The sequence below is a fragment of the Rhinolophus ferrumequinum genome, chromosome 26, assembly GCF_004115265.2.
Source record: "Rhinolophus ferrumequinum isolate MPI-CBG mRhiFer1 chromosome 26, mRhiFer1_v1.p, whole genome shotgun sequence".
In the NCBI taxonomy this organism is placed as follows: domain Eukaryota; kingdom Metazoa; phylum Chordata; class Mammalia; order Chiroptera; family Rhinolophidae; genus Rhinolophus; species Rhinolophus ferrumequinum.
This window is the reverse complement of record NC_046309.1, coordinates 12,101,350-12,173,438: the sequence shown is the minus strand read 5'-3', so window position 1 is coordinate 12,173,438 and position 72,089 is coordinate 12,101,350. Positions and strand designations below refer to the sequence as shown.

Sequence of the window (72,089 nt, the reverse complement as noted above, 5' to 3'; positions counted from 1 at the left end):
TTTTTGCTGGTGGAGAGTCTTGCCTTCAATTTATGAAAAAAAAGCAACACCTGTGAAGCACAATAAAGAGAAGCGCGGTGAAATGACGCCTGCCTGTATCGTGGGAGTTCACCGATGATTGGGTCCTCCTGGAGCTTTTAACTGCCTGCTGTTAGTCAAGCAGCAGTTCTGGGTTTCCCGCCGGGCAGTGGTTCCTGCAGAAGGCTCTGCTCCAGTAAGTCCTGATTCCCTGTATTTGTCTGTTTGTCTCTCCAGTTTTGGGGGCAGCAATTTGCCCTGTGTCCTCCCCACCCTTACAGATCCTGGTAGAGTTGTTGCTTTTTTAGTCTGTTCAGCTCTTTACTTGTTGTTGGAATGGAACTGGCGACTTCTAAACTCCTTAATGTGTAATTGGAAAGTGGACATTTCTCTTCTTTGGCTTCTAACTACCTTCCAAGTTTGGACTCCCCCTACCTCCTCACCCACGGCACCTCTCCTCCTGCGTCCTAACCCTCTAAATATCAGGTGGATGGTCAGAGGATTTGCGTTCTGAGGGTCAAAATCAAGGCCAAGGAAATAGCTATCTGTCTATCAAGGAAGGGTAATTCACATACTTTGGAGAATGTGGGTAGAAGTGGGGAGCGGGGAGGGACAATGGCAGGCAGAGTTGGAATAACAGGAACCTTCCTCTGGGCCCTCTCGCAGGTTCTGACCCCCTGAGTCACACTGTGGTCCCTGCAGTCTCCCGGCCGGCACCTTGAGATCTGACGGACTTACCTGCTGGGCAAAGGGCTTCTACCTGCAAAGGTATGGGCTGTTTGAAAGCCCACTGCACAGCTCTATTACTTGGAGATGTGTGGCAGCCCAGTAGTCTGTCTGTCTCTGTTGGAAGGAGCTGACACTTTGAATTATCAAGCATCCCTATGAATACTGGAGTCCATTGGCATTTGTAGTGGCAAGTTGTGTTTGGGAAAGCTGTCAGGATTCTCAGCACTGACAAAATCGTGGGGAAAGGAGACCAGCCCGTTATCATTTATTTATGCTTTCAAGGGGCTCTGGAGACACAGGTAACAGTGGGATGGCAGAACAAGCCCTGTCATGTATTAATAAAGAGGAAGCCCGATAACTGGGAGGGGGTGGGTCACGGGGGACTAATAAGGCTCCCCGGGCTGGAGCCCTGCTAATGACTTCTTAGTGAGGCTACTGAGAAAAAGAATGGCTTTCCCCTCCTCTTCAGCCACCTATGGCTGAAGAACTCCAGGGTATTTCATTAGGAAGTTCTTTATAAGAAGGCAGAGACTGTTGTACCTGGGATGGATCCAGAACATACAGACCTGGAGGCTGGATTTTTAAAGTGAATTAAGTAAAAGATTTATTGAAAGTCTGTGAAATGCCAGGTACTGTCTGTGACACACTAAGGACACAAAAATGCAGTCATCTCTGGTATGTAGCTCACAGCCTACCCGGGTGTTCCAGGTCAGGGGTCAAACATGCAAAGTTACTAAATTGATTACAAGTACTTTCAGAATATTTGTGTGCACAGGGGAGATTTACAAAAGTTCATAGCCCATTTCTCCAGGGGCTTATGGACTAAGAGGGAAGGCACAACTAAACACCCTTGGTATAGTAAAAGGATATTTTATTGGAAACATGGGTAGCCGGACTCTGAAGAAGGGAAACGTCAGTGTGGGTTGGAGTTTGGAAAAGGTCATGAAGAAATAGTGGGAGATTCATTTCTAAAGGGAGGATGAGCCAGACCAAAGAATTGAACTTGATATGATGAGGGAATAGAGAGCCACCAAAGCTGGTAGAAGGGAAGGGGATTGTATTCATTTCCTAGGGCTGCCATAACAAAGTACCACCAACTGGATCACTTAACACAATGGAAACACATCATCTCAAATAGTTCTGAAGGCTAGATGTCAGAAATCAAGGTGTCAGCAGAGCCGTGCTTTCTCTGAGACTCTGGATAGAATCCTTCCTAGCCTCTTCCTCGCTTCAGGTTGTAGCCACCAATCCTTGGCTTTCCTTGGCTGACAGGTACATCCCTCCAATCTCTGCCTCCATCTTCACGTGGTGTTCCCCTCTCGCATCTTCACATTATTCTTATAAGGACACCAGAGGTATTGGATGAAGGGCCCACCCTATTACAGTATGACCTCGTCTTAACTAGTTACATCCGTAACCCTATTTCCAAAGAAATAGGTACTCTGAGGTACTGGGGGTTAGGACTTCAAGCTATCTTTTTGCGGGGATACAATTCAACCCATAACACGAGTAAACTGGTGGAAGTGGAATATTGATATGGAGAAGGTTAATGGCTTGGAGTGGGAGGGCCTTCCCGCTGCGGGTTGTGACCGTCTCGGGGCCTGCAAGCGGCAGTAGTGTGGAGAGTTAAGCTGGGCCATGGAGGTTTTTATGGAAGAAATGACAATGAGAGAAGATGAAACTAAGAGTGTGCAATCAAGCAAGTTTCAATATTCATGATAAAAAGAATATTGTGACATATGCTCAATGAATTGATTTTAATAAGCATTATATTAGGGAAGGGAAGAAATGTTTTCTGGGGTAGGTGGGCACTGAAGATTCTGAGCTTAGTTTTGGATGTAGAAGGTAGTTGGCGATCAGGTCCTAGAGCTCGGGTGCTATTTCAAGAAAGATGTAAATTTGGAAGTCATTCTCCCAGGGGCTTCTGGAGCCTTGGAGTGACTGCCTGTACCCCTGACCTGGCTTTTGGGGTTGCTGTTTCTTGTTTTGATATTAAGCATTGGTGTTAGGAACTCTTCTGGCTGTGCACGACTTCTCTCTTCAATTGTGTCGAGATGCCGGTCCTGACAAATAAACGCTAGGGGCTCTGTGTTGATGGCATGACAGGTTTATTGTGGGGACTGTCTCCTTGAGGATGAGATGAAGGTGCCTTAGGAGTTAGGATGCAGAAAGATTGCATCAATTGGCCTAAAATTCTTGTTTGTTTATGCTTCCGCATTCCCAGCACTCTCTCTTGTGGGGATTGGAAACGGATATTTTTAGATCTCCTAAAACCTAGCACAACTGCTTTCTCAAAACATAGTGTCCGTCTTTAAACATCTTGAATCATGTCATAACCATTTTTTGCTGCAAATCGGTGTAATCTGAGGGCTCTCTGTACTTCTCACTTGCTGACCCATAAGTGTTTGACTCCATTAATCAATCTAGTTTAAGTCTGGTTTATCTCTGCTGCTCATCAGCTAGTGTGTAGAGGCCTCGGTAGTCTTAATGGAGCCTTATTAGGCATTACAGGGGGAAAGCAGGATTAGGCAATGAGGACTTTTTAATTCAATTTTCGTTGGATGGATCTACATATGGATACAAAGCACTTGGTCAGTGGTGTCAGAATTGTTTCTGGGTTCCTGGGAGACACATTTCAGCTCAGCCAGGTAGAAGCACGAGTAACCTGGACCAGTTCATCTAGGATGCAAGTTCATCTGCATGGTACGAACTGACATCTCTCAGTGTGTTCAGGGAAGAACATAACACAGTATGAAAAAAGGAAGTGGTACTCCTCGGTGTTCAGCTTGAGTTCAGCCTCATTCAGCCTATCATCTATATTTGGATTCTGTTTCCACACCCTTTCCTTTGACATAATTAGCCCAGAGGTTTACAAAAGCCTGTATTTCTTCTTAACAAGCAGACAGCAACTTCAAGGAGAAAGAGTGGGGCCAAAAATACAGCTGTGATTTTTTTTTGGCAAAAGAGATTGTCAAGTTGATTCATGATGTGGCAAAGCCCTAAACACAATTCCTTCCTAAAAGATGTCAGGAAGCAAAAGGCAATCTTTAACCTAAATAAATAACCATGGTAAGAGACAAATAATAGTAAACAGAGATTTTCCCTTTGTTGAACGATCTATAATTTAGTAGGCATGTTAAGTCATGTATTTGATTCTCATAATAAAATAGTGACTATCTCAGGAAAACAAGTAAATCTAATCAAATGAAAACATTTTGGGTCAGAGGTACTAGATTTTTTTCAAAAAAAAAAAACACCTCCCTAATATTTTCATCAGTATGACCTTTGAAAAAAGTCATACCCTTTTAATCTTCTGAAATGACGGAGTTTAAACTTTGGAAAGATAACCAACTTGTGCCACACAACCAAAACATGCATTTGGTTAGGTTATCTTCAGATAATTCATTCTCCGCCTTTGCACCATCAAGCCACAGTAATACATCCTGAGTGAGCAGTTCAGTTGCCTGTGGCAACTGGGTGGCAGACATCTAGGTTTTAATTGGAGTTTTTATTGATTATTATCATTATGAAAAGAATTGCTAATAATGGCATGAAACAAGATTCAGTTCATAGCTACTGTCATGAGATGAACTGCAGGCTTTCTGTAATGGTACATTCAAAAAGAAAAGGATGGTGTGAAACAAAAGTGCTGCTGTGCTTTGTGTGAGGAGTAGATCTCAGGAAACACATCCTCCTTGGGGAGATCAAGCCCGGGGACGTCCCTATTTTATGCAGCAGGCAGAGTGCTGGCCATCCTCTCCCTGGACCTGGAAGCACTATTGGCTCCCTGCAGGAAGAACTGGGCTTCTGTCTCCTGCTGGGTCCCAGTCGGGCAAGCTGGGTAGAGAGCTCTGGAGCAGAACCCATCAGGGGGGTGTCTGCTGCTGGTCCTCGGTGAGTGAGCGCATGTAGTGCAGAGATGGCGCTGGGCATGGCCGACCTGCAGAAAGGGTCATCAATGGGGCACCCGGCGATCCCCTGCGATGGGACAGGGCTGGTTTCAATGCTGATGCCATCTGCCACCTCCCTCCTGTGTCTTAGCCTGCATCGATATTATCCAACACCGTGCACCGAAAAGTGGAAAAAGTCTGACCACGTGGAGCTTTGCTTTTCTGAGGCCATAACGTTTCATGCAAATGCACAAACACCACGAGAGATACAAGCCTGAGTGAGACATAGGTGCTTGCCCTCCACGAGCAAGGAGGCCCTCTCCATCCCCCTCGGTGTGTTCGCCTGTCCAGCTCTCTCATTTCCTTCTAGCACACATCAGGGCCTGTAATGATTTTGTTTAGGAGTAGACTTTGTTTTCTGTTTTTTCTCTCTTTCTAGGGTATAAGCCCTACTGGGCAGGAATAACGTCGGTGGTATTTACCGTGGTATCTACAGTGCCCATAACAGTGCCTGACATACATTTAGACAAGAAATATCTGTTGAGTGAATGAATGAACAAGCTCACGGATTTGGAGAGCTGACTGTACTCAGCACTTTCCTTCATTAAACTCATCATGAGCTGAAATGGCCCCATGTCTTTTACAGTTGGATTCTCTGGGTGGCGTCTAGTAGACATTTTAGCTCTTTTACCAGTCATGTCCCTCATAATCATGTCTCTCCTTCCCCTGACCTTTAGCTGTCCCCTACCTTCTTTCCCCAGGACCCACAGGCACTTTTTAGCTTCTGGAGCCACTGTGGCAGGTGTAGGTCTCAAGCAGACGCCTTTGCAATGATTCCACAGTGTCAGTTGAGAGAGAATGCTGGGACGAAGTACAAACATTAAGGGTCAGGGGTCTCGTGCTGCTGCTGCCGCCGCTCTGGACGCCGCTATCATGCCCACACCCTGCTGGCCACAGCCGAGGCCTCCTTGCCTTCATCTGTGGCAGAAAGGCCGACACTGGCTCTCCCAGTGGTTAGCGTGGGAATCCCTGGTGAGAGTCTCAGCCTTGTGGTTCGCCTTCATTCCAGATCCTGCTGCCCCCTTTCCAACCTCCCTGCCCCACCCAATGCGATTTAAACCACAGCCTTTTCTCATCACTTGGCCTTAAAACAACTAACTAGCATAGGCATCTGCCTCCTACCAGTCAATTCCCACTACCTTTGACTCCTGCAGGAGGCAAGAACAACACCTACAGGGAGGTGGGAGACTCTGGCTTTCTGGGCAGGTAGAAAGGATTCTAATGAAACATCAGAGTGTATTATTTATAGTATCTAACCTTTCCTAGACAGAGGCAAATGTTTTTGTTTTTTAATCTATCTTTCTTTTCTTTTTTTTTAAATCTATTTTTCTTTCCTTCAAGAGTTTGAAAGAAAAGGAAATCCTGGGCCCTTAAAGGTGTTTGATTGGTATCTCACAGGTGTGTGTATAAAATCATTTTGCTTTTACTGTTCAGACATATTTCCTTGTCCCTTGGTGACGCTACTGATGCGTCATCAGTAGCTGTCCTCCAGCTAGGGTATCAGTTATCTATTACTGCACAGAAAACCACCCCCAAACCCAGTGGCTTAAAACAACAGCTGTTTGTTCATGATTCTGCAGTTGGGACTGGGTTTAGCTGGTAGAGATCCTCATGCAAAAGAATTAAATTGGAACTTTATGTCATATTGTATACACAAATCAATTCAAAATGGATAAAAGATTTAAATTTTAAATTCTGAAACAATAAACCTCTTAGAGGGAAACATAGGGAAAAAGCTTCTGACATTGGACTGGACAATGATTTCTTTGATATGACACCAAAAGCACAGGCAACAAAAGCAAAAATAGACAAGTGGGACTACGTCAAACTAAAAAGCTTCTACACAGCAAAGGTTTCCAACCATCAACAAAATGAGAAGCGAACGGGAGAAAGTATTTGCAGACCATATATCTGTTAAGGGTTAATATTCAAAATACATAAGGAATTCCTATAACTCAGTAGCAAAATACCCCCAAATAACCCAATTAAAAATGGGCCAAGGACCTGTACAGACATTTTTCCAAAGAAGACATACAAATGGCAAACAGGTATATGAAAAGGTGCTCAATGGCACTAGTCATCAGGGAGATGCAAATGAAAAGTTCAGTGAGATATGTATCACCTGTTAGGTTGGCTATCATGAAACAAAGGACAAGTGTTGGTGAGGATGTGGAGAAAAGGGAACCCTCGTGCACTGTTGGTGGGAGTGCAAATTGGTGCAGCCACTCCGGAAAACAGTGCGGAGTTTTCTCAGAATATTAAAAATAGAGTTAACATTTGGTTCAGCAATCCCATTTCTTTTTTTAATTCTATTTTTCAATTACAGTTGACATGCAATATTATATTAGGTTCAGGTGTACAACATAGTGATTAGACATTTATACAACTTACAAAGTGATCCCCCCGCTACGTCTAGTACCCATCCGACACCCTACATAGTTGTTATAATATTATTGACTATATTCCCTAGGCTGTGACTGTTTTTATAGCTGGCTATTTGTACTTCTTAATCCCTTCCTCTTTTTCACCCATCCTCCTAGTCCCCCCGTCTGGCAATCATCAGTTTGTTCTCATATCTATGAGTTTGTTTCTGTTTTGTTTTGTTTTACATTCCACATATAAGTGAAATCATATGGTGTTTATCTTTCTCTGACTTATTTCACTTAGCACAATACCCACGAAGTCTATCCATTCTGTTGCAATGGTAAGATTTCATACTTTTTTATGGCCAAGTAGTAATATTCCATTGTGTGTGTGTGTGTGTGTGTGTGTGTGTGTGTGTGTGTGTGTGTGTATGTGTATAATTTACCACCTCTTCTTTATCCACTTGTCTATTGATGGACATAGGTCGCTGCCAAATCTTGGCTCTTGTAAATAATGTTGCAATGAACATAGGGGTACATAAGGTTTTTCGAATTGGTGTCTTGGATTTCTTCAGATAAGTTCCCAGAGGTGGGATTGCCGGGTCATATAGTAATTCTATTTAAAAATTTTTGAAGAACCCCCACACTGTTTTCTATAGTGGCTGCATCAGTTTACAATCCCACTAACAACGCATGAGGGTTCCCTTTTCTCCACATCCCCTCCAACACTTGTTGTTTGCTGATTTATTGATGATGGATATTCTGACAGGTGTGAAGTGATGTCTCACTGTGGTTTTAACTTGCATTTCCCTGATGGTTAGTGATGTTGAACATCTTTTCATATGTCTATTGACCATCTGTATGTCCTCTTAGGAGAAATATCTATTCACCTCCTATTGGTGGTGAATATCCTCCACCTATTTTTTCAATTGGATTGTTTGTTTGTTTGGTGTTAAGTTGTGTAAGTTCCTTATATGTTTTGGATATTAAGCCCTTATGGGATATGTCATTGGCAAATCTCCCATTCAGTAGGTTGTCTTTTTGTTTTTCACAGAACTACATCGTTGATGGTTTCCTTTGCTGTGCAAAAATTTTTTAGTTTGATGTAGTCCCATTTATTTTTCTTTTGTTTCCCTCGCCCAAGGAGTCATATCCAACACATTATTACTAAGAGCGATGTCAAAGAGTTTACTGCCTACATTTTCTTCTAGTTTTATAGTTTTGGGTCTTACATTTGAGTCTTTAACCCACTTTGAGTTTATTCTTGTATATGGTGTAAGAAGGTGATCCAGTTTCATTCTTTTGAAGGTATCTGTTCAGTTTTCCCAACATCATTTATTGAAAAGACTCTTTACCCTATTATATATTCTTGCCATAATCGTAGATTACTTCACCATGTAGGTGTGCATTTATTTCTGGGCTCTCTGTTCTGTTCCATTGATCTATGTGTCTGTCGTTATGCCAATACCATGCTGTTTTGATCACTATATTTTATAATATAGTTTGACATAAGGCAGCGTGACACCTCTGACTTTTTCTTCCTCAAGATTGATTTGGCTATTTGGAGTCTTTTGTGATTCCATATAAATTTTAGGATTATTCTACTTCTATGAAAAATGCCATTGGTATTTTGATAGGGATTGCATTGAATGTATAGATTGTTTTGGGTAGTATGGACATTTTAATGATGTTAATCTTCCTATCCATGAGCATTGTATGTGCTTCCATTTATTTGTATCTTCTTCAATTTCTTTCTTCAGTGTCTTATAGTTTTCCAAGTACAGGTTTTTTGTCTCCTGGGTTAAATTTATTCTTATGTATTTTATTCTTTTTGATCAATTGCAAATGGTATTGTTTTCTTAATTTCTTTCTGATAGTTCATTATTGGTATATAGAAATGCAACTGATTTCTGAATATTAATTTTGTATCCTGCTACTTTGCTAAGTTCATTTATTAGTTCTAAGTTTTTTTGTGGATTCTTTAGGGTTCTCTATATGTAGTATCCCAGCAATCCCATTGCTGGGTATGTATCCAAAGGAATTGAAATCTAGTTCTCAAAGAGATCTGACATACATTTCCATGTTCATTGTAGCACTGTTCACGATAACCAGGATATGGAAACAAACAAAATGTCCGTCAGTCAGTGTACAAATGGATAAAGAAAATGTATACACATACACTGGAATATTATTCAGCCTTAAAAAAAGAAATCTTGCCATTTGCAACAACATAGATGGACCTTGAGGGCATTATGCTCAGTGAAATAAGCCAGACAAATAAAGCACGATCTCGCTTATATGTGAAATACAAAATACAGTTATCGGCAGTTTTGCTTTCCGAGGTTTCACTTACCTATGGTTAACTGTGGTTTGAAAATATTAAATGGGAATATCCAGAAACAATTTATGTTTTATTTTTTTATTTTTCAATTATAGTTGATATTTAATGTTATTATACTGTACACCTAAGTTTTAAGTTGCATGCAGCTCTGAGTTGCGTGATGACATCTCGTGCTGTCCCACTCTGTCCTGTGGGGGATGGGAACCGTCTTTGTCCATTGTCTCCACACTGTACACGCTCCTATTAGTTATCCCAGTTATCAGATCGAGTGTGTCGTGGTATCGCAATGCTTGTGTTCAAGTAACTTTGAACTTAATAATGGCCCCAAAGCCATTCATATAACTTTTAGTACAGTATACTGTTATAATTGTTGTATTTTATTATTCGTTACTGTTCATCTCTTACTGTGACTAATTTATAAACTTTATCAGAGTCTGTGTGTATAGGAAACAAACAGCATATAGAGTGTTTGGCACTATCCATGGTTTCAGGCATCCACTGGGGATGCTGGAACGCATCCCCTGCAGATAAGGGGGGACTACTGCAGTCAAACTCATAGAACCAGAGAGCAGAACGGTGGTGCCAAGGGAGAGGGGGTGGGGGAATTGGGGAGGTGTTGGTTAAAGGTTACAAAGTTTTAATAAATGAGTTCTGGAGATCTGTTAAAAAAAAAAAGCCCCGGGGCCACAGAGCCTCCCCATAGATCACAGCTGCGTTTTATAAGGGAGGAGGTACCGTGTTTCCCCGAAAATAAGACCTAGCCAGACAATCAGCTCTAATGTGTCTTTTGGAGCAAAAATTAATAAAGACCCGGTCTTATTTTACTATAAGACCAGGCCTAATGTAATTAATGTAATAATATAATATATAATAGCGCATCTTATATTAATTTTTGCTCCAAAAGACGCATTAGAGCTGATTGTCTGGCTAGGACTTATTTTCGGGGAAACATGGTATGAGTATTGGTTTTGAACATCTGGGTAAGAACAGCTTTTATTTTCACTCAATTTGAAGGAGCCTGGGCTCTAACATGAGACAAAACTAAGTTTTACTGTTCACGAACTGTTTACTGGCTGTGAGCAAGTTATTTAACCTCTCTTAGTCTGTGTCTCTTTTTAACATGGTTATTGCGAAAATTGAATAAAGTAATATGGTAAAAATGTTCTCAGTACAATGCTTAGCTCCTGTCATACAATCCATGTTAATTGAGAAAATTTTGTTGTAAAGCTAACATACATTAGCTTAGATCTGAGTACTTTCAATCTGACTAGCAAATCCCAAGCAGCGGCAACATAGCTAGTTGGTAGCCTGCCACAGGGGATGTGCAGAAACATATGGAATATTATTAACTGTCAGGAAGAGACCTACAGATATACCATGTTCCCCCGAAAATAAGACCTAGCAGGACCATCAGCTCTAATGCGTCTTTTGAGCAAAAATTAATATGCCACGGTCTTATTTTAATACAAGACCCGGTCTTATATTAATTTTTGCTCCAAAAGACGCATTAGAGCTGATGGTCTGGCTAGGTCTTATTTTCAGGGAAACATGGTATAATAGATTTTCAGATTTGTTAGTAAAAGCTTAGAAAAAGATAGCTTCCTTAAAAAGTGATTTATCTAGGAGTATCCTCAAAACGGCATCCCCTGGCCGGGAATTGTCTGTGCATTATTTTCCTTTATGTGCTAAGGAGCTGTGGCTGAGTATTGCTTACGTGTGACCCATCATTCCATTCAAACCATGTAAATGAGACTATTCTTGCTGCTGCAGCTGCAGAACGCACGCACATTGCTAGGGTGGTCAGACAGTCCTGTTTTGCTGCCCTGGTTGCAGCTGTGCTTCAGCAGATGCCACAATGGCTCAGTGACCTGCATTTTACCCCATGGTCAGCATTTCCTCAATGAATCCTTGGGACTCTGCGCTATTTGTCTTTACTTCATTGATTTGAGTTTGCAACGTCCGTGATACTCATGAGGCAATTTGGGTATAATGACGTTTACGTGTAGGCCCATGGTTCTAACAACCAGTATCGTTTAGTGAGGATTTACTGAAACAAAGCTTCTCTCTCATTTGACTGTATCATGGTTTGATGTTAGTTCAGAACAAATACAGTGAATGTCTACCATGTGTCAGGTGCAAGTGAAGTTGCTGATAAATTTTATTCTCCATCAGTAATTATATTTCAATGAAATAAAAAGCCTTGAAGAAAAATATCCTTTGGAATTCAAGTAAAGGACTTGGCAGGGCTTAAGTCTCAGCAGTTCAGCTGTGGGGACTGTACCCCCGGGCTTCTGGGACTATGGATACATTGTCCATAGCAATGGAGAGGACATCCTTCGGGGGAAAACCTTATAATAATGAACTAGGAGAAAGAATGGTCGTTCTTGCTAGTGTTATGTCTTTGGAGCCACTGTGACATCTTACCCTGACTTTTTTTGCCCCGAACATAACTTTGAAGATCATCTTAAGATTTTTCTTGGGTGTCCCAAGCTTCAGAATTTGACCAGCCTTACATGTCTCCGGTGTTAAAGGCTTCCATTTATTTCCATCTCTCTCCAGGAAGCCAGCCTCGATGGCATCCTACTTACAGGTTCTTAGACTGTTTCCTCCTCTCTTTATGGTCTTGTACACTGGTCCTCAAGCTTGAGCGTGTCTCAGAATAATCACCTGCAAGGCTCATTACAGCCAGGTTGCCAGGCCCAGCCCAAGATGGATTCGGTCAGCCAAGGCTGGACATTTTTTTCTTTTTCAGTTACAGTTGACACTCGGTATTATTTTCTATTAGTTTCAGGCATACAGCATGGTGATTAGACATTTATGCAATTTATGCAGCGATCACCCCGATTAGCCTAGTTAGTGCCCACCGGGCTGCACATTTCTATCAAGTTTTCCAGATTTTGGTGATGTTGCTAGTCCAGGGATCACCTTTTGAGAATCACTGGTCGTGCAGAAAGAGGCAAATCTCGTCACATTCTTATATAGTGTGCTGTGTGAACACCCTGTGATAGCTGCTCTCTAATCACAAAAGAATTTCACAGTAATTCACCCGGAGATCTCTTTCCTCTGCATGTGTGCCCTTCATGGACACACTGGTTTGCTCTTCAATTATTGTATAAGGGGCTCTGTCCCCTTTGAAACATATGTAGCCAGACTTAAATACTTCTATAGACCCTAACTCTTAAAACGAGAACTTCATTGCTTGTAAGCCTACCTACAGCCACACATGCTACCCCACATTTATACTTCGGTAGGCAACATGAATGTTCCGAAAAATAGCTTTTGGTGTATTTTAGCATCTGTATATACTTTTTCTATTATGAATGGACCATTTCAAAAGTGAACTATACAATAGTCATAGAGTGTAAAAAGATGACAACAGACTCAAACTAATTTTACAATCTTGTTCAGCTTTGAGGTTCAAAGTGATTTAATGTTAAATCGGAACATTTGTCCTGAAAAGTACACCCTAAAAAAGCGCTCATGGTCAAGTAAGTTTGGAAAAAAGTAGACCCTCCTAGGAACCAGCGGCAACTTAAATGAGCACGAGAGGGCCGAAGCTCTAAGCATGGCCTTATTTTCTTAAACACCTATATATTTAGGTCCTGATTATCCAGGAAGTGCTGGCTACACCTTGCTCCTAGCACATTTACAGCAAAACAATTTGGAGCAGGAGACTGTCACAAAAGGAATGCATCCCAATCAGGTGTAGTTTATTTCAATTCAGTCATTTCTATGGCTTATTTTCTTTCCACTTATATTTTCCCAGAAGTGGGACACAGGGAGAAAATATAGGTTAATGAAAAGTTTGAGTCAATCAAAGTACTGGTTCAGTTGTAGGAAGATTTGAAAAGGAAGGTGATAGTAACCAAGGGAGAAAATTGCTGCTAACACATTAGCTGTAGCACAATTCAAGTTTATTCCATTTATTCTTGCAACACAAAACTTAAACACAGTATTATTTAGCATTCTGATGTACATGAACTAGGATAATATGAGAAACCCAATTGTGTCAAAAGTATTACATTGTGGAAAAAAATGACCTCAAATATATCAAAATGCACAAAGCACTAGTCTTCCTCCATTACTGCTTAGAAAGATATGATTGTTTCTCCATTTACAAAATAGAATCAGGACAATTTAAATTTTTTAAGTTTTGCATGCAAAACACTGCAATTGCTTATGTAGGAGGGCACTCTCACCAGCTTCTTCTACAGTCGAGCATACAATATTGCATGGAAGAAAACAGCAGCTCGGTTGAAGTTTTAGGGGAAAAAAATCAAATAAGCACATACAGATTTAAAATCCATTATCTGGAAGAAAGAAATCAATGAATAAAGGGCCCGCTGGCTTGCAGCTTCCACACACTACCCCTGCCTACCTCTCTCTCCTTCATGCCCCACTGGGTTTAGAAGGTGAGCTACCGTAGAACTACTTGGGTATACTTAGGTGCTGTACTTGAACTACGAGTCTATAGTTACCAGTCTGAAACTGCAACGGGGAACTGGTTAGTATACAGATGCAAGCAGGCAAACCACCTGTTTTGACTTGCTATAGTGCATACGAAATGACTGAGTACAAAACTACAGAACATGCAGGGTTTCTGCTGAGATGTTAAATATTACTTCAGTGGAGAACAATACTTAACCTTTCACTAATGCATGTAGTACCAAAAAGCAGACATGATTTTAGCTTCCTTTACTTAAAATATGAACATTTAAAGTGTTGTGAATTTTTCTACCAAGTGGTTCAGAAATACATTATAAATAAACTAGTTAAAAAAAGAAGAAATTGTAAACCATCTTGGTCAGTCTATTCTATGTTTATATGTTATTTTCTCAAGCAACCTCTTCATAATTATGGGGTTTACAAAATGGCTGAGAAAGAAGAAAGGCGAAGGAGCCTCTGCTGCATGACAAGAAACATCAGGATCAACTACTGTACAAAACACATCACCTGGTTTCTGTGCCAGGTGACTGGAGAAAGCAGACCAGGTTTAGGAATGACAGGACAGCACACTCTCTGCAACAGCCAAGTACAACAAAACACTTAGAATGTAAAGGTAAAAATCCAAGCCTTTAAGATGGCATTGTGCTGACAAGTGGAAACAAAGATATCAAAACACCTTGTCATCACTACGTTGATAGTTAAAAGACAGCTAGAGTGCCCTCCATCTTCAGTGAGCATAGTTCTGAGTTTTACTCAGCGATGTAATAAAGTACTGATTACTGACTTTTCATCCAACTCTACAGGCTGCACTAAGGCAGCAGAATTAGCCAAATATATCAAAGTATTTAAACCATCATTTTGTTTTCTTGGATGCAGAAAAATTACAGGATTACTTGTAATTGAAAAAACCACAGGATAAAAAAAGGGTTCACGGGGACATGGACGGACACACACACACACACACACACACACACACACAAACAAACCAACCGACCAGCAACTGATGAGTAAGATTTGTTATTAGCCACGCTGACTGTTCTTGATACTAGTTTAACTCTGCTGTCGAATGCTACATTGCCTTAAAAAAAAATCATTAATTCGTTATCAGTCATAATCTGAATACAAGTCCCTAAACCCACCCTCCCCCCTTTTTAAAAATTTGAGGTACATTCAATTATTGCATGACGTGGCTAAGAAAAAAAGCTTAATATTTTTAGTAAGCTTATATGGATGGCAAGTCAAAAGAATCTTAAGTCTTTTTAAATGCAAGATAGCAAAATTTAAGGGTGCATGTTTTAATTAGTCATACTGCTCATGACATATGCATTTGAAAATGTGTTTAAATATTTTCTGCAGGTCATAAGAACACCATTTTAGGGCAGTGTATTTTAAGGACACAGAATTTGTTTTGAAGGTGTCACACTTTATGCAATACATGAGTTAGGAAAGAAACAAAAATATACTATGCAAGTGGGTTGGCATATGTTCAGCAGAAGTTGATCAACTCAGGGAAACCTGATAACAAGTGTATTTTTGAAGGGATGGGTTAAATTTGTCCAAGTAGCAAATCTCACCCCAGCGATTGCTTTGGTGCAGTAAGTAATCAGCATCCAAGCTGAATCTGAGAGAGGCATTCGAAACAATGTTCCTTGGTTCTCCAAACATAACCAAGGCCAATCCATTCAAATAGCAAATGAAGCAACTCCAGAGGTACTAAGACAACTGCCCTCTCTTTATATGATACTAACAGGCTTATGGCTATGATTCTATTTTTAAATCCCCTTTTACTACCAGCAGGAATTGGAAAGTGTTTCTATGTTATATAAATGTGTGAATCTAGAGGAGAAAGAAAAATATGCATACTGGAATGATTTCTCCTTTAGACTTTCAAAATTTAAGATTTTATAAATAAAACTAGTCAGTCTTACCTAAAGATGCATGAAATGCAGGTGAAGGGGAGAAGAAATCCGAGGTTCAGTCACCCAGCAATTTAGGAGTGTGCCCCCCCCACCCCCTCGCCTTAACTGAGCTTTCTTTCGCCTGAAGCTGGAAGTCACCGAGGGAAGGTTTGGTCACCAGCCACAGGCGGCGCTCTTACCTCCACCAGATCCCCACAGAGTGCGTCTTAAGGCAGAAGGCTATAGCTAATTGCTTATCTCGGCACCCTAAGTTCCATCGCAGCAGCCACTACTGCTTGCACAGGTAGGGCTGCCAAGTATGCAGAGTTGGCCTTTGGAGAATCAGACCCTCGACACAATCTATTAATCATGGGCTAGGGAGCTGAAAAGGTCAAATGGTACCGGTATGTTTTGTCCTTGCTCTCCCTTGGGTATAAACTGCGTATTTTATTGGAAATGGAACAGAGACTGACTTGATCAGGAATCCTAGTGAAACCTGACCATGGTGTGTTTCCCCCTCCTCCAAAACACTGGGGTTTGTTTGTTTGTTTTCTGGTAGTTTGATTTATGAATTTCTCTCTCCCCTCACCCCTCTTAGAGTATTTAGCTGAAGAAGCTGGCAGATAGAGAGTGACAGACAGACAGGCAGCAGTGTGAGGCCACAGGAGAGTCATTCTTCCGGAGCTGACAGCCCGTCCGTCCATCACTGAAGAAGAGCTTTGATTGCCTGGTTGTCAGTGGCTTCAAAGGCCGTCAGTCCATCGGGACCTTTCACAGTCTTGTCAGCACCCTGGAAAGGAGCGCAAAGGCCTTTATCATGAAACGAGCCCACAACTGAGAGGAGAGAACCAAAGACCAGATGACTCGGCATCGGCTCAAGTTTACATCAAGAATTAAAAATTCCTTAAACAGTTTTATTGTATTGAAGAACAAAACCCCGAATAGTTGGCAAGGTTATGAATTATGAAATTGCCAGATTATTTTTCAGGCACCAGAAACTGTAAACTACACACACAACCTGCCAATAACATAGACCATGGCATACTCGTACTATCATAAACGTACCCAATTAAGCTTTTAGAAATATCCCACTATAGGGTATAAAAGAGGAAAATCGCTTTTGCTAAAAAAGTAGTACGGTGACACAATTATTATTTTTTCTTCTTTTCAACCCTTCTTAGAGAGTGCATAAGTATTACACACATATTTGTAAAATCCAGAGCTTACAAAACTTTTAGACCAATTCCTAAAGAATATGTGTAATACAGGTCATTATACTTATAAACACTTGCAGTGAACGACTGGGACGTGGGCGACACTCTGGGGAAATCCTCTCCAGTCTCACCTGGAGCGCTGTTCTGGAAACTTTTACTTGCAACATGGTGTTTCAGGTTTCAGAATGTGGACATGTTTGTGTCCACCTACTGTTTTTGCCTGTCTTCTCTTACTAGAATAAAAGCCCCAAGGGAGTAGGAATCTCGTCTGCATTGTTGACCGGTGTCCCCAGGACCTAGAAAAGTGCCTACTGCATGGCGGTGACCTCACTCCCAAAGCAGGTCTGAACTCCGGGACAGCAATGTACCCCCAGCTGAGGGTTCTCTTTGCCAGCTCCAGCCCAACCAACATTTAGTCCCCAAATAGCCTCTAGGGACGCCTCCTCCCCTTGCTGAATCTGTCATTCTTCTTTTCCTAAGGCACACTAAATGGTCTAAACTTGGCACAGGTGGTCCTTCAGAGACCAACTCGAGCCAAACTCACCAGTCTCTCTTCCCATTCATCTTTCTATGCTCTAATCCTGTGGAATTTCTCATCATTCCTGAACATACCATGTGCCATGCCGGCTTCCGTATGGAATGCCTTACCCCCTTTTCTCTGGCAAATCCATCCAATCATTCAAGTATTTACTGAATGTGTGATGTGTAGACATTGTGTAAGGGGCTGGAAAACCAACCAAAACAAGCTAGTCTGCCAGTCGGGCTGGTGTGGGAGGCAGACAAATCAACTCATATGAATCAGGGGATGGGAACAGTAACAGTTATGCACAATGCTCAGAGGCCCGTACAGCAGCATGGGACGTGGTAGGAGGTGTAAGAAAAAGTCTTTCTGGATGAGGGAATGCTTGAACTGACTCTCGATGAGTAAGCTGATTAGGTAAACCAGTAAGGAAAAGACGACAGATTCTAGGAATCACAAAGTCCTCTTCAGTATGACTATAACTCTGTTTTCCTCATTTTCTAATTTAATTTAACTGCTTTATGGAATACATAGAACTAAGTTAAATGGGACAGAAATCTGTGAGAACTTCAACGTGGTAAATCCTCCAACATAGGTTAAGCGACAATAATTGGGATTGATGCATTCAAATAAATTATTTATCATTTCGAAACAGCTTTTATGACTAGCATTGTAAACTATAATTATACATTAACACAAAGTTAAATATTATAGTGAAAATCTGTTGCTTTTTTTTTTTTTTAGCTGCCAGAGTTTATTACTACCCTTCTTTTGATAACAGCATCCTAATTTCATTTTGGGGACTCATTTGTCCCCATTGTGGAGTCCTGAGACTATAACTCAAGGTATAACATACTTTCCTTGCCAAGTGCCAAAGATTTATTCGATTCAAGCAGAATGCTCACTTCTGGATTTTGAATTTTGATTGGAGAGATGAGAGGAGGGAACAGGAAGCTAGAGCTCATTTACTTATTTCTGCGGCACCACCCAGAGGAGACAGTTGGGAAGTTTCTGCTGTCTAGTCCTACGCCTGCCACAGCTGTGGCCTCCTCTCAGCCTCGTCCTCCAGCTTTCCTGTTGGTTCCATGACTGATCCAATATCTTCAAAATTCTTTCTACTTGTTAGAATGAATTTCTACTATCTGCAACCCCAAAAATCTAGCTTACAAAATATTTTTTAAATTTATACGATCTTTTCTCTAATTATAAATCAAAGTCGTCATAGAACTCAGAATACAGAGAAAAAACACAAAACTCCTAATTCTATAAGCCAGATGCAGCTATTAACACTTCAGTGTTTGTCTACTCTTTTGTTCTAAATATGTATATATATATGCATTTTAAAAATAACTAATAAGAAAACTACAGTGACCATACATCAGACAAAACTTTAGGACAAAGAACTATTACAATAAACAAAGAGGGACGTTTCATAATAAGAGGTGTAATCAAATTTCAAAAACAAAACTAAGAAAACAATTCCATTTATAATAGCATCAAAAGAATATTTAAAAATAAATTTTAACAAAGTCAAACCAGTTCTTCTAAAAAAAGACGAAACAATTTTGTCAATGTGGATAAGAATATTAAGTGAAAATGATTTTTTGGTACTTGATGCAGTTATGGGAGAACTATATCTGGCGTCATAGGGATAAGGAAACCATATTTAATCATTTGTTATTGTTGCTTTTCATAGCTCTTAACCAATGTCAAAGAGCTTACCTGCTGTTTTCCTCTAGGATTTTTATCGTTTCAGGTGTTAGGTTCAAGTCTTTAAGCCATTTTAAGTTGATTTTTGTGTATAGTGTTAAGGTAGTGGTCTGGTTTTAGTCTTTTTTGAAGAGACTGTCCTTTCTCCATTGTATATTCTTGGCTGCTTTGTCCTAAATTAACTGACTATATATGTGCAGGTTTATTTCTGGGCTCTCTATTCTGTTCTATTGCTCTATGTGTCTGGTTTTTCATGTCAATACCATACTGTTTTGATTCCTATAGCTTTGTAATCTAGTTTGAAATTAAGAAGTGTGATGCCTCCAGCTTTGTTGTTGTTTCTCAAGATTGCTTTGGCTAATTGAGGTCTTTTATGATTTGATGCCAATTTTGGGACTGTTCATTTCTGTGAAAAAAGCCAATGGAATTTTGATAGGAATTGCACTGAACCTTGCTTTGGGCAATACAACATTTTAAACAGTATTCTTCCAATCCACAAGTATGGAATATCTTTCCATTGACTTGTGTCTTCAGTATCTTTCACCAATGGCTTATAGTTTCCAGAGTACAGGACTCATCCCTTTGGTTCAATTTATTCCTAGGTATTTTATTTTTTTTTTTGATTCAAGTGTAAATGGGATTATTTTTAAAGTTTCTCTTTCTGGTAGTTTGTTAATAGTGTAAAGAAACAACTGATTTCTGCATATGGACTTTGTATCCTGCAACTTTACAGAATTCATTATTTCTCTCATAAAGTGGTCTAGTGCTGTGTGTCAGGGTTGGTAGGGTGGCTCTGTCCTGTAAGGTTCTTTAAGGATCTGCTATGTTACTGCTGTCATCCATCCGGCTGAAGCTAGCTCATCACATCTGCTTCCAGTCTGCTGGGTGTGGGAAAAAAGTCCACAGCAAGTGGCCTCACATTTTAGGTGATGAGCTGGAAGTGGCACGTGTCATTTGTGCATATCCCGTCAGCCCAAACTTAGACACACAGCCATACCCACTACAAGGACCACCAAGGCTGCTGTGTGCCGAACTACAACATGGGGTTCTCTTCCTAAAAGGAAGAGTGAAAAATGGACATGGAAGACAATTTGCAGCCTAACCTATACTGTCCTGAAAATACTTTGGAATAAGTCACTAATGTCAACTCAATGCCAAGTTCAATCAGTATTTATGGTATTTGAACAGTGATGACCGTCTTATTCCTAACTCATTATAGCCTTAACTCTAATGACAGACAGTATTATCTCCAAATTCTGTCTGTCTAGCCTGCCTCTTTCCTCCTGCACAGCTCTCTCCACTGCCACTTGTACTGAGGTTATCTGACATTACCTTGACAAAAGGCTTTTGTGGTGAAGATGCTGATTTATAAAAATTGTCAGTATACCAAGCAGCTTTGTTTCAATGCAAAATTTATAAATTCAATTAAATTAGTAGTTGGATATATGCACACACACACACACACACACACACACACAGACGCAGAAAATGTCTTGGTGGATGTTTCTACATCTGGTGCTAGACACTCTTTTACAGTTAGAATAGCACCATCACCTTGGAAATAAACATTCTGCAATCATGGTTTGAAATAGTCAATTCACTTTTGGAAAGAAAGCAGGTTAGAATCAAACACAAATGAATGCCTGAATGAGTGTACTTCCTTTTATCTGGTATTAAATGTCTCTTAAAAACTCTTAAGATGTAAAGCAACAAAGAAATTCTTTGTCCTCTCCCTTTAAGCACCCAATGAACTCTTCTTCAATGGTTACATTCTCTGTGACAGCCTTCTGGAATCTCCCAGGCAGATGGCTCCCCCTTCTCCTGTGTGCTCCTGGTATGTTGCTGGTCATACTTTAAGGGAGACACTAGCCTGGCTCACCCAATGTCCAGTGCACCCATCTCTACTTTCCTCTACTACCCAGGTGGAAAATCAGAAATTGAATCCCCAGATTCCCTTAAAGCTACAGATGGCCATCTTCCGGAGAGGGCTTTCCTTTTCCAATACAGCCCAGGAGGAGAGAGTCCTTAGCTCTTTTCCTTTCTTCCTGCCTGCCCCAAACACAGACACAATGCCTGGAAGTTCAGCAGTCATCTTGTGACCATAAGGATTGGGGAAATGGGGGAGAACTGTAGCCAGTTGCTCAGCCTTGTAAGCCACTTTCCTGTTTAAATCACTGTAGGAGCTTTTGTAACAGCTGAACTCTATTTCTCTTATCACACTTCACCAGTCTGTAATGATCTCTTAACAGACCTGTCCCCTAAAATTAGGCTGAGCTCCCTGAGGGCGGGGGCTTTGTTATATTCATCTCTGTACCTTTAAGACCTACCGTGTTTCCCGAAAATAAGACTGGGTCTTATTTTAATTTTTGCTCCAGAAGATGCATTAGGGCTTATGTTCAGTGGAAGTCATCCTAAAAAACCATGCTAGGGCTTATTTTCGGGGAAACACTGTAGGATAATGCCCAGTATACAGCAGACACTGAACAAATATTTGTAAAATAGATGAAAAAAAATTTCATATCTGGTCACAGTGCAAATGAACATTTAGATGTACCACCGTATTAGAAAGAATACTGCAAAATATTTAGAAATCAATTCATATGCATTTTAGAAGTTCTGAGAAATTGTTCACAAGAAAACGCCATTAATTCATGATCTGCGGCATTTGTTTATAGTTCCATAATAGTATAAAATGTTCAGAACCCGAGAAGTTTCAACTGTTTATATACTCAAATATCACCACTACCATAGAAGTGATATAAATCAATTTTGGAGTCTGCTAAGAACAGTGAAATTTAAAATTATTCAAATACCTACAGTTACACATACTGTATAATTTTATTTACCAGTGCAGGATTTCACAGTATATTTAATTTCATACTTAATTTACATATTGATACAGGAGCCATAGTAAAGAATTTCTGGATACTTATAGCATCTAATAATACAATACTCAACACAGTGAATGTTCTATGTTCCTTACATTTTTGTAGCAGTTTTGAATTTTTAACGTAATACTGCAGATACACCATCTCATTTTATCATTACAGCAGCCCTGTGAAGTAGGTTATTTCTATTTTACAGAGATTCTTAAGCTCAGAGAAGTTAAGAAATTTGCCCAAAGTCAGTCAGCAAATAGAAACTAGAGACTTGACTCCAAATCTTGTGTTCTATGCTATCCTTAGTTAAAAATTACCTGTGGTTTTTTCCTCTAAAATGTTAAGATGAGACCCAGATTCTGGAATTTATTACCTTTAGGTCTTCTCAACTTTTTGGTGCCTCTTAGAAAATGAAGAACCTTGTCATCTGTTGGGTATTTTTCAAGCTAAAGAACATTTTCACAGACCTCCAATTCATAAGTCAATTCAGCAAATATCTATCGTGTTTCTATTAAGTGCCAGACATAGTTTTGGTAAATAAAGTGTTCGGAACACAGCCATGTTTACCACTGCTTTTGTGCAACCTCAGAGATGAGCAGTTGTAACAGAGACCATATGGCCTGTGAAGCCTACATATTCTTCGGTCCTTCTCAAAAAATGTTTGTCAACTCCTATTCAAGTGCAGTAAGGAGAATGAGACTGGTTCTCTGCATATTTTCACAATCTAGAGGGGACAAAGGAAAGAATCCCACATACACAAATATGTGTAATTCACTGTGGTTAAGTACTAAAAACAGGGACAGACCATTATCTTCTTTCATTCTCAGAATAATCCTGAGATGGCAATACTGTTAATCCCTCTGAGTTCAGATGTCAAATGACTGACTGGCTATCAAGTTGTAGGCCTTAAATCTCGCTTTTCTAACTTTCATGCCACGCTCCCCTTTCTGCCCCTTTGCCTCTGCAAAATGCTAACTGAACACTGGGGAATGACATCTATGAGCAACATTTGCTGAGAACTTTTACTTACCTGGTGGCTCAGTGTTGCTGTTTTAATGTCTTTCATTGAAAAATTTTTCTAAACCTCAATTAACTTTTAAAAGGCAGGAAACCACTCTAACTTATTCACATTAATAGAAACTAACAAATGAAGACCCCCACACAAGAGCAATGAGACAGTCTGCATTTCTTTTTATTTTATTTCTTATTTGGATATAGTGACTATAGTTCATTTTTAATTGAGTATATGTAATGGTCTTGGATTTGTTCGTGTGTTACTTCTTGTGAAAAAACGATTTAAATATCTCTACTGCAGTCATATAATAGAAAGATCATTGCAACGTTTCAGAGAAAACCTCATCATGGAAATAAGGGGGTGAGATAAAGTATAAATGAACCTTCAAATTAATTCTCTCCAAAGACATGCAGATATTGAGCTATTATAATGAGGTAGTACGTCATAAGTTTTAGATGAAAACGTCTATTAATACATTTGAAACAGTTATTTTCATAAAACTTATTTTCCAGAGAACCCTCATTCTTGGAGCAAGTCTTCCGTTTTCTGAGAAATATATCAAAGTTACCTGCTTCCGTCCTAACTGGTCTTAGTATTTATTGAGCATTTATGATGAGATCAGTACTGCAGCAAATGACTTGTATACATTATCTCATTTCACTACATTGACAGGCTGTAGTTACACAGGTTCTGGAACCAAAGTGATTGAATTTAATTCCAACTTTCCTTCTTAGTAGCTGTATGGTAATAGGCAAGTTTCCTAACCACTCCATGCATCGGTTTACCCAATGGAAAAATGGGAAATACAAACATACCCACTTCAGAGGATTACTGGGATGAGTAAATGAGTCAATAAATGCAAAGCACTTAAAACAGGGCTTGTGCACAAAAAATGTTTTTAACTGTGAGCTATTTCATCCTCTTATCAACTCCATGTGGTAAGCACTGGCCTCACAGGCAGAAGAGACAGTTAAGGCTTACATGTTATAGAACTTGCTCAAAGCCAAAAAGCTATTAAGCAGAAATGAGAACAAAATTGGGGGTTGGGGGTGGGGGCACAGCACATGGTATACATTGCTAACAAAAACTACCTAATGAAGCACTCCAGATCTAAATTCCCAACACAATGGGCATATTTGTGTGTGAGATTTGTGATACGTATCAAAACATTGTAACAGTTGGTTTCTTCAGTTGTGTAGGTAGTAAATTTTGTAGCTACATCAATTCTGGCATTTGATCATGATATACAATCTTTTTAGTGTATTGCTGAATTCAGTGTGCTAAAATTCTGTTGAGGATTTTTGCATCTATGTTCATCAGGGATACTGTCCTATGATTTTTTTTTTTTTTTTGTAGTGTCTCTGTTTTGTTTTGGTGTCAGGGTAATGCTGGTCTTGTCAAATGAGTTTGGGGGCCTTTCCTCTTCTTCAATTTTTGGAAGGGTTTGAGAAAGATAGGTGTTGATTCTTGTTTGGTAAAATTGACCTATGGAGCCATTTGGTCCCCAATTTCTGTTTACTGGGAGTTTTCTGATAACTGATTTGATTTCGTTAGCAGTTGTTGGTCTGTTCAGAATTTGCTTTTTCCTTATTCAGTCTTGGAAGATTTATGTTTCTAGGAATTTATCAATTCTTCCAGGTTGTCCATTTTGTTGGCATGTAATGGTTCATAGTATTTCCTCATAAGCCTCTGTGGTGTTGGTTTTCATTTCTTCTCTTTCATTTGTGATTTTATTTGGGTTCTCTTGTTTTCTTGATGAGTCTGGCTAAAGATTTATCAATTTTATTCTTTTCAAAGAACCAGCTCTTGGTTTCATTAATCGTTTGTACTGTTTTTTAAAAACTATTTTATTTCTCCTCTGATCTTTATTTCCTTCTACTCACTTTGGGTTTTTTTTGTTCTTCTTTTTCGAGTTCCTTTCGGCATAAGGTTAGATTGTTTAAGATTTTTTTTAGTTTTTTGAGGTAAGCCTGTGTTGCTCTTAGAACTGCTCTGGCTGTGTCCCACAGACATTGGGTCATTGTGTTTTCACCTGCATTTGTCTCAAGGAATCTTGATTTCTTCCTTGATCTCACTGTTAACCCATTCACTGTTTAGTATCATGTTAGAGTGTTTCAGTTTTCTTTTTGTAATTGTTTCACAGCATTATGATCAGAGAAGATGCCTGGTATGATTTCAATCTTCTTATATTTGAGACATGTTTTGTGACCTAACACGTGGTCTATGATGGAAAATGTTCCACATGTACTTGAAAAGAATGTATATTCTAATGCTTTTTGGGTGAAATGTCCTGAAAATATCAAGTCCATCTGGTCGAATGTGTCACTTAAGGCCACTGTTTCCTTGTTGATTTTCTGTCTGGATGATCTATCCATTGATGTCACTGGGATGTTACAAGTCCCCTACTATTATTATTTTACTGTCAATCCTCCCTTTATGTCTGTCAATATTTGCTTTATATATTTAGGTGCTCCTATGTTGGGTGTATGTTTATGAGAGATATATCCTCTAGTTGGATTGATCCCTTATCATGAAATGTCCTTGTCTCTTGTTACAGCCCTTACTTTAAAGGCTATTTTGTCTGGTATAAGTATTGCTACTCCAGTTTTTGTTGTTGTTTCCATTTGCATGAAGTATCTTTTTCTATCCCGTTACTTTCAGTCTGTGTTTGTTGGTTTGCTGTAGGCAGCAAATGTATGGGTCTTGTTTTTTAATCCATTTATCCACCCTATGTCTTTTGGAGCATTTAGTCCATTTACATTCAAAGTAATTATTGACAGGTATGTAGTTATTGCCATTAATTGTTTTCTGATTACTTTTGTAGTTCTGTTTCTTATTCTCTACTCTTACATGTTGATGACTTTCTATAGTGTTGCATTTGGATTGCTTTCTCTTCATTTCTTATATAACTTGTAAATTTTTGGTTTGTGGGTACCATGTGCTTCATATATATCTATGTTTATAGCAGTCTATTTTAAATTGATGTTCACTTGAGTTTGAACACATTCTAAAATCACTACAATTTTTACTCACACCCTTCACATTATGTTTTTGTCATTCTTTTTTACTTTTGTATGTGTGTACCCCTTTATTATAATTAGACATGGTTTTCCTACTTTTGCCTTTTAACCTTTGTATTGGCTTTATAGTTGGTTGATCCACTGTGTTTTACTAAGTATTTGCCTTTGTCAGTGAGATTTTTTTTCCTTTCCTAATTTGTACTTTTCATCTTTTTTTTACTTGAAGAAGTCCCTTTAACATTTCTTACAGTACTGGCTCAGTGGTGATGAACTCCATAGCTTCTTCTTGTCTGGGAAGCTCTTTCTCTCTCCTTCAATTCTAAATGAGAGGCTTGCTGGGTAGAGTAATCTTGGTTGTAGGTCTCTACTATTCATTATTTTGACTATCTCTACTATTCATTATTTTGACTATTTTGTGTCAGTCCTTTCTGGTCTGGAAAGTTTCTGTTGAGAAATTAGCTGGCAGTCTTATGGGAGCTCCCTTGTAGGTAACTGCCTTTCTCTTGCTACTTTTAAGATTCCCTTTTTGTCTTTAACATTTGGCATTTTAATTATGATGTGTCTTGGTGTGGGCCTTTTTTTTTCCTTCCTGTTTTCATTTGGGACATATTTGCTCATTTTGGCTGACTCCCTGTTGTATTTTCTATGTATTACGTTGATCTGCTATGTCTCCCAGTCTTGGCAGAGTGGCTTTATATAGTAGGGACCCAGTGGCACAGTCTGCCTGTTTACCTGAGCCAGGTGCTCCAGGGCTGTCCCTTGTGTGGGTTGTGTGTACCCACCTGGTGTAGTTGAGCCTTGATTGCTTATGCCACATTTGTGGGTGGGATTGGCCCTCAGGCTGGCCATGACTACAGCAGAAAAACTTGTGATGGGGCTGATCTTACAGAGCGGGGGAGTCTCTTCAGCACAGCTCTGCTGCCAGCTGAGTCCACCCTTTAGATGTACCATTTGTGGAGGTGCTTGGGTGGTGCTTTTGTATGATCTGAAGCTGGCCACTGGGTATGCTGGTTCTGAAGCATCTGAGGAGGGGCTCCGGTGCACGTCAAGGTCAGCCCGTTTGTGCCTAGCGTAGGGCCACCTAGTAGTAAATAAAATGATGTGAAGTTGGTTGCCACTTGTGCTATGCTCAGAGGTGCATGGGAGAGGCTATGCTGTGAACTGAGACCAGCTGCCACTAGTGCTAGGCTTAGGATCTTTTGGTGGGCAACACGATGTGAGCTGAGGCCAGCAACCACTTGTATTGGGCTTGTGGCAGCTTAGGCGACGCTACGTTCCAAGCTAACACTGGCCACAGCTATGCCAGGCTTGGGCCATCTGAAGGGAGTTACAGTGCAAGCTCTGACTGGTTGCTGCTTGTGCCAGGCTTGGGGAGGCTTAGAAAGAGGTACAGGGTGTGGCTGAGGTGAGCCACTGCTGTGTGGGTTTTGTGGACCTTTGAGAGATTTTAGGAAAATCTGCAGAGTGAGCCAAGACAGGCTGCTTGTGTGGAAGAGCCGCTGGAAGTGGCTCCGATCGTGTGTGCAATTGGTCGGGGCGCGGTGAATGGGGTTAGCCAGGTTTGGTGCCTGCCTGCACCTGCTGGGGGTGGGGGTGGGGAAGGTCAGGGAAGGCTCAACAAAGGAGCAAAGGCACCTGTCCATGCTTTCCATCCCTGGAGAGAGCTGCCCTGACCCTCCAGCCCTTACCCTGAACCAGTCAATTCAGGTCCTCCCCATATGTTCCTGGTGCTTTTCAAGCTGCTGCCCCTGCAAGCTTACAGCAAGTAAGTTTGTAAACGAGCGAGTTTGTGTGCGGGCCCAAGAGGGATGCCTGGGACTCCAGCAGCCCTCCGTCTCACTTGGATGCCATCACTGCTGGTTTTCACAGCCAGACATTATGGGAACTCCTCTTTCTGTCATCGGTCTTGTTGTGGCTTCTTTTTTATACCCTTAGTTATAGGACATTTGTTTTGCGAGTCTTCAGGTGATTCTCAATGTGGTTGTTCTGTAAGTTAGCTGTGATTTTGATGTGGTCAAGGGAGGAAAGGAGCACAGCATCTACCTGCTCTATTACCTTCCGCAGAAATGTTACGCATTTGATTCCCAATGCAAGCAGCACAATTTGCACCAGACCCTATGAGGACTTGATAATGCTGGTGTCTGAGAGGGGTACTCAGTCTTACCATTAAATGGCTGCCTGCCACCCCTCACCCCACCTTTTAAAATATAGCACAGATAACACATTTAGCGAAAACATCCGTGTTATCAGATGTGGTTTTCTACATTTTCTTAGAAACTAATGTTTTACTCCCCACAGCAATTGTACATTAAGACATTAAAATGTTTTGACTTTTTATAAAAGGAAGGCAGGTGAGTAAACCTCTCATTTATCCTACTCCAAGCAGCAGTTAACTTCAGAGTGGTCAAACAGGTAGGAGGCACTAAAATTAGTGTTGCACAATAATCAGTGGTTATGTATTTTCCTGTTGTTGTAAGGTTATAGTAGATTTCCTAAGGAAATAAAGTCTTTGACATAGATGAAACAGGGAAAGCAAAGTTTCTTTTGGACTTTCCCTCTCAGATTAGCTTAGTATGCTAAACCTCATTAATAACAAATGACAGTTTATACTAATTTAAATATGTTGTCAGTTTATTTTTATAATCTAAGAATAAAACACTATTTTAAAACTAAATTTTTAATTCATGAGATTTTGACTCTCATTCTGGGGTACAACTTTATTCAAAAGAATTGTTTTTATATAGAAAGTTGAGTGGTTATCTTTAAGGCAGTATATTACCATATAAGGGACAGAATATGAATACATACTAGATGACTAAATGACATAGTTTATCTGTCTAAATTCTAAATTATAGCAAACTTAATGTCTTTAAAAAGCGTAAAGATTTAAATATTTCCCCTTGCCCCAAAATATGCTACAGTGGATTATTTAGAAATGGTTTTTCGTAGGTTTAGGGAACAAAGATACTTGATTTTTCTTTTTAGCTACTTGATTTCTTAAATCCATTATTATCAATTATATAAATTATAAGGCATTATATAATTTATAAGGAAAAGTATTAATACTGTGTTTCCCCCAAAATAAGATCTAGTCGGACAATCAGCTTTAATACGTCTCTTGGTGCAAAAATTAATGTAAGACCTGGTCTTATTTTACTGTAAGATGGGTCTTTGATATGATATGATATGTGATATAATACGAGTCTTATATTAATTTTTGCTCCAAAAGACACATTAGAGCTGACTGTCTGGCTAGGTCATATTTGGGGAAACACAGTATAGAAATTTTGATCTGTTAATACTACATATAATAATGGTAATATTACGCAGTGTGTAACATTGAGTATTAATGATACAGGCAAACTATCATTATTTCTCTTATAAAACTCTTTCTTTAACCATGGAAACTAGATTAAGATATCAAGTTATATATGTATCTGTGAAAAATAAAGTTTGGACTTATGACAGTCCCCTGGCTGACAGTATCATAGTTCAAAAGTACCATTTCCTGATTAATGTGTTCCTGCAACACTGCTATCTTTCAGGTATTTGAGATTTTAACAGGATGACCAGCTCAGTTATGAACAATGAAAGCTTATCACTGTCCTGTAAGCTCTTGTTTGGCTACATTAATTAACTTTGCAACAAATAAGTACTAAGCATAGTCTAGCGAAAGCATCCAGAACAATACACACTCATCTTGCATCACTTAGGAAGTATCATTTTTACCACTCAGGGTTGGAGTTGTGAAATGGTGCACTATAAATTCCAAATTAATCATGAGTTAGAGCAGCGGTCAGCAAACTATGGCCCAGAATGCTTGTTTTTGGAAGTCAACTTTCACTGGAATGCAGTCACACCCATTCATTTCTGTATCGTCTATGGCAGCTTTAGAGCCACAGTGGCAAAAATATGACAGCGAGATCATATGGTCTGCAAATGGTACCTGACCCTTTAAGAAAATGTCAACTGACCTCTGAACTACAGGATATTTTAATAATGCCTTTTATATAGCTTATTCCAAAAATTTCCTGGTTAAGTTTTAGAGCGAAGAAAAGGAATCTTATTTAGCCGAGATAATTACAATTCAAAATGACACGAACTTATAGTCTGTTTCTGCTTTGATAAAAACAGGCTAGTCATTAGGCTTGGCCTTTTTACTGGTTGCTGAGCTGTTGTTGCCACTTCTCTATCATGGCTGTCTGTTTCATACTCTCACTTGGACCTTGGGCTTCTTAATTTCTGCTACTGCTAAATTTCCCAGCATGCTTCTTAAGGCTGCTTGTTTTACCTGTTTCATCTATCTGCTTTTCTCTTATCTCTTACCAGTTTTACTAATGTTTTTCATATCCTCTGGATTTGGTAAAAGTACCAGGTGCTTTGATCACTATCTTCCATCTTGTAAGTTATTATTTAACAATTGTGTAGTTTTAGCTTATTAAAAAACTTTAGTATGTGAATAAATCTTAAAATTAAAATACAAAACAAACACTAATCTCTTGCTTACGATCCTTCTTGCATTTCAGTCTTTCCCTTTGGGTTTAATGTGTTTCTTCCTGAAGTGCATCCGGTTCTTCATTTGTTTGTTACTCAGGGGCACTGACCAGTCTGGGCCTAGAACAGCCTTGGATCCGCTCCCACCTTTTGCAACAAATACTCCGTTGCTCATGTTTGTGTGTTGAAGAAATCATTCCTCATCTCACTTGCTTTCTGTATCTCAAGGATACATTACAATTTCTTGTCTAATGAACCCCTTCTTATGGACCAAAGAAAATACTGATTCATTTTAAAAGAAAAGAAAATACTGATTCATTTGAAAAGAAAAGAAAATACTGATTCATTTTTTCTGTCATGGGGGGTGGAGGAGACGGATATCATGGCATTTGCTCCGACCTCAATCTCGAAGTGGACGTCCCACATGTGTTCTCTCCATTTGTTTCATTACTAACTAGCTCAGCAATTAAAAATCACGCCAAATCACTTTTACCTACAGAAATATGCATGTTGCATTTCTCGTAACTGTCTCTGAAGTAATTCTGAAAGGCAATCTTATAAGTAGTAGAAAGAACATGGACTTCTGACTTGTAATCTTGGAACAAACCTTGATTCCATTACATTCTGTTTGACTTCAGGTAGTTACTTAACCTTCCTGAAATAAATGATTTCCTTATCCATACAATGGAGATGACTATACACAAAGTACTTAATACGTATTATATTTTCCACAGATGTTAGTTTCCTCTTTTGCTTTATGCACAATCAATAATCTAATGTTTTAAATTCCTACTTGCATCATAAATTTCATCTTCCATTGCATTACATTACAAAAATATTGTCCATAAGTGACACAGCGTATCACATAGAAGATTGCTAGAATATTTGCAATCAAATGCTTTTTGTTTTTGTAATTTTTCCCTATTAACTGTGGTCATAAATTTCTGGTTATTATTTTGGTGTTTTTCCTAGGCTAATGATATACGAGCTGGATAATATACTAGAAATGTCAATAAATCTGGTAAACTTCTTAAACTACTTTTAAACTTAAAAATTGTGAATTCACAATAATCCATAGAATTCTACTTTTGATGAAACGTAGAACAAACTAGATGTCATAATACAAACATTGATTGTAACTTTAAAAAAATGCACTGGAATAGCCTGATTTTAGCAACTATGGATTTTTAACAGAGCACAATCAATTTCCAAAAAAAAACCCCACAGAACAAAAAAATGTGCCTACCAAAACTATAGGGTATCCATTAAAAAAGCTTATGCAATAATAAAATCAAAGTAATTAATTTTGAAAAAGCAGAACTAAGTTTTACTAGGCTGCTTTCATAAAGGTTATAAAAAATCTTTCATCTAAAATAAATAACAGCTCTACATGGTTACAATTGATCTGCCATGAACAGAGCCATCTCTGAATGTCACTGACTTAGCTACAAAAATCAAGGCTGAGACACAAAAGAACAATATTACAGGCACAAGTAAAAGAAAAAATAAGCTAGTTAAAAGTTATAGGTTAACATATTAAGACCTAATGTACATGCAAATCAAGCCAAAAGATTCTTTAACAATGGAATCTCATAACCACAAGATATCCAAGACCTGAAACATTATGTTTAGGGAATAAGGAATATAGAATGGTTCAGGCCCTCTCTAGCACAATAATTATGTCTTATTTTGTTTGTCCTACAGGAAAGAGGCGTATCAGAAAGAAATATAGTCAGATCTACAGTTTGAGATATGGCTAAAAAGAACATGTTAGGGGCATCTCATTTAGTAAATGACCAGAACCTAAGGATCTAAGCTAAAAAGGATCCCATGGTGGTTTTTATTTTCAGAGAACAAAACCTTTGGGTGGGTAGAAAAGGTCACGGAGAGAGGGGGAAGGAATCATTCATTTCTTTTTGTTTTTTATTCTGACTTACAAGCTCATTTTCTAATTAAGATATAATTGACATATGACACTGTATTAGTTTAAGGTGTACCCCACAATGATTTAATATTTGTATATATTGTGAAATGATTATCACAATAAGTTTAGTTAACATCCATCACCTTACATCGTTAGAATTTTTTTGTGTGTGTGATGGGAACTTTTAAGATTTACTCTTAGCAACTTTCAAATATACAACACAGTATTTTTAACTCTTTCTTTTACTCTGCACTCAGCAGACAGGTTGAGGCCAGGGGAATTAAGTCCACAAGCTGAGGAAGAGAGCTGAGAGGCAAAAAGAAACCAGATCCTGGTCCTGTGGCTTAAGCTCAGCATCAGGCTGTGCTTCAACTGTAGTTATGCGCGTCAGCAGGTCTCTTTAAGCCTGTCTGAGCTGGGTTTAGTCATGTGCAATAAAGCGTCCTAACTACTAACATATTGGAATTCCATAAATCTTTCATGAACTCTAAATCAATATTTGTAGCTTGCGACAAGCAGTTTTTAATACAGTAAGCAACTATATTCCCCCAGATGAAACTATTCAGTAGTTTACAAAGGTGTTTTTTAATCTTTTCATGAGTGTGGGGGAGGAATGGACTGTAAAGAGAAAGACAATGACTAGAAGTCTTTTTGAGCACATCCTACCACACATTCTGAATCCACTACAGTGGCCAAAATTAATAATTCCATTTATTTTGGATTTGGGAGAACTGGCATCACTTATATCAGTATGGTGTGTGTATTGAAAAATTACTGTTGACATATACCAAAAATCCCCATAGAATTAGCAAAACAACAGCTACACATTTAAAGAAATCCAGTAATTGTGTTTAACATGAAGCTACGGGTAAAACACCTAGTTTTGAGGACCTGAATTAACTGCTTCCAGAACAGTATTTTTGAAAAGCTCTCTGTTGTGAGACAAATGTGCTGCCTTCATTCCCAGTTTTTAAAAAATCTTACTGAAGCTGACTCTGTGAAGCATAAAATCCTCTTCAGTCTTAGTTATAATAAAAGTTATTTATTGAGCACTCATGTGCCAGGCACTGTGGCAAAATGCTTTATGTACATTTACTCATTTAATTTCTATTTCTTTTTACAGCAGGGCTTATTTTAAAATGCCAAATGAAATATTATAAAGACTTCCCATAGTAGGCCATGAAATAAGCTTGGTATTAATACTGGTGCCATATTTTATTAAGATTTCTTGTCTCCCAACATTTCCATGTCTTGTCTAATACAGCTAGAATGGATGCAACTGGTTTGTTGGTCCCTGAGGCTGGATTCTGAGCTCCATCTAAGAGCTTATAATAGCAAAGACAGAACACTGGAAACTCCAGATTTACCATGATTTCAGTAACATCAAGAAACCAGATGGCTTGGAGAGCCCTGACTTATAGCAAACTGCCTCTAATCATCTTGCTCAGTCTGTACTACAAGAAAGGAAGTTTACAAATTCCAAACCAGGGCTACTCAAAGTGTGGTTCGTCTGAACATTCTTACTAGTCCATGACATTTTCTACATCAAGTACAACGCTTAGTTCAGCTAACCTTGTTTTTTCCACAGCAAGCTATTCTTGATGAAGGAGACTGTGTCCATTTACATTCTAGCCCAAGCTCCTTACCCATCGCAGACTGGTAACAATTTGCAGACCAGCTATTTTGGACAACAATGTTGCAGACTTCAAGTCTAGATACTACTTCCAGTTTCTGTCTCTGATGCCCAACAAAATTTACATAAATTTAACAACGAAATGCTTAGCTTACACAATCACACAGAAATGGCAAAAGCAGTAAAAAGTGGCAATGGACCTCACCTTGGACAGAAGCAGTTTCACACAGGAAACATGACCTTCGTAGACAGCGGACAGCAGAGGGGTAATACCGTGTTTGTCTGCAGCCTATGAAGTAAGAAATACGGACGTAAGCCCCCTTCCCCACGATTCACTTCCTCCCCTTTCCAGATCTAATGAGGGCTCCTCTGAATATGTTAGTCAACGTTTACCCATTTGCCTTCCTTACGAAATCACTGCACAGCTCCAAGTTCCTAGCCTCTGGAGGGCTGCCAGACGCCCAAGTCCACAGCAAGGTTTCTCCTTGGAAGTCAGAGTGCAAGAGTAGGGCTTTGACCCCAGCTCAAATCTTGGCTCTACCACTTACTGTGGCACTAGTTATTTAATCTCTGTGAGCCTCTACTCCCCACTAGCTTAGAAATGCCAATGAGGCCCTGGAAGGGCAGAGCAGAACACAGAACAATGAAGAGGTAAAAGACTGTCACAGTTGGGCCAGGTGACATGGCGTCCCCTCAAATGTTCATCTTACTTGCTGTCATGGTTACTTCAACATTTCCCCGAACTCTGAAATGCAGAAGCTACAAAAGGCAAGTGGTCAGGAGAGGCCTTCTACCCACCTGCCCACTGACCTTTGTCTGCAAATCTAGTTTCAGTTCATCCTATGACTGCACAGTCCTGTGCTCCACTGGTGACAGCCACTTGCTACCTCCAACTAGTGCTAACTCTCATGGCCAGAACTTGAGAAGCAACAGCCAAGGGGGAAACACCCTCACCATCAGCTTTAAAATGGTGTTTGTTCTGCTTATTCTTAAAAATCCCAAATATTTCTGAGTTACAGAAATTTTGGTATAACTTCAGACTGTATTCTTATTTAAAATGTTGTTTCCACAAGTAACTATTTTACACATCTACAGAAAATAATTACCAAAAGCATATAACAGGAATTTTTTTCTAGAATGACGTTCTTTACATACGTTAATGTCTGCTCCTTTCAGCAGCAGAAATTCCAGGATTTCAAGCTGCCCACAATCTGCTGCATAATGAAGAGGTTTCCTTCCACCTTCTAGTGTCCGGTTGACATCTTCTCCCTTAAAGAGAGAAGCCAGATGAAAACATTTATGTGGATGGTAGAGTGAAGAAGGGATATTTTTACTTTCTTAAAGCTGTGAAGAGTTTCATGAAATAACTGCGTTTCTTACAGAGTGATAAGTAACCAAAAACTTGTAATGAAATTTTGTACGAGACAGCAGTTAGCATATAGTATGAGGGTAATTCAAATCATGATTAGTCAAGCTGAAAACAATATGCGATAATGCTAAACGTAATGACATATAGTACTGTGCTCTACCCCTACGAAGTTCAATCAGCATAATGTCAAGATGTGGCCACACAGGACTAATGAGTCCAAGTACTGGCATTTTACACAGACCACATGACACATATTTTAATTCGCCAAAGAAAGCATCACTACTTTGATGGGGTCAGACATTATCACAGGTAATCAGTATTAGCTATTAAGAATTCACTCATTTATTCATTCAACATTTACTGAAGCCCGATGGTACGGCAGGCACTGTACACAAAGGGGACAGCGGTGAGCAACATCAGACATGCCTTCTGACTGCGTGGCACTTACCATCTCATGCAATCACATGATTAAACACAGAATTTCAAAATATAACTGCTATGAAGGAAAGAAACTCAGTGCTATACAAATACTCATCAGAGGAACACGACTTCATCCTGGGGATGGATGGGGGTATACAGCATCAGAAAATGAACTTAAGGCCTCAGAAAGTAGTTTTCATTCATTAAGGATTAGCAGAGATTCTACCAATAACAAATACAATTACTTTCTCTACTGACCAGCTGCTACAGGTTTGGCACCGTGCTACACGTATTATCTTTAATCTTTAAATAATCCTAAAAGGAGAAAATCTCCATTTAACACATGAAAAGTCTAAAGCTGAAAGCAAGGTTAAATAACTGCTTAATGTTAGTAACAAAGTAGAGGTCTAAAACCATTCTCTCTCTATACTACCTTGTTGCCTCCAATTCAGTATTTGCCCAGAAATTTCAGATTTTACCAAGTAGCAAAATGTCTGAAAGAATGTCTTTTCTTAACTACTATATTATTCACCTTGCTTGGTTTGGTCAACTCTTCAAGCCTGAATTGAGAGGTCCAGGGCCCTATCTATCATTTTACGCCATTACCAGCTGTTCTTTCAAACATACCCTGTATGATGGAGAAGGCAGGTGTGTAACACACGATTACTAGAGACTGGGTCGGCGCTCCCGCTCTACCGCTCACTTGTGGGACCTTAGGCTACTTTCCAAATCTTGGGAATCAAAACAGATCACTGGAGGAGGTAACTCAGTATCTAACACTGCCTGACACAGGGTGAAAAGTTAAAGATTCACTACTATTTCCCTGGATCCCTGACGTTGGCTTATACTGGTTCTAAAATACTATCCAAATCAGAGTAAAGGCAGGTTTCTGCATAACAGCTGAACTATAAACAAAGATGTGATTTAATGTACTATACTTTATATTCAGAAACAAACTGAAATATGAAATAGTAAGGGCAATTTGGTGTACCACCTTAGTGTTTATTCACACTTGCAGAAATGTGAGGCTCTAAGACAAAGGTAGATATTGCTTATAAATGAGTAACAGATAAAAGTAGTTTTCCTTTCATTATTAAGACTTTCTTTCCATTATTAATATTAACTAGGTAGGTCTTTTCAGTGAAACACAGCAAATGCTTGCAGTGTGCAATCCATGAAAAATGGCTTTGTCAAAAAGATATTTTCCTAAATCAAAATATCTGACAGCTTCCTTCCCTACTTCATACCAGCATGCAAAATGCATAGGAAATGGACCTGTTGTGTTTCAACTTTCTCCTTTATCCCTGTAGACACTGGCTTTCTATCTCTTATTTTAGCAGACAGAAAATGACAATACTGGAAAAGCTTTATGTTACTGACAGGAAAGAAAGGGTCCTCTCTGCAGGGCCTCAGCCAAAGCAGTGTTTATGGAGAAATCTATAGTACTAAATGCTTGCACATGAAAAGTAGAAAGGTCTCAAATTAATGATCTTTGTACTTTCACTTTCAGAAACTAGGAGAAAAAAGGTATGTGGAAATCTCTGTACCTTCTGCTGCTCGATATTGCTGGCAAACCTAAAGATGTTCTAGAAAAGAAAGTCTACTTAAAAACAAACTAAATCCAACGTAAACAAGGGGAAAGGACAAAAAAACAGAGAAGGAACCACTGAAATGAAAAACAGAAAAATAGAGAGAAATCAAAAACTAATTCTTTGAGATCAATACAATTGATAAATCTCTAGCCAGAGTGATGGGGGGGGGGGGGAACGTGAAGAGACAAAGGAACTCCCAAGCCCCAGACAGCAAGGCTGATACATTTTACCAAACACTTGAGAAAAAAGCAATACCAATTCTTCATATTACCCAGAAAACGGGAAGCATCCCCACTCATTCTGTGATTCGGATTCTAGACTAGGACAAAGACGTGACAAGAAAAGAACATCAGAGGCTAGTATCTCTCATGAACACAAATTCTAAATAAAATGTAGCAAACTGAACCCAACAATACGTAAAAAGGATAATATACCTTTTGATGTAAAAGGATAATATACCTTTTTAAAAATCCATGACCAAGTCAGGTTTATCCCAGAAATACAAGGTTTGTTCAATATTTGAAAAGTCAGTCAATACAATCCACCATTTTAACAAACTAAAAAAGAAAAACCATATGATCATCTCAGGAGACAAAAAAGAATCTGACAAAATCCAATATCTATTCAAGATAAAAACTCAGCCAAGTAGAAGGAAACTTCCTCAGCCTAATAAGGGGTTTCCACAGAAAAAACCACAACTAACATACTTAATTTGTGAGACTGAATGCTTTTCTTTAAAAAATCAGGAACAAGACATCTGTTCTCACCTCTTCTAGTCAACAATGTACTGCAGTAGGTTCTAGCCAGTGCAAGTAGGCAAGGAAAAAAAGGCATCCATTTTGAAAAGTAAGAGGTAAAACTCCACCAAAATTTACTAGAATAAGTAATTTTAGCAATGTTGCGGGACAAAAGCTCACTATACAAATCAACTGCATTTTTATATACTAGCAATGAATAATTGCAAATCAAAACTAAAAATAGTTATCATTTACAACAGCAACCAAATATATGAAATACTTAGTGATAAATCTAACAAAAATGTGAAATACCTATACACTGAAAACTACCAAACACTGTTGAGAGAAAACAGAGAACCTAAATCAACCAACCAACCAACCAACCAACCAACCAACCAACCCACCCTGTTAGTGCGTTGGAAGACTCAATATTGCAAAGATGTCAATTCTCCCCCAGCAGGTTTTTTTTTTTTTTTTGAAACTAAAGTGACCCTAAATTTCATATGGAAACAGAAGCAATCTAGAATAGCCAAAACAACTTTGAAAAAGAATAAGTTGGAGGGTTAAACTACCTGATTTCAAGAATTATTAAAAACTTCAGTAATCAAAGTGTGATATGGCCATAAAATTATAAACTATTCAACTAATTTATGGTGCTAGAAAGCAGATTAGTGGCTGCCTTGGGGAAAGGGAGCGGGAAGGGCACTAGGAGGGAGGGACTACGAAGGCGCACTTGCGGATAATGGATACGATCATTATCTTGACACTGGTGATGGTTTCAGAGGTGTATACACGCCAAAACTTACCCAATTGTGTATACTTTAAATATCTTCAGTCTGTTGGATTTCAATTATACTTCAATAGATTTTTCTGACATCAAATCTCTGTGGCTCTCTTCTTACAAAATGAGATGTTAACACATCAATATTTGAGGTAGGATGGAGCCAGGGGTGACCAGCAGTACCTTCATGGAGACTTAAAGAGCAAAAAGCTATTTGAGGTCAAGTTTCTTCCCTGTCAGTGCTGAAGGAAAAACTCTTGACTTCTATATACTGTAACTCAACTAACTAGATGGAACAAGAAGTTTTAAAATGGGATAAGAGAGGATCAGTATGAACCCTACTGGGCTGCTGAGATCAAAACAATTGTCTGGATTACTGGAAAAAACCTCCCCACTGGTATCTCAACTTTCAGCGCCATTTGGTTACTCCATTTTTTACAGCTACAGGGGATCTTTCTAAACACAAAACGTGATCGCATCATTCCTTTTAAAAAAAGTGCTTTGATGACTATCCATTGCTCCTAGAGGATAAAGTCTAAACAACTTAGCATGGCTTAGAAAAATCTGGAGGATCTAGCCCATGACCTTTCCAACTTCAATTCTCACGGCATTCCTCTCCCCTGCCCTTTGTTTAGCTAACTCCTAATCCTTCAGAATGGAGCTTTACTAAAATTTCCCCTGGAAAATCATCTCTAACCACCTCAACTTTGAGCAATGTGACCCTCACAGGTGTGCGCCAAGTACCCTGTACTTCCCTCCCTGTGTCGTAACACATAAACATTCTATTCAAACTGACTATCTCTATGTCTGTATCCTCCAGGAACACAGGTCAGGTACCATGTCTCCCTTATTTACTTTTGCATCTCTAATACCTAGTATAGTTTCTGACACATAGTAAACGCTTATATACCGTGTTTCCCTGAAAATAAGACCTAACCAGAAAAGAAGCCCTAGTATGATTTTTCAGGATGCTTGTAATATAAAATAAGCCCTAATGTGTCTTTTGGAGCAAAAATTAATATAAGACCCGGTCTTATTTTCGGGGAAATACGGTAGGGCTTATTTTATATTATGAGGGCTTCTTTTCCGGTTAGGTCTTATTTTTGGGGAAACACGGTAATAGAACCTTTTTAATTGAGGAAATGGTGAAGTCATTCAAGCAATTGACTTGGAAGTCATACGTGACATCTTCCAATTCAAGCAAACGAGGATAATGCATTAGTTATCTAGTAATAGTAGCAGTAACTTGAGATCAATGATGTTTACCGATGCAGGGGGTTGGAACGACAATTTCACCAGGTTTTCAGCAGTCTGGACAGATGGCAACTTCAGTAGTGGTGGTGAAATCAAAAAGGAAGATAATGCTCTATCTAGTTCCTTTCTCCTTACCCTCCACCCATAATCTAGGCATTAGTGACACCACCAGATTAGAAGTTAGACACCTATTCTGTAATCTTGATTCTAAACTTCATAAAACATCACCAGTTAAAGAGAAAAATCTAATCCTCATTTTGTCTCCCACATTCTGGGGACAGAAAAGAGCAACTTTCTGCACAATTCCAAGTCCCTTAGCATTCATTACATGACACTCTTACAATGTTTCTCTTTTTATATTGCTCTTCTACTTTCCATGGAGACTATTTTAAGTCTCTTCTGCTTTTTATAAACCTTAAACTTCTCTATCTCCTCCTCCTCTTTCCTTCTCAGGAGATAACCTCATACCCTTCTTTGCACAGAAGGCTGTTTTCAGACAACTCTCAGGAACTTCTCGCCATCACACCTTCCTGCTCCTGATAAATCCTCTCCTACCTAAAGCCAATCCCTCACCTACGTTTTGGACATTATCCTCTCGTTTTCTTAGAAAGCTTACTCCTTTGTTTATCTCTTTTCTTGCTTGTGTTTTCAATCTTTCCTGCTCTACTGGCTCCTTCTCATCAGCATATGGCATTCATAATTTTTCCACTAAAAAAGCAAACAGCAACACAAAAACACTTCTCCTTGGACCTGACATCCACCTTTTAGTTACTGTTCTCTCTCTTCTCCTTTCATGGCTAAACTTTCCAAAAAGCACTGTCTACATTTACTATCTCCAATTTCTCTGTCCGTTCTAGTCTGACTTCCACCCTCAACACCATACCATAAGCATTTTTGCTGCGGCCCATGACCTCTATGCTGTCAAGCGCAAAGGTTACCTTAGACCTCCCAACAGTGACAAAGTTGATCACTCCTTTTTTTAAACACTCTGCTGGCTTTACTGACACCACATTATCCTAGTTTTCCTCCTATTCTCTGCCTAGTGCTTCGCTGTTTCCTCTCCTGACTCATCCACTTCTACAAGATGTTTAAAACAAATTTTTGGAGTCTTAGTTATGATTTCAGATTGTCATCACATATAATTCAAACAGTTGATAAATGTATGACTGTATGGTTATCCCCATACAGTCTTGTAATAATATCTACATAGAAATTCCTGAATATAGAATTTTGGGGGAATACTACTTCCTTGGGGATAAAGTTTACATGTCTTTAAAGACATCGTCATGTAGTAATACCATGCATCACAGAGTTTGGCAGCAATAACATTCTTGCCATGTGAGTAAATAAGCAGGCGGGTCACAAACAACTCGGCACACGGTTTCTATTTGCCATATACCGTGGAGGTAAAGCAGGATGACAAACCTAACCTGTCATCACATCCAGGCCTGTCTAGCTTCACCTTTCCCTTTTAGCAAGAATAATTTATCCACTTTCATTTTACTCTCCTTCCTTTCATTACAACATGAAGCCTCCTGGTTGTTATTCAACATAAATTTTTATTACATTAAAATTGTATTTTTACCATATTTTCCCTGTAAGTTGTTTTGAAGCTATTATTTTCTCTAAATATGGTACATTCCGGATATGTAACATATTACATATGTAATATTGCAGATATAAATACTAATATTTCATATTTTCTGGTGACTAGTTTAAATTAAATATACTCTCCCCAAAAGCACTGTGGTGAACCATGCTCCCGGTGCCTCTCAAGTAAGAAGGGCGTTCAGATTATGGTGGGAAGGAGAAAGTCCGTGAAATTCTAAATCAAATGGGACCCAAGATGAGTATATGATTACTCTATATTCTAACAACTCTACATTGAACTTCAGTAAGTTGGTGAGTTCTACGTTGTGTGGGAAGTTTATACTGTAGCAACCATTTTCAGCACCCAGTCTCTTGAACTACTTTGTTTTCATTGCCAGAAGGGCAGAAAAACCTATTTTCTTGGTCTAGAATGTAAGACGGGGTGGGGGAACAACTGTAGACGGACATGATCACCAGATGCCTTTAACCCATCAAAGTAAACAGCATGGAAACTAACTGTAAAAGACTTTAGAGGTTATCTACTCCGGCCACTGAGTTTTCAGTAAGGAAACTGTCTGCCAAGCTTAGTACTTCTCCAGTATGGGCAGTAGCAGAGGTAACTAGAGTCGAGGACTTCTGTCTGGTGTTAATTCCACTATTTAATACTACTTCTCTTCATAAAATTAGAACTGAAGTAGGCCATGAAAGATAGGTAAGACTTAGCTAGGAAATGCATTCTAATAGAGGAAGGGGTTCCTAAAGTCTCAAGGGTCATAGCCCCCTTTGAAAATCTAATGAAAAGTGACATGGACTCTTTACCTAGAAAATTGTGTACACATACAAAATAATTTGTGGGCTTTTTGAAAGTCTGTTCATAGATTGTCTAGTGGTCTGTAGATCTCAAAGAAATTATAAAATCAATAATTATATCATATCCATGGCATCAGAAATAGACGAGACTAATTAGATTTTAGGGTATTGTGCTCTTTAAGTCAGCTGTCTTCCAAGGATTTACTCTAAGCCATAGAACAAAAAGGGCTCAGATTCCTGAAGCTTCCATGGACTGGTGGGGAGGAGGAAGCGGATTGGGGGACAATAGCGGATTCGGGGTCATGGGTTTTATAGTAAAATAACACCTATGTTCATATAATACCTGCATATTCATACAGATGTATTTATATGAAGTTTTAGTTTGCTTGTTTGGGATTCTGCTTTTAGACTAAGGGAAGCATGCATTATTCTCTCCTTGGCGATTTGGAATATTTATATATATCACCTCCAATGTCTATGGGCGACTTGTGCGTAACAGTCCAATTTAATGAATTTGTCATTTACGCCATCTTTGTCACATTGTGTAACCTGTTGCTTACCAAAACAACTACCACTTCACAAAGAGGTATTTTAAAAACATTCGAATGTCTGAAAGGCCACAGAATCTCAGTGTTGGAAAGGACTCTGAATGCCATCTAACTCAACCACCCATTTCTGTGTTTGAATCCCTGCTTGTGTATGCCCAACCTAAAACTGAACCTCTCTAATGAAAGGCAACTCAAGACCTTTCTGGTCAGTCATTTCCTGCTTTAAATGCTGGAAAATCACTGTTTTCCTGGTTCTGGTTTGATTCCTTAGGGACACATGAAAACGAGCAGTCCATATTTTCACATTAAATTATTAATTGTGTTTAGCACTCACATCACATTATAACTAAAATTAATTTTTTCTTCTATGTGATTTGCTGTTATTCTGAACTTCAGTTACTGATTTTTCTTAGTATATATGTAGGGCCATTATATTAACTGCTATTAAATTCCACCGTATAACGGTCACCTTATTTTTCCAGGCTGCCAAGTTCTTTCTAGATTTTTATTAAAAAGAATGTTAGTCCTAAGCCTCTCCACCCGACCTTCAGCTGCTCCTCACCTATCTTCATTATCACATAACCTAAGATATTTATAATATAAATAAGAAAATGCTGAAGTATAAGCCCCACCAGTGTTCAGGAAACTTCCTTCAGTTTGCTATATACAGAGGTAGTGTATTTGGACACTACCATGCAACTCGTCTTAAATCCAGTTCATTCCACCCTCATCCAACCTCCTTTCCCATCATCCCCCCAAGCACACCATTGAAACATCCAAATTTCAAGGAACTGTTTGAAATTTCCTTTATCTAACAGTCTAGGAACTGCAAAACAAGACAATCAGTACAGCAGGACTTATTTCTAAGTAATCCCTTCATAAGTGTCACAAACATCACTGCCACCATGCACACATTTAAAAAGTAACACGTTCATTAAATAAAATTTGGAAAATAAGATGTTTCTTCTACCGAGTCCTGCCATCCAAAATACAACCATTATTACTACTGTCTAATTATTTCCCTATGAAAGTAGTTGTTTAAAAAAGTTATAATCACACTATTTATTATTTAACATATGAGATAGCTTGCTATCATTCTTGAAAGCTACATAATGTTTTGTCAAGTAGATATGCCATACTTTACTTAAATTTTCTCCTAATTCTGGATATGCAGATTAATACCAAATACTTTGTAACATTAATTTTACAGAACAGTATCATATTTCATTGAGTCCAAAGCACACGTTTTCCTGTACTTTAACATTTCAGAAATCAAGTCACAAAACAGAAAAAAAAAATCTTAACACTTTGCTTTAGTGAGCGGGGAAGGGTATTTATGGGTTGATCATGTGGTTTATAAAAATACTAATAGTTATGGCCTGTGCCTGGCTTCACTACAGAAACTAATATATGATTGGATTAAGATGCTGGAATGTGAGCTGAAGAATTAGATTATACTAAATTTGGAGAATGTAGAATGGTGAAATTAACAAAGTAAGACCTGGCGATATTATTCTCATGAAAACTGGGTTGGTGTGCCACAAATTTTAGTTCGGAAACTAAATATTAAATAGAGTATCTCATATTTTTAACTATGCAAGAAGATATTAAATAAATTAAAACCAACAGGAACACATCAAACCCCAATGTTAATACTAAATGTCTGGGAAGTTCTGACTACCTAAATTGTGTCTACAAACTTGAAAAGGAAAGCAAACTGGCCTCCAGTATAAGTAACATATTCACAGGGCAACATTCCCTGATATGCCTGTCCCAATTTCTGTGAAAACAAACAGAATAAGACAACTCAAAAAAGCTGAATAGAAACAACAGAGGGGTATAAAAAAACGAATCATACAGCAAATAAAAGGAATATTAAACTGAAAACTCAAGAAACTTAATTTTAGAAAGCATTTATAGCACAATGAAAATGGAATCCAAAAGACATGGTTTCTGTGAAAAAGTAATCTTAAGATGGGAACAAATACACAGAGTGAACAAACTGAGATGCAGGCAGATCAGCAAAGGGAGAGCTGGCTGAGAAAGTGAAACATAGTGAGGAAATTGAAACTGCAGTTGCAAAATTAAAATGTGCATTAAAGTCAGTAGAGTTGGGTGACACTACTCAAATTAAGAAAACTCAGTAAGAATTGAGAACAAGCTTAAGAAACTATCCCCGAATACTGAGACTATAAACAAAGAAATAAAAATGATTAAAAAAAAAATGATCATTATAACGAGTGTGAAGTTAAAACATATAAATAAGACATAACCAGCATAAAGGGAACAGAAATACATCGCTATAAAAGTAAACTTTTTGAGCTCAACAAAAACCTGAGCTTGCATATCATAAAATCCCACAGTACTGAAATTCAATAGATATACCCCCCACCCCCATTAATACAGCTTTGCATTTTCTGTTTTACAAAAAGGGAGGGAAATAGGGAGGGAAGAAAAAAGAGCAAAGAACACATTAATGCTAAAGAAAATTAAATTAGCCTGGTCTCTTATTTTTGACCACTCTACAACAGTGAATTCCAGAGGATGAGAGGGAGAAACTATAGTAATGATATTTGGAGAGGGCTTGGGGATCAGGTATAATCCGCTGAGGAGAGTTACGGACACTCATACCAACTGGAGAATGTGTGAGGTGTTCTTTAAATATGTTGGAGGTAGGCAAAAGGGGGAGAATCTCCGATCTACAATTTGGAGAGAATAAACTGACTTGTGCATTTCACAAGCCAATCAATATTCATGTGAAAAAGGCAGTCTTGCGTATCAGAAAATCAGAAAATACACCACCCATTCTCTTTTGTGGGTGGAAGGCACCAAGGGAGGAGCACCTCAAGACTTCTAGTGCAGTAATTCTTATTTGGGTCTCAGGACCCCAAAGAAGAGTTTGTTTATATGAGTTATATGTATGGGTATTTATCAAATTAGGAATTAAAGTACGAAACCTTTTAAATACTTATTAATTCATTTAGAAATACCATGTTTCCCCGAAAATAAGACCTAGTCGGACAATCAGCTCGAATGAGTCTTTTGTAGCAAAAATTAATATATAATTATATTATGTAATACATATAATTATATAATTATTATATTATACAAGACAAGGTCTTATTAAGTGAAATAAGTGAAATAAGACCGGGTCTTGTATAATATAATAATTATATAATTATATGTATTACATAATATAATTATGTAAGACCCAGTCTAATATAAGACACGGTCTAATATAAGACCGGGTGTTACATTAATTTTTGCTGCAAAAGACGCATTAGAGCTGATTGTCCGGCTAGGTCTTATTTTCAGGGAAACACGGTAACAAATGGAAACACATTACATGTTAACTAAGATTTTTAAAAATAAAAAATAACTATATTTTCTCCCCCAAAGGTGAGAAGGATGGTACTGTATCATACTTTTTGCAAATCTTTTTAATGTTTTTAATAGAAGACAGCTGGATTCTCACACTTGCTTCTACATTCAACTTGTTTTGATACATTGTTTTGGCTGAACTATAGGAAGAAAATTTGCAGATATGTGAATTGAACAAGTAAAACATTTTTAACAGCCTTTTCAGTTAATTATGGATATTCTTCTTTGACACTACCTCAAAACTCAGTAAGTGGTAGTTAAAGTTATTTACAGTGTGGAATCTGAAACTATCGATGAATTTTATACTGTTAAATCAAAATCTATCAGTCTATTTGTACTTTGAATGCATCTTCATGCATGATTTTGTAATGTCATGCATTGGTCATTTAGAAAAATATTGATTTACTGAGTTATATAATCTTCCAAATTTCATTATACAGTATCAAAACGATTACATTTATTGATATTACTTCCGATCTCATCACGAAAGTCTTTTAAGTACTGGGAAGCTGTCAGGCTCAAAATGGCAGAAATAAGTGTTCCAAAATCTGAATTTTCTTTCGAAAGCTCCAATTTTACCATTGGCAAGAAAAAGTTTCAGTTGTTTTCCATGAACTGACAGGCTCACTAAATTCATTTTTAAGAAAATGTCAGCCAAATGTCTAAGACCGAATAACCGAATTTATAGTTTGTCAGTGTTTTTCAAATAAAAATAGGGTTTCATAAAAAAAGTAGTTCAGGTTGCAACTCCAACAACTGCAGATGTGCTTTATGAACACTTTGCATTTCCTCAAACAGAATGTTTAGGAAGCATACCACATAATCAGGGTTTAAGAAAAGCAAATTTTTAGTGCTTCATCAAGGGCATTCTGAAGTGAGTCTGGCATATTTGTAAGTGCACAGGAGTGGCGATTAAGTTCACGATCACTAGCAGTGGTAGTCTGGTGCCGCTGCTGTGATTCACACAGCAGTTTTACTCTTGCTTTCACATCATCAGTAAAAGTGTCATTACAGTGAAAAGAGCAAATAAAGTCCTCCTATATTATGAAAATAGTTTGGAAATCATGCATGGATAAAAGAGCCAGTCAAAGTGTAAGCAGACTGATAGATTTAATGTAACAGAGTAGGAAGTGCACTGACCTTTTGAAAAGATCTCAGGGACCCCAGAGACCTACACTACTTTGAGAACTGTTCCTCTAGTGCAGAGGTGTCCAAACTGCGGCCCGCGGGCCATGTTTTATTGGCCCGCAGCAAATTCCAAAAATATATTTAGTTTACTTAAGTAAACCAGGTGAGGCAATACGTATTTCACCTCGAGTGAGTGGCCCGGCTGTTTGTGTATTTTACCGAATATGGCCCTTGGTGAAAACCGTTGGAAAAAGTTTGGACACCTCTGCTCTAGTGAAACAAAAGAGATAAATTCAAAGTTATGACACAAGAATAGGAAGTTTTGGCATAAAATAATTAATGATGAAAAGGAAAGCAAGCCTTTACTTAAGCAAATATGGTTGAAAATTAGATATAGATGTAAAAAACAGGTCTAGAGAGAGAAGATACACAATTTAACAAGCAAATATAATCACACATTTATATAATACAAAGTAGGTGAGGACATAAGAACCCTACTAGATTCTGTCAGTCACAGTCTTAAACAACACTCACAACTAAATGCTGTATACTGGAGGCTTTTCAACAAATCATGGCATATCCTCAGTGAAATACTATGCAGAATCATTTAAAATGAAGACGAAAATAGCTTATACTCCTTGAATGCTTATTATGTGCCAGGCAAGTACGTTCCAGATACTAACTCACTTACTTATCACAAAAGCATTTTAGGCCGCTATTACTACTATTCTTGTACAAGAAAACTGAGGCACAGAGAAGGTAACTTGCTCAAGTTCTGTATGGCTGACATGGGGAGGTGACCATGCTACTGAATGAATAAAGCAGGTATGATCCCATTTACTTCAAAACCTAAAGGAAGCATATGCTTACATATAATAAAATTTCAGAGAATGTACACAACAAATTTATTAATACTCATCTTTAGAGAACGGGATTATACTCTCACTTTCTGAATTTCATTATTATCTATTTTTTAAAATGAGCATACACATTCCTTTTATAATCAATTAAAGTAACATATATTTTTGTTTTCAAAAACTAAAACCAAAGACTACTGCTTATTTGTTCCCTTAGCAAAACTTAAACTCAGTTTGTTTTCTGATAAAATTGAAGTCCTAATAGACCTAAAAAAGGTGAGTATCTTTCAAGTCATGGAAAAAAAGACGCCAAGAAAATAAATTCCTACAGCTGAGAAAAAGGCAAAATGAAAGTAAATTTAAGCAAAGTAAAATCAAAGCCCAAAAAGCAGAAAATTTAAATTGATCAGTTAATGGCAAACGCGAATAGGTTCAACTATCAAATTTAAAGATAAAGAATGAATTTTGGATTTTGCTATAAACAACAGGCAACAAAAATCCATCTAGAAGCTGCTACTGAAACACACCTAAAAACAAAGTGAGACGAGAAAATGTGAAAGAATGGGCAAAAATATTATCAGGGACACATCTAAAAAACTAAAAATAGTATTAATATATGACAAAGTAGAAAAAAAGTAAATGGTAAAAAGATGTTCATTTTACATTTTTAAGAGGTTTAAGGCATGAATCTTTATCTGAAGAATAGAAAAAAATTTAGAAATCCTGACAAAAACAGCATTACAGTGAGGGACTATCTAATAATAACCTCAGTCTTTGGCAGGTAAGGAATAGCAGGCATAATGATTAATGAGATTAAATTAATATATATCAAACTTGGGACTCTACGGAAACTACATCTTCTATTTCCGCCGAATACTAACAAAGCTTAATTATCACAGACCAAAGAATACCTAAATAATTCCAAAGTATAAAATCTTATAGAACTCATTGCATTCCAATGCAATAAAACTAAAAATACCAAAAGCACAAGTACAACACAGAACAAGAAAACCAAAGGAATAGCCGATAAAAATAACAACAACAAAACACACAAATACACAAGCACACACAACACAGCCAATACTAAATGTCCTTAGTTACTGATGGAGCAAAGAGTAACTCAATACTAGAATTACAGACTATTTTGAAAATAAAGATCAAAATATTAAATTATTATATTAAAAGTAAGAATATTACTTATGGATGGAACTAAGACTGACTGAAACACCAAGCGCACTTTTGAGAGACAAGAAATTAATATGAAATTACATGGCTTTTTAAATAAAGCCTGCCAGTTTTTTCCCTTCACATTAGACTTTGGAAACCTTTATAAGAAAATTAACTTCAGAACATCTGAATTCAAATTCAAAGATCTATTTTGTGCGTTTTGTAAAAATCAGTAACAGGGTTCTTCTAATGCTTGAGGAAAAAAGACCAAATATTTATAACGTAATACATGTGTATATGTATGTATACACACACATACATACACATACACTCCACTACCATTTTCTTTAGAATAATTATTCCCAAATGTAACACTGTTGAAAGTACATCTCTATAAAAATGAATATTAAGAATAGAAACACAAGAATTAACAACATACAGTACTTTCAGGACTATCGGCAGAAAATCTCCAAGCTTAGTTTTAAAAAATCAGCCTTAATATTTTGAGTCCAAGTCTAGGAGCCAAGGTAGTTGCTGAATTCATCTTTCATTTTAAACAAAACTGGCCACCCAGTACCTGTCTTTGGTAGTACTGTGTAATAATTTGATTGCTTCCTCTTGAATAATAAACTATGAAAAAATAATGAGCAATATTCTGTAGCAAAAGTAAAGCAGTCTTATGAGTCAAGTTAAATTACTATTTAATTATGAAGCTTGAAATGATGAACCACGTTTCTACACGATTAACTCAGAGGCCTAGCATCTTTTTTATTTGAGCTCTTTGTTGTTTGTGCTACACCTTGAAGTAGTCAACAGCATCCAAGTACACAGAAGACCCCTACTGCACTGGGTGACAAAAGTTAAATCCTGTGATGACATTACCCTTTTTTCTCCCTCTCCCCCCCAATTCCGATCTCTTTTCCACGAGTTTGCTAATGCCAAGATGGAGGTGAACTGGTTCACCTGAACTCGGTCTCTGCTAATACCTTTTATCCTATTTAGACTTTGGACAATCTTCTTTTCCTGCCATTTAGACTCCAAATTTTGCCAGTGACTTTCACCTGGAACTGATACTGCTTAATCTGATTTTGATTTTGCCTTCTGGGTAGAGAATAACTGCAAGCTCTTTCTACACAAACTCCTCTTACCCTGGTGTACACAGCTCTAGATGTTTTATAAGACATTGAAGCTTTAAAGAATTTATTTGGTCAGTCATTCTCTCAACAAATATTTATGAGCTCCTGCTATGAGCTAGGCATTATTCTAAGTGGTAGAAATACAGACGTGAACAAAAAAATAAGTTCGTCAGGTCAAGTAACTGGCTGCAAACCCGCTCAGCATGAGCTGGACTATGGTTCTAACAGTTTCTCTTTTGACAGTAGGTTTATGCTAAGTCATACAAACAAAAACTAAAACTTCATTTCTCCTCTACCCTCTCAATCTTTTAAAAAGTACTCATGTTCATGTAATGGAATGAGAGTGGTTTCTGGAATCTAACAACAGATCTAGAGACAAATCCTGGCTCTGCCATTTACTAGCTCGGTTACTCTGGACAAGTTACTTAAATTTCTTCAAGTCTAATGTACCTCACCTACAAAAACAATCTTTCATGGTGTTCTTTTTTTTAAAATCAAACTTTTATGACTACTAAAAGAGAAAATGTAGACAAAGCACCCAGCAAAAAACCTAACATTAAATGGTGGCCATTAGATTATTATTGTTACATTTATGTTATAAAACAGGGCTAATATTAGTTCTTCGGTTTGCTTCATCTGTATTCTAGGGATATTATTATTATTCAAATCACTTGTATGGTCCAGAGAGTAAATTTTCTTATGGTGGGCTACGCTATTACTACTTCATTGCAAGTACAGCTTCTGGAAGTTTAAGGTAAAGAAGGGGTAACAGATGAGGTTACAGGTCCTGTGATATGAAGTGTTATTTCTCTAACACCCACAACTCAAATACAGAGTAGGTCAGGAAAAGTCCAGTTTGCTTAGTATTTTTATTTTTCTAGATGTCTCATTCTTCCTTTCACTAGATTTTCCCAGTTTTTTTTCAATCGTTAGTTTGTTTCCCGAAACTATTCTCCCTAAATAGTTTTAATATGGAATAAAAACATATTTACAAGTATGAGATATATTTTTAATAGTTTCAGACTTCCTGCCCTTAACAGCAAAATCTTTTATATGCATCTCAAAAGTGTGACTTGGCGAGGATATTTACTAGATCCAGTACTTCGTACAGCACTTTATTACACAGTACTGGTTCATTTGAATAATAAACATTCACACAGGATAGCATTCTTTATACTATTTCTAAATGAAACAGTCACCTGACTCCTGCAGAGAACTTTTTAAAGGTTTTCTTCAGGTGAAAAGAAACAATTAATTCTCCTCCTTTGATCTTCATATATGTACACGTGCTGCAACTGAGTTCTGAGGCATAAGTACATACTGTACTGTCATAAGAAACCAGTGTCCTCAAAAACTACTTAACAAACAGTAGACTAAATTAGCATATGTGTGACCATTTTACAAAATGGCACAGCATGTAAATTAACACTAGACCCCGGACTGACAGAATGCAGCAAAACTATTAAATTTAACAAATTCTATATAATTGAGTCAATGTCCCTAAACAAATCAGTTACAGCTAAGTATTAACAATTCCCAATTAGAACTCAGAATTCCTTAAAACTGTGGTGTTTAGTAACATTTTTTAAATGACAGATCCTTTTGAGAATCGGGTGAATGCTGTGGACCCTCCTTTCCAACAATCCTCCCTCTGCTCTGCTCTCTATTCTGGCCCTCAAGGTTAAAAGCCTTTACCTTAGGATCTAATTTTGCCAAAAGAATCTAGTATTACTGTACTGGTGACACGAGTGGGTAAAACAGTACCAGAATTCTAAATTACAACATAGCAATGGATTCTAATGTGTAATCCACCACTGAGAGGCAAAGCAACATAAAGGTGATAACACTTTCATATTTTATCTGGAACTTTATAATATAGGAAAAAACTGATGGATGGCACAACAGTAAAGTAGGTCTGAGAAGTATAAAATCAACTTGCTCTTACTCTACATATTTTCCACAAAGTTAAATGAAAGGTCGGTCCCACCAAATGCATCAAACTTTCAATATTATAAATATGAATTTATTTCAAAGTAATGAACAATACCCATAACAAATAATCATTTATTTAATGAGCACCTATTTAAGAAATATATGATAATGCACCCTCATAAAACATGTGCTTTGAAGAATAATTTCTTATTACTAGTTAAACTCCATACCGGGCTGATCCTGACCAAAGTGATCGCCTTCTAAAATCATGGCAGACATATTCCCAGTTGAGGGTTATTTTCACTGACAAAATTACTACACAACAGATTTGAATGGCAGTGATGGCTGAGACTGGCCAAAAGAAAAAAAAAAATTGTTCGCAGCAAAATACATATACCTTGTTTAAGAATGAAAACTACCAAAGTCCTGTGTTTTTAACATAGTTATACAAATGATTATGTATTTCTGTCTCTGGAATTCTTAATATAGGTTCGTTTTCATTAGTTTACTTACCACTATCACACAGAACTAATGGAAGTAAAAGAAATGTGAGCTAGAAAAAAAAATTTAAGTGCAAAAGTAAAGCATAATTCAAAGTATTTTCAACCAAAAGGGGTTACACATCTATCTTTCTTACTAACAAAAAGTTTTTAAATGGAAATTGTGATCATAAGGTCCCAAATCTACATACCATGTTTCCCCGAAAATAAGACCTAGCTGGATGCATTAAAGCTGATGGTCCAGCTAAGTCTTATTTTCGGGGGAACATGGTAGTATATTCCATCTATACATCTACATAGAACTTTTAATTTAAGCTTTTTTTTTAAGTGACTTTAGTGACTTAGTTTTATACAACTGATTTACTTATTAAAATCACACTTTATTTTTTTTTAGTCACACATTTTCTAATTGTAAATAGTGAAGTATTTTAAAAAATTTTTACTAGTGGTATAAAATTAAAACTTTAACAAAATGTGTGTATTTTTCACAAAAAAACTACCACAATTAAGAAAATTCATTCAAAACAGTATAATAGTATCTCAATTTGGACAAATGATTAATATGATCAAAAAGTAGCTTTATTTTCAAGACACTGTAATTTATGGCCCCAGAATTGGAATTTATTTCTAAAAATCTTATGTAGCCAGGGAAATAGCTCATGTTCCAACCCAATGGTTTACATTCCTAAAAGCTACATCTGTAAATAAGCCCTAGACAGAGAAAGAGGGAGAAAAGAAGGGAAGAGGGGGAGGGGTGAACGAGAAACAGGGAAAGAAAAACTCAATCCCTAAATTTTCAGACGTGATCTCTGTAGCAATCTATTGAGAGGGAAGGGATGATACATATTTTAAGATCGTTTTTCTGTTGCCATCATATATGAATGACAACTTGAATATTTTGCCCAGAAATTTATAGATTAAAACAAAAAATCTTTGTAGTTAATCATTTTAGCTAGGATGTGTCTTGCTCCTCATTTGTCCTTATTAATTTTGAATAGAAATGTGGAGACCTTCTATTTCCAATGTTGGGTCTTTTTCTCAGTTCAGAGAACTTCGATTTCTATTTATCAGTTCAAACTTCTATGTTCGTCCCTAATTTTTTGCTGGTTCGATCTCAATGCTTTATATACTATAATACTTAATTTTCAAATTTTTTCATCTATGTAGTTCATTAGTAGTTCTGAAACATTTCAATTAAAATGATGGGAATAATATTCTTTTGGAATGAGTAATATCAAATCCCATCCTTCTACTTATGGTATCAGCTGTAGGATGTCAGGCAAGTTACTTAATTTCCATTTCCCTAACTATAAAATGGAGAGAAGGCCTACCTGGGTGGTTGTGAGGATTAAATTATATGCATATTTATATTATATTTATTATGTAGGACCATGCCTAGCATAAAGTAAGTACTCAAAGAGAAAGCATTCTGTTCCCATTATCTACCATTTTGAATATAATGTTTGATTTAGTGTTGATTCCTCTCTATATTAAAATTTCCATTTGATGTTGATTCTCCTCTATACTGCAACCAAATATGGCTTTTTTTTTTTTGGCTCTCAGTCTATTCTTATATATACAGTTGTATGTTTTTCCAATACATACATAGTTGCTTTCTAAGTTTTATTTATATGTCATGCATCAAACAGGGAAATAATTTATCCAGAACCCATACAACTATCTTATTTCTCGTTTGTCCTATACACCCTATTAACTGAACCTACCAAAGAAAACTCATTCTCAGAAGAATTATTCATTAGTATATTTCCATGGCTACTGAATACAATGGCAGGCACTGTAGGTGCTCAAATGATATTTGCTGAATGAATTATGAATGAACAAGTGAAAACTGTGCTAACTGCCTTCTCTTTCACTTCTGGAGTTGGAAATCAAGCCAGCGCACAGGGCTGGCACTAGGGCTGGGGAGAGAAGACTTACGGTCATGAAGGATGACCTTTGATAACTGAAAAGATGTTGCAGAAGTCCCTTTCAGTTTAAGGATCTAAATTAGTTCCTGTTCACATATTGTCACAAGTAACAATTCCTAATTTTCAGAATATTCTTTGCCTTTTGCCTAAGGTTCAAATTTACTGTAAAGATCCTACGTTTTTTCTTTTATAGAATTTCACTCACCCTTTCTCTTTCTCTTCCCCTATCCACACATTGCTTTCCATGCCTTGCTTTTCCTTACAGTTCAGTACCTTTCAACCATAAAGATTTCTGAATCATATTTTTGGAAATGCTGATCCCCAAGATAAGTTATTTGATTATACATTTAAATTATTTTAGATCTGAAAAACTTGAGGAGGAAATAAATGAATTTTAGTTTATCAGACAACCCAGTTTTTGCAACTTCAGTGTTATGCAGAAGTAAGCAAACAATGACCCACTGGCCAAATCCAGCCTCTGCCTGTTTCTGTAAAGTTTTACTGGAACAGAGATCCTCATTTGTTTATGTATCATCTATGGCTGCTTTTGCACAACAGCAGACATGGCTCATAAAGTCATACTGTCTCTAATCACAACTATTCATCTCTTAGGAAAGGATCTACATAAAAACACAAACAGCAAACAGTCACAATGTGTTAGACATTGCTTTGTGAATTTTACATTCACTATCTCTTTTTATAATTAGACAAAATATGAATGGGGTACAAGTATAATCCCCATTTGCAAACGAGAAAGCTGAAGTTTGATGAAATTAAATAACTTTACCATAAGTGGTAAGATTGAGAGTTAGACCGGGGTCTACTGGAATCTAAAGTGAAAATATAATTACTCTTCTACAGAGGACTTTAAAAGAACAAATGAAGGTTCTCTAAGGACTTAGTTTGCAGCTAGAAAGCTTTCAATTTTATTGGTTTGATGGTCCACGTACTTTTATATTGTTATATGTGGCATTAAGTACAGGTTTTAATATTTTCTCATTAATAACAATGAAAAAGCACTGATGATTCTTATTCTTCACAAAGGAAGATGCATAAAAATCATCTGTACTTTCACTGAGATGTGTTGGTTTTAAAAATTCTTAACTGAAATTATAAAATGATGGCCATGAGAGATTACAAGTGGAAGCTGGTGTTAATATTTATACAACTCTTGTCAAAACTGCATTCCACAACTATTGTAGTAATGTGGAAAAGTTGGACAAAGTTCATTGAGTTTAAAACAATAAAGAATTTGAAAACTTAGAGCCATGTCCAAAAGAGGAAATGAAAGAAAATATATTAAGAACATCTGTTATAAAGAGGTGTATGATAAAAACAACTTTGAAAACAACGAAAGGGTTAATTCCTAGAAATACCATCTCAACCCAAATTTAAACTACACGGCAGACAAGTGACAATGTGATAAACATTGGGAATACAAAGATAATTTCTATCTTCAAAAAGCTCACAGCACAACAGGGGAGACAGGCAGGGAAAATTAATATGGGGTTCTTAATTGCAAGAACAGAAACCAATTCATACCGATGAACAGAAATGCAATGCACTAAACAGATGTTAAAAGTAGCTCAGAGTTGCTGGACATGTTGAAGAACCAGGCTCAGTAAATGCTCAGGAACCAGGGCGGTTTGAAAGTAAGAAATAAAATGAAAATCTGTCACAAGAACCACCTGGGCACAGAAGAGATGCTACAACAGGGACACCACCACTTATGTTTTTAGTAACTATATTTTATTGCTGCTGCTACATCTTTTACTGTGCCTGAATCTTTGTATAAGCTCCTGATAAAAGCATCTAATTAGTCGTGTTTGGGTTATAGACCCATTTCCTAAATGTGGGCCGGAGAAAGCGATATATTTGTCCTTTTCTGGTTTTTGTTGTGGTCGAAGCCAGGCTTTGCACTTCACCAAGATTCACACCATGCAACTCCTCAAACACAGGAAGGGGTTTCAAATGCTGGGAAACCCCCACTCCCCATCCAAAGACAAATGCTCCAGTAAAAACACTGTATCTTAAATCAATCTCTGCAGAATTATTGGGGGGGAAGAGTCTCTGAGTACTCAGGTTTGAGAGGCACTATTCACATAGCTAAATGGTAACAGGTGATCCATATCTCTACATGTACCTTTGTTTTTTTAAACCAGCCATCAAGACAAAACTCTTTTTGAACATTCAAAACTTAAGACATATTCCACAGAAGGTCTAAGTTTATTAAGCCTGTTTTTCAAATTCAAGTCCAGTGACTTGCCAGTCAAGTCAGGAGCCCATAGCTCTCAAGTTTAAGAAACCCTACACTAGAGCATAAACACAATAACAGGAAAGCTCTACATTAGATACCATGCTGGCATTAAATGAGGGATTAACTGCACAGTCAGGGAATGCCAAGCAGAACAAAAACTTTAAAAACAAGCAGAAATTTACCAAGCAGATGGGGTGGGGCAAAAAAGAATATTCCAATAGAAGCTAATAGCTAGTACAAAGTATTTCATTAGAAAACATCACAATGTAGTAGGAAAAGCACCTGTTCAGGTTCATGAAAACGGAATTAAAGTCCTAATCCTAATTAGCACTATGATCCTGGCCAAGCCTTTAACAGCTCATTTTTCCCGCATCGACCGTATAAGGGAGGTGAACTTAGATGACTTTTTAAGTAGTTTTGCTTCCAAATTTATGGTTAGAATCAGTAACAATGGCTAACATTTATCAGCCTTCACCATGTGCCAGAGAAAATGGTAGTCTACACATATGAAGTAGGTATTACTACTCTTACCCTCATTTTTTCCCAATTAAGGAAACTCAAGTTCTGAGCAGTTAACTATGTCACCCAAAGTGATCCAGTCAGTAAGAGGGCCAGAGCTGTAGGGTTTAATTCCAAAGCCAATACATTTAAGCTTTACAGTACAGTTTCACCAACAATGCACTTTCAAATCCCCAAAGGATAATATTGTACTATGTTTTGGGTTTTTTTTGGTATCTAATTTTTTAGATGGCCAAGAGTTTTGACCTAAGTATTAAAATGTTCTACTATTTTAGATAGTCAAACAGAAATCTTTCCAAAATATATCACACACATCTCTGACTTTTTAAATGAGAGAAAAGTAGACCAAATATAAACTTTTCTTGAAGCTTAAGGTTGCATTTATGTATGTTAATTATCGTACAGGCCTCTGGAACTTGAAGGTAACATGACTTTTTGCCCCTTTGTTTTCTTGGGTCAGCTTCTTGTTTTGATTTCTTCTCTTATTGATTTCAGGAATCACAGCTCCTTTCCACCCTTGTAATGTTTTATGGACTTAAAAAAAAAAAAATCAAGCTTCCAAGCTTATGAGAACTATATACAGTTGACCCTTGAACAACACGAGTTTGAATATGCAGGTCCACTTTTACGTGAATTTTTTCAATAAATATGCAGTCAGCCCTGCATCGACCTTTATGTAACAGATTGGGGCATCTGAAGATTTTGGTATCTATGGGGAGTCCTGGAACCAATTTCTGAGGATACTGAGGGGTGACAGTAGTTAAGTTTTGAGGGAATGAAAAGTTATACATGGATTTTCTAATGTGCTGGGGTTGGTGCCCATAAACCTCACAATGTTCAGGAATCAACTGTAATAAAGATACAACTGCAAAAAACTTATTTTCAGCAATATTTCTCGTTACAAGGTGGCTCTTGATGTAATACCATAAAGTAACTCTTAATTATCAATTCTGGTATGATCTGATTATGTAAACATATTTCACTGTTTCAAATACTACGATATAGAATATTCCCACACCACCATATCCTCTGATCCTAAGATACTTCGTAAAGAATTAAAAAGCTAAAGCATTATGTTCTTTAGATAACATGATGCCAGCATGCCAGGAAAAAAAAAGTTTAATGCTTATGAAGATATATGGGTTGAATGTGAGGTAGGTCCAAACAATCCTTATATTTTTTCTGAGATGATAGGAAAAGCAAAAAACCTTAAAGGAACCATCTGCAAAAATTCTAAAGAGAATGTAAGAGGCAAAGTGGCTCTATTCCATACTAAAACACATTACGAAGCTACGATCATTAGAACAGTTTAATATGGATAGAAAAAGAGTAAGAAATCCAAACACATGTTAGAATTCTGTTTATGATAAAGTTCAGATTAGTAGGTAGAGGAATTATAAAATAAATGGTGTGGGAACTACTACAAAAACAAATACACAAGTAAACTGTATTCCTATTTTATGCCTGACTTTAAAACAAATAACAGAAGAATCAAATGCCTAACAAGCAAAACATGGGAGAAAAAAAAAGTTCTAGAAGACCATATTTATTTAAAATATCAGGAGAAGAAATAGGTCTCTGTAAACGGGTCACAAAAGAGGGAAAAATTAATATATTTAACTACATTAAAGGTAAAGTCTGTTGCAGAACAACAAAATACATGAAGTCAAGAGACAAACTGGGAAAAATATTTGCAAAAAAATATGATAAAAAACTAACTCCCTTAATTTGTAAAGGAGCCATACAAATCAATAAAAAACAACCAACTACCGAATAAAAAAATGAACAAAATATATAAGCAAGAAATCTGGAGAAAAGGATACAAATGCTAATTAAGTTTTAATAAGATACTGATTTCCTTATTAAAGAAATGCAAATCACGGCAACATATCATTTTCTACCTATTAAAATGGCAAAAACTGAAGTTTGATGCTGCCCCGTGCTACAGTATTGTGAGGGGATGATCCAGTCTCACGCACTGCTGATGGCGCCTAAGTTGATAAAACTCATCGGGAGGGTAATACGGATACAGTCTCAAAGTTGTCCAGGAAGATATACAAAGGTAATCACTGTAACATTGTTTAATTACAAAAATAAGCTGGAAAGAAAACGAGGATCATAGAGCACTAGTTAAATTATGGTATGTCCATAAAATGGAATACTATGTACCATTTTAAAAAAGGGGGGCAGATGAATCAATTTCAATGTGGAACCTAAGGTGAATTATTAAAGAATTTAAAAAAAGCGAAGTGCAGAAGTGTGCCTAGAATTTTTAAGTGGGGAAGTGGATGAGTGAGTGAATTTCCAATATTTCCCTGAAATTAGTTACATGACCTTGTTAAGAATGGCTCACTTTGTTCACAGGGACTAGGGAAGGGAGTCTCAGCTGTTACCTTTTCTAATCTGTACCTGAATTAATTTCACTTTTTATTTCAAAAATTTTTTATTTTTACTTTTTAAAGTTAACAGGAATTAATCTAGATAGTAGAATCTTGGGCCAATTTTTATCTTTTTTATACTTTCCTGTCTTACAAATACCTAATAAGTTTTATATTTTAAAGAAAGATACTACCTGGGTAGGGAGACTAGGCAATGGGACACTTTGTTTCACTTTATTCTGTTCAAAGCAACTTTATCTTTTAAACAATAAGCATATATTATTTTATAATTTAAATCAGCTTTATTACACTTTTAATTGTCCACATTAAAGGACAGTTTAAAAATCTCAAAGCAAAACACCACATCTACAAAACACTACAATTATCTGTGTGAACACTTGCCTTCTAACATAAAAAAGATCTTCCTTTATTTTATATTCAAAGAAAGGAGAGTAAAAGACTAATAGACTGAACTTTCTGTATCTACTGAGAGCACATGTCTTATACAAGATGATATATTCGCTTTCTGAGTCACCAGCCCTGCTTTATGAAGGGCATAACACAGTGAAAAATTTTTATGATATGAAACTGATAGTTAAGAAAAAAGGAAACAGAATAAAACTAATAACTGCAAGATAGACTAAACAGGGATGTCTTTTAAACTGCCTATTTTATTAGGAAGTAAAAAGTGATCCCAATAAGTCTTGCAATTTCTCAAGATTAGAGCTGATACTTTTCTCAGGTTCAAGAGATCCTATCCTCTCACCGGGTGCACAATTGTTGCTTTTCAAACCTATCAGTGTCAAAGGCAGATGTAATTAGAATGGGGGCTGGAGAAGGAAAGGAAACCACAGAGAAAGGGAAGTTAGAGACCTGGTGTATAGTATTTCACAGCAAGTGAAATGGAAGCACATGTAAACAAAGAGTACATGTATCAGACCTACTGGAGATTATACGGGACTACTTATCAATACAATTCACAAGCATTCACCTCTAAGAGAGCTGGATCCTCAAAACCTTCCACAAAGGTCACCTCTAAATAGTCTCAATGGAGAATTACCATCCTGCTGTGATTATTTTTTATGAGTTTTTTTTTAATTAAAATTTATTAGGGTGACAATGGTTAGTAAAATTCCATAGGTTTCAACTGCTGTGATTATTTTTAACACTTATGTACTGAGTAATACAGTCTCCTCTGATTATCTAGCATTACTGAGAAATGAAGGTGAAAGGTATGAAGTGTAATAGCAAGGAGCTTTGAAGTCAGAGACTCAGTTAAAATCTCAGCTTCACTACTCAAGAGCTTTATGACCTCGGGCAAGTTATTTAATCTTTGCCTCAGCCTCACCATCTCTAAAATCTCTAAAATGGGGTTATGCTTAAGGGTTGATGTGATAAGTAAATGATATTATACCTGTACACAGCATCACAGTGCTCAAACATGTAAAAATTTAAGAACATAATTTTTGAAAAAAGTGCTATTTAAGCTATTAAGAATAGAAATCACAATACTTTACTTTTGTTTCTTCCTAAGGCAAACAGACACAATCTGATTTTTTCTGTACTATATGGGATCAAAATTATAAAAATAAATTGTAATAAGATGATGTGCAACTATAAAAATTTCCACAAGCTATCAAATAGTCTCTTTATGGACATGCCCTGAGCAAAGATAGCTTCTGATGAGATTTGAAGTTTACAGAGCTGTTTGTCCCTACTTATTTTCAGGTTGTCACATTCAATTTTTTTTTTACTGTAGCCATTTTACTACTCTTCATTCATAAAGATAATTTGTGCCTGCTCTTGCAAGCCCCGTTCTCATTTTCTTATTGTGCTAATTCTAACCTACTGTGAGCTAAGAAACCATTTCAAGGCAGACTGATATGGTGAAAAATATATGGGCTACAGGTTCAGACAGCTCTGGGTTTAAACCCCAGTTGTGCTTCTTACTTTGTGACCTTGTTAAATTACTTAACTTCTCTCAGCTTCAATTTCCTCGTCCTTAAAATGGGAATAATATTACCTATTCTGAAATGCTATGGTAAAAAGCAAATGAAAATTTAGGTAAAAATCTCGCAGACCGCTTTATACGTACCTGGCAATATAAGTCATCCCGCCAATGATAATTATCATTACATAACTAACAAAGTATGTTGTAACTATAGCTAAGAATAAAAATAATTTCTTATTTGGAACATATGCTTTTAATGTGTGAAATTTCTTGGCACTGCACCGGAGGTACAAAGATGAAAAAGAATATATATATAGTATCGACCCACCAGAGGCTCAGATCCTAATTAAAAACAGACATGTAAACAAAACACAGCAATTTGATAAGTGAAACAAACAGTAAAAGCAGCAGCGCTCCACTTGAAGTCAAAATGTTTTCTGGAAGAGGTGATATTTAAGCTAAGAGGATACACAGGAGCTCACAGGTTGGGGAATGAGGTGAGCAGACGTGGACGAGGAGGATGACAGAGCACCTGTAAAGATATACATACAAGTAAGAAACAGCACGGCAGGGTCTGGAGCAGAGTGCTGCTGGTAGAGAGTTTAGAAAGGTAGGCAGACGCCACATCATAACACCAAGCATGCCAAACCAAGGAGGAGCTGGCCATTCTTAAGACGAAATAATGTGAATCACAAAAGTATTTTAAGAGGCGTGAAGGAGGTTGGCTGAACAGGATAACCTGCTCAGATTCACATTATAAAGTGATCCCTCCAGCTAAGATGTGCACGTTAACCAGGCAGGAGGGGAAAACTACAGTCAAGAAAAAGACAGTCCAGGCGGGAAAGAAGCCAACAACTAATGTAAAGTAGTAACAGTACCAACGGAGAGTAAGGAGTAAATTAGAGAAACTAAAAAGGTAGAAAATTCCCGAATTTTTAGTTTGGGCAAATGGTTAGATCATGATGTCATCAGTCAAAATGGAGACAACAGAAATAGAAACAGTTCTAAAGAACAAAATATGAGCTCAATTTGGAATTTATCTGAAGAGAGCTATCCATTAGGCAGTCTGGAGCTTCGGCAATTGACTCCAGTGGGAGGAATTAACATACAGGCAAAAATGGGAGGCAAAGGCAAAAATAACGTCACCCAGCGGAAGCAGATCCATGGGAAATGGGGCTACGAAAATCTACTGTGGCTGCTCACGAACATCTTATTTACTGGCTTTCACTCGTTTTTCAATTGAGCAAACTGAATTTTGTGAGATGTTCCTTATAATTTGCATAGTACTTTAAAAGAACGAGAATTTTTCACACCGGTCTGCTGAATACAGATGCTTCAATCTTCCTGAGCATTGTGTCCAACTTCTTCACCATCATGCCAGGCCTAGCTGGCAAAGTGCTTGGGACCTGAAAGGTGCCCAATTAACAATGGATGAATTAACTAAGTATGGTCTGTAGGGTGGTCAAGAAGCCAAACCGTTTCCAATATTGTTTTAATGTTAAAGATAAACATTTATTACTAATTTAAAATTTCTTTATACGCTGCTTTTCCCATTGAGAACCACACAATTTTCAACGATTTGGGAACTCCGAACTGATTTTTTGGAGTTCAAGAACTTACCCAAAACTGACAGTTTCTGCCTAGCCATACTTCAGATTTCCGTATAGAAGTCAGAAGCAGGTAGAAAAACACAATCATTGATTTTTTTAAAATACGAATTTAGAAAGGGAGAATACTACAGTGCTTCACCTACAGGTCCACTCTTATATGTGAAGAACGGGAGAGATCTTCGCAGGAGTACAGATGAGAACATTTTAAAGACTCTCACGTCTTAGAAGGAACACTAGACAAGTCCACGTGTTTCTTCATGGACTTTCTTCGTACACACTTAGATAAATGCACATTACACAAACTCGGAAAACAGGAATGAGTGTTCATAAATCGGTGGACGAAAAAGATGAGTCAATGAATAAGCAGGGGCTGCTAAGCAGAAGACACTGTCCTAAGGACTCGAGAGTGTCAATAAGGGAGCTCAGTAAGCAAAAGCTGGAGTGCTAGTTTTGGGTTACTTTTTGTAATTTTTCATTAACAAAGCAAAAGATATTTTAAGAGACTCGAATTACTCATAAAAACTAAGAAAGGGAAAAGCTCAATGATCTGTTCGTAGGATTAGTTTATAGTCAAACCTTTTTGGATAAACCAGTTAATACTTCCCTTTTACTTTTCTTTGAATGTCTATCCTCCCTTTCATATATATCTTTTTTTATTAATGAGAGTTGGTAGTTGCAGGAAAAACACGAAATCAAACTGAACATAATGACCTAATTTACAAACCACCTGAAAACAAATTAATCCGTCATTATGGGTACATATTTTTACATACATTTTTTTGTGACTGAGAACTCTTCATATATAATTTATCTACCTGGATGTTGACCACGGGAATGTCCTACTAGAAATCTTGGTATCATGCTTTTGCGATTACATTTTAGATCGTGAGAGACAGCATGGAGCAGACAGAGTCTAAGTTTTGGAGTCAGCAGTTCAGTTCTAGCTTCACCACTTGTTATCTCTGTAACTTTGGATTTTTTTTCTTAAGTACCCTCATCTCAGTAATCTTACCCGTAAAATGGGACTCATAAAAGGACTTACTTCACAAGCCTCACAAGGATGATATAAAATAATGCCATCAGGAAGACACTACATAAATTGTGTTATTTTTGTAACTGTAAGCTCAGTCAGTACTGATCAACTTTTCGTATTCCAAGGTTCCACAGTAACAGAAAAACAAAAGCCCACTCATTTCCAGAGTACTACAATGTCCACCACTAGAAAGTGTACCATGGACTGAAGTGATCCAAGTAATTTCTTTCCTTTAATCTTACACTGAAACATCCAGTAAGTCAGGTTTCAGACCGCCACTAGCTGACAAAGCAGTGAACAGTGTCCTAAAAATCCACTGCAAGTAACCCCTAAGCAGGTAATTTGCACGCAATAAGTCTAATTGTAACGGTATTAAACAGAGTAAAAACTATCAATAGTTTGCCTTGCACAATCCTACAAGTTTTAAGAAACTCTGCTTCTGCTTGTTTCCTAACATAGATCTGTGAAGCAAAAACACAGCACCATACTAGTGTTCACAGCCTCTGAAGACCTGAAATCTAGACAGGGTTTTCGCACTTTTTAGGTGAGCAAGATGCTCTCCAGGGTTATGTCATAAAGTTATACGTTTGTCTTGGAAGAGTTCTCTTTCGATTATCGTATCAGAATCACATGCAGTTCTCTCATCATTACAAAAAGCACAGTTTCAGGGTCCAAAGGCAGGCCAGCTCGGAATTTTACCAATCCACTATAATGTGGATTCAGTTTTACACTTTGAGTTCAGTTTTGTGATTAGCTGTCCTCATCATGATTTTACCCTCAAATATACTGTAACTAAACTGCATTACTGTTCACTACTCGTGTAAGCATTTCAGATGGAATCAAGGAGAAAGATGGAGTACCTCAAGTTAACATGCTTGTTTGAAAACTACTCAGATATCTTAAACACTCCCAGATGCCAACTGACACTTGAAGCAAATCTGTATTTGTTGCAGTGGAGGAGAGGAAAAAGGCCACACCCAAAGTTAAGGCTCCCGCAGTGAAGTGATACCAAGTGTCATCGTTTTAACTGTTGCTATTTGGGGTACTTTTTCACGGTGACTGAATACGTTACATTCATTAACCGGCCCACCGTTAATAAAAAAGTTCCTCCGATTCTAATCGCTTAGGCCACTTCACTTAGTAACGGGCAGGTTCAAGATGGAGAATTACCTCATTCAAAGAAAGATCTAACTAACTGGCGTAGACGAGGGCCAAACTCACATGATCAGTGTTCAGAAGTGACTCCAAAGGAGCCGGTTCCCTCTCCTCCCCTCCCCCAAGTGGTCAGGAAAGCAAGAAGAGCCCGGCTGTGTCAACACAGCAGTTACCTGACCCAGAACGCGCCCGCGTGATCGGGACCCCCCTTCAGTGCAGAGGCTCCCCGACTCCCCTCTCGCCTCGGGGCCACCTCCATCCAGGATGTCTCTCCCCTCCCCACCCCCACCCCCGTTCAGCCCCGCTGCCTTCAGCTTCCTCAGCCTCATCTCCATCCCGCCTCCGTACTGTCGCCCACTCGTCGCCGCTTACCTTAGCCACGTAGTCTTTCACCTCATCCAAGTCCCCGTTTTTCAGGGCCCACATGAACTCCTTGTCGCACATTACTGCAGCGGGGCGGGCCAGTTGGCGGGGCAGAAGACGAGGAGGCGGTGGCGGCAGCAAGCGGATACCGCCGGGCGAGAGGGAGACAGGACCGCGCCGAGCCTGAGGGGAGAAGAAGAGAAGGCGGGTGAGGCTGCCAGGCGGGTGAGGCAGTTGGCCGCAGCAACCGTTAGGGCGGGAGAAAGTTCTTTGCGGCCACCGGGCCCAGCCGAACAGGTTCCGCCTGGCCGAGAAGCAGTAGGAGCGTTTACACTTCCGGTTCACTCCCAGCTAGGACCCGCCCCCAACTTCCTCTTCCTCTTCCCCTCCCTGTTCTCAGGAACCCGCCCCGAGGGCCCGGGGGGAAGCAACCCGTGTGCGCAGGCGCAGTGGCAAGGCCCGCGGCCACTGGGTGGAGGCGGAGGAATGGGGCGGGGCTGGGGGGCCGTGGAGGGGATCAGAGGACTGGAAGGGCAGAAAGCGAGCGACGCTGGACAGTTAGTATTTCAGACGGTGTCAGGATGTTGCTGCACACAGGACGGGGCAAAAACTTAACAACAAAAAGAAAAAAACCTCGGAGGGCATCTTGCTCGCCTAAAATTGGCCAGTAGGACTCTTTGATTTGAATTCCTTCCCTCCTGTCTTTTTTCCTTCCCTATCTCCCTGTCTCTTTTCCTCACTTCCTCTTCTATCAAGCATCACTTGGGCTCTTACAAATCATCAATGGTATAGCAAAAAAATAAAAAAAGGATACTTGTGCTCAAGAAACTCTATAATACTTATGACAGCAATGTGAATTTTCTGTGCCAATACTATGTTCTGCGGAAGGAAAACTTCACCGAGGTGGGGAAAATTTTTTACTCATTTCCTTGACAGCAAATGATGTCCAGGACCAAGACATCACTGTGATGCTATGGTGCAGACAAACCTCACTGTCCCCTACAACTGCATTTTAAAAATTCTGTGGTCATGTGTTTTTAAGGGTTTGAAGCTTCAGGACCTTTCTAGTGAAGCCAGTCTACGCTTCCTAGGATTTGGCTGTAATACCTCGAGGCACAGTCACCAGAAGAATTGTGCCTCAACCCTAATGATACGGACGTGCACACATGAGCATGGAGAGATCCAACAAAAACACTTACTGAACTATTATGTATTTAAAGTCACTATGTTCCATTAAACAAATAAAACCAAACTACTTAACTATGCTTGTTGCCATATAACATAAGGGTTCAGAACACAGACTCCGGAACCAGATTGCTGAGTTTTCAATACAGGACCCAACCCTTAACTAATTTTGTGTCACCTTAGGCAAGTTACCTAACTTCTCTCTTCAGTTTTCCACATGTGTAAAATGGCAGACAATAGTGTTCAATAAATGTAATTGGGGGCGAGGGGTGGGAGGCTATCATTTAGAGACAGCAAATAGAGAGAGGTTTCAAACCAAAAGACAAAAAAAAAAATCTCCAAATATTTAACAGCAGCATTGATTGTAATTCTGTTCATTGTACTTTGTGACCATTAGAAATACAATTAATTATATACCTAGTGATGCTACCCTTCTGGAAACAAATTTCAAGGAGGAATTTGTTAGGCAAATCCTGGAGTCCCCATCTCTTTAATTCTTACCTGTGTGATCTTTGATGTAGATCACTCTGGCAGCTCTTGATTTATAGCTTTAGTCCAGACTTCTGTGTGACTCATTCTTATATTTAACTTCTTACTCATTTGAATGTCTCAAAGTTAACATGACCAAAATAGGATTTAATCTCCTCTAGATTTTTAAACCTAATTGTCCCTTAGAATTCCCCATCTGTGTGAATGACACCACCAATCACCCTGTCACTAAAACCAAACACATTGCGGCAAAGATTCTCTCCTTGGCCAAACTCTAGCCAGGTTCCTTTGAGTCCTCGCTTGACTAGGCCTCAACCTTGATCTATAAAAACTAACATAGTTTCTAACAGCTCAAGACCACATCCCTAAGATTGCCCTGGTCCTCCTTAAATTTCCTGCTTGATAAAATTCAAAGCTACCAAAAAATATATATATGTATACATATATATATTTTTCCCATTTGTCCCAGCCAACCCTTGAGGATAGGGTGTCTACCTCCCAGTCTCTGTAGGAGGGTAGAATCCTAACTTCGATAATTGCCAGCTAGCAGACATAGCTGGCCTAATCACATTTATACTGACTAATCTTTTTTAATTTTTCACTTCCATGACTCTACTGATACCCTACTCATGCTATTTTCTCATTCTCTCTTTAAAACACCTACTCATCCCTGTCCAAGTAAAGCTGAGTTCAGTTCACAGTAGACTCTTTTCCCTATTGCCGTAGTTGTTGCTGGTAAAAATCTGTCCTTGCTGCTTCAACTAGTGTCTTGCTTTGTCTTTGACAAAGGAAATCATAAATAACTCCTGTCTTTCCCTCATATTCTGTCCATCAGTAAGTACTTCAAAACATATCTTACATCGTTCACTTCTTGCCATCTTCACTACTGATTTACCCCTCCCTGCCACACCCGTTTCCAGCCCTATCATCTCTGCACTGCTACAGAGCCTCCTAGATGGTCTCCCCATTTTCACTCTTCCTCTTTTCCAAGTGATTCCCCACATAGCCAGAGTTATCTTTTTAAAACATAAATCAAGCATGCACTTCTTGTCCTAAGACCTTTCGGTGGCTTCCTATTGCATTTAGGATAAAATCCTGATTATTTGTTATGGACTTTGGGATACTCCATGATCTGACCCTGACCGTCTCTCCTATCTCGGGACATGCCCCTCCCACTTCCATGGCTTTTTGGTTCCCATAGATCTCATCTTCTGCCAGTTTCAGGAAAAACCAAGCTCATTCCACCCTAGGGCCATTATGCTTGCTGTTTCATGTCTGGAATGTTCTTTTAATTCTTGCTCACTCCTTCTGATCTTTGAGGTCTCAATGCAAATGTCACCTCCTCACAGAGGCCGCCCAGATCACCCACTCAATTAGTTCTGTCATATAGCCCAGTTTTATTTCCCCCTTCACTTCGATAATCACAAATATTTTCATTACTTTTTTTTTGAAACCTTTTTTTTTATGGTGTTCAACAAATATTTCCTTTTGTCTGCCATTTTGGGCACAAGACAGAACTGCTCTTCTTGGCTTCCTATGGTTGAGTAATATCATGTAACTAATTTTGACCTATTAGTTATGAGAAGAAGTAATATGAATCACTTCCACGCTTGCCAATGCAAGACGCTTCAGAGCTCTTTAATCCCTCTGCTATAGCAACCAGCAACTTTCAAGACAGCAGCAGTGGCTACAGTCAATCTGGGTTCCTGAGGGACTAGAATGAGTAGAGCTCCCTTATTATCCCATAATGGATATGTAGTAAAATAATAATTAAACTTGGTTCAAGACACTGAGATGTTGGTGTTTATTACTGTAGCAACATTGAGTGAATCTTGACTAATACAGAAATTTTTGTCAGAAGGGAGCATTTGTTAGAACAAAAACCTTAATTGTGCTAAGAGAATTCTCTCCTTCATTAATTCAAGAACTATTTATTGAGCACCTACTATGAGCCAGTATAGTGATAAATATCTGGCATATAATGTAAAGCAAGATATACAAGATGCTGATCCTCATTAAGCCTAATTTCTAATGCAAGAGGCAGACAATAAATAGGTGTTTTATTCAGAATAGGTTAGATTAGTCTGCAATAACATATAACCCCGCAAACCACAGTGGCTGAAGACAAAAGGTTTATTTCTTATTGATGCTTTCTGTCTAACATGGATGGCAGGGGAATTTGCTTCTCATAGTTACTCAGAAACCCAGGCTGAGATTTGCCACCCTATTGGAGAAACGTACATTGGAGGAACTCACAATGGCAATTAAAAGTAAATGTTCTCGCCTAGAAGTAATTTATAATCACTATGTTCACAACCCAGTTGCTAAAACTAGTCACGTGGCCCCACCCAACCACTAGGGGGCGAGAGAGCTCCAAAGGGTGAAGCTTGAGCTGGCGAGACTAGTGACAACCCCCATCAGTCCTTCTGATCGTTAGATACTAGGTTTACCTTTCTTCCCACAAAATATACACATACCCTCTTCCAGGGAAATAACCCCAAAAGTTCTATTCTATCATAGTTCAAGTTCAAAGTCTATAATCTCACAATAGTTGGGCCGGGATATATCTTCCCTTGATATGGAGACACAGGAACTAAACAAACAAAATATCTGTGCCCCTCCCCCCTCCATACCTAATATACAATGATAGAGTAGGAACAGGATAATCACCACAAACACTTCTCAAAATGGAAAAGACTGGGATACAGATAGCAATCAATAGTCTGTGGCAATTCTGGAATCCTGCCAGGCACACATTGCAAGGGTCTCTACCCTAGAGTAGAAATATTCCCTGATTAGGCTCCAATTCTGATCCATGGTAGGTGCCCCCTTCACTGCATTGTATTCTGTGGTCCTTTGCTTCGCCTTCAAACCTTCTAAGGGAGTTCTCTTGCATTATCCCAAATGTTTTTATGTCAGAATTGTGTTGAATGGCAGAGCATCTAGCTGGCTTTTGAGCATTGCTGGCTAGTGTGGGGAACCGTCCCCCCAATATTCACATGCTGGAATTGGGTGCAGAACCCTTAATTATGTACATATATAAACTTAGAAAAAAATACTAGAAGGAATCACATATTAATCATGCCATTCTCTGAGTTGTGGGCTTATGATTTATTTCTTGCTTTCTTCCCTATACTATTGTCTATTTTCTAAGTTTTCTATTAACAAATAGTAAGAATCAGAAAAATAAAATTATTAGTAAGTCATATCTATGTAGAGCCAAACTTATGTCCAATTGAATTGAAGGAGATTTAGTCATTGTGGTAAGAACTTTATAAAAGTGAGGTGACAAGAAAGAGTCAAAAGTAGATGTAGCTCTAACAGATATAGAAACATAATAGAAATTTACAAGAAATAATTCACTGAATAAATACTAACTCAGTGCCTGCCACTATTTTAAGAATCGACAAGAGAGTGGTAACTAAGACAGATAAGATCTTCATTCCCATGGAGATAAATATTCTAGTAGGGGAGACAGATAATAAACAAATAAATTAATAAGATAATTTCAGTAGTATTTAGTGTTATAAAGACACTAAAAAAGGATGTTATAAAAGTGAATATTGCTGGGGTGGGGGGTAACATTAGCTAATAGGGCAGTCAAAGGCGGCCTCTCTGAGAGCAGAATATTTGAGTTGAGACTTGAATAAAGAGTGAGCCACTCAACCTTCTGTAGGGAGAGCATTCCGGGCAGAAGGAACAGTAACTGCAAAGGCCAAGACAGGTAGAGGCTTGGTAGAATCAGGGACTAGTAGGAATATGTAAGTGAAAAGTCAGGGCATGTCATGACAATAATGTAGACTTACTGAAGGTGTTGTAGGGATTTTCTTGGAGGAGGAGAATGTACGACCTCTAGAATATTACT

At 38.0% G+C, this 72,089-nt stretch overlaps 1 protein-coding gene across 1 annotated transcript; it reads right to left on the bottom strand.

Annotated features, from left to right (window-relative positions):
• Window positions 1-13,298: 13,298 nt before the first annotated feature.
• Window positions 13,299-66,907, bottom strand: MTPN (myotrophin). Its single transcript, XM_033098935.1, has 4 exons — window positions 66,560-66,907; window positions 35,310-35,423; window positions 34,360-34,443; window positions 13,299-16,535 (listed from the first exon to the last, which is right to left on the bottom strand). Exons 1-4 carry the CDS (start codon window positions 66,629-66,631, stop codon window positions 16,449-16,451), a joined length of 357 nt encoding a protein of 118 aa, XP_032954826.1. The 5' UTR covers window positions 66,632-66,907; the 3' UTR covers window positions 13,299-16,448.
• Between the last annotated feature and the right edge of the window lie 5,182 nt (window positions 66,908-72,089).

Excerpts from the sequence above, each read along its gene's own strand:
- MTPN (XM_033098935.1), bottom strand. The coding sequence starts at position 66,631 with ATGTGCGACAAGGAGTTCATGTGGGCCCTGAAAAACGGGGACTTGGAT. Across the intron at positions 34,444-35,309 it reads TGAAAGGAGCAGACATTAAC|GCTGCAGACAAACACGGTAT; the intron begins GTATGTAAAGAA and ends CTTACTTCATAG. Across the intron at positions 16,536-34,359 it reads TGAAACTGCTTCTGTCCAAG|GGTGCTGACAAGACTGTGAA; the intron begins GTGAGGTCCATT and ends GCTCCTTTCCAG.